Genomic DNA, 72,089 nt, shown 5'->3' on the forward strand with positions numbered 1-72,089 from the left:
AGGAGTAAGTGTCTTTAAATTTCATGGCTGCAGTCACCATCCAGTGATTTTGGAGTGCAAAAAATAAAGTCTGACACTGTTTCCACTGTTTCCCCATCTATTTCCCATGAAGTGATGGGACCGGATGCCATGATCTTCGTTTTCTGAATGTTGAGCTTTAAGCCAACTTTTTCACTCTCCTCTTTCACTTTCATCAAGAGGCTTTTTAGCTCCTCTTCACTTACTGCCATAAGGGTGGTGTCATCTGCATATCTGAGGTTATTGATATTTCTCCTGGCAATCTTGATTCCAGCTTGTGTTTCTTCCAGTCCAGTGTTTCTCGTGATGTACTCTGCATATATAAGCAGGGTGACAATATACAGCCTTGACATACTCCTTTTCCTATTTGGAACCAGTCTGTTGTTCCATGTCCAGTTCTAACTGTTGCTTCCTGACCTGCATACAGATTTCTCAAGAGGCAGGTCAGGTGGTCTGGTATTCCCATGTCTTTCAGAATTGTCCACAGTTTATTGTGATCCACACAGTCAAAGGCTTTGGCATAGTCAATAAAGCAGAAATAGATGTTTTTCTGGAACTCTCTTGCTTTTTCCATGATCCAGCGGATGTTGGCAATTTGATCTCTGGTTCCTCTGCCTTTTCTAAAACCTGCTTGAGCATCAGGGAGTTCACAGTTCACGTATTGCTAAAGCCTGATTTGGAGAATTTTGAGCATTACTTTACTAGCATGTGAGATGAGTGCAATTGTACTGTAGTCTGAGCATTCTTTGGCATTGCCTTTCTTTGGAATTGGAATGAAAACTGACCTTTTCCAGTCCTGTGGCCACTGTTGAGTTTTCCAAATTTGCTGGCATATTGAGTGCAGCACTTTCACAGCATCATCTTTCAGAATTTGAAACGGCTCAACTGGAATTCCATCACCTCCACTAGCTTTCTTTGTTCGGAGTGATGCTTTCCAGGGCCCACCTGACTTCACTTTCCAAGATATCTGGCTCTAGATTAGTGATCACATCATCATGATTATCTGGGTTGTGAAGGTCATTTTTGTACACTTAAGTGATAAACCCATGTAAAATATTTTACTTTCATAAATGTACATTGTTGTTGTTTAGTCGCTAAGTTGTGTCCAACTCTTTGTGACGCCATGAACTGCAGAATGCCAGGCTCCCCTGTCCTTCACTATCTCCCCAGAGTTTGCTCAGACTTAAGTCCATTGAGTCAGTGATGCCATCCAACCACCTTATCTTCTGTCATACCCTTCTCATCCTGCCATCAGTCTTTCCCAGCATCAAGGTCTTTTCCAATTCGTTGGCTCTTCTCATCAGGTGGCCAAAATATTGGAGCTTTAGCATCAGTTATTCCAATGAATCTTTGGCTGCATAGCATATAATCAATCTGATTTCGGTGTTGACCATCTGGTGATGTCCACGTGTAGAGTCTTCTCTTGTGTTGTTGGAAGAGGGTGTTTGCTATGACCAGTGTATTTTCTTGGCAAAACTCTATTCGTCTTTGCCCTGCTTCATTCTGCATTCCAAGGCCAAATTTGCCTGTTACTCCAGGTGTTTTTTGACTTCCTATTTTTGCATTCCAGTCCCCTATAATGAAAAGGACATTTTTGGGGGGGTGTTAGTTCTAGAAGGTCTTGTAGGTCTTCATAAAACCGTTCAACTTCAGCTTCTTCAGCATTACTGGTTAGGGCATAGACTTGGATAACTGTGATATTGAATGGTTTGCCTTGGAGACGAACAGAGATCATTCTGTCATTTTTGAGATTCCATCCAAGTACTGCATTTCTGACTCTTTTGTTGACCATGATGGCTACTCCATTTCTTCTAAGGGATTCCTGCCCCCAGTAGTAGATATAATGCTCATCTGAGTTAATTTCACCCATTCCAGTCCATTTTAGTTCACTGATTCCTAGAATGTCAATGTTCAACCTTGCCATCTCTTGTTTGACCACTTCCAATTTGCCTTGATTCATGGACCTGACATTCCAGGTTTCTATGCAATATTGCTGTTTACAGCATCAGACCTTGCTTCTTTCACCAGTCACATCCACAGCTGGGTATTGTTTTTGCTTTGGCTCCATTCCTTCATTCTTTCTGGATTTATTTCTCCACTGACCTCCAGTAGCATATTGGGCACCTACTGACCTGGGGAGTACCTCTTTTGGTATCCTATCATTTTGCCTTTTCCTACTGTTCATGGGGTTCTCAAGGCAAGAATACTGAAGTGGCTTGCCATTCCCTTCTCCAGTGGACCACGTTCTGTCAGACCTCTCCACCATGTCCCACCCATCTTGGGTTGCCCGGCAGGCATGGCTTGGTCTCATTGAGTTAGACAAGGCTGTAGTCCTAGTGTGATTAGATTGACTAGTTTTCTGTGAGTATGGTTTCAGTGTGTCTGCCCTCTGATGCCCTCTTGCAACACCTACCATCTTATTTGGGTTTCTTTTACCTTGGATGTGGGGATATCTCTTCACAGCTGCTCCAGCAAAGTACAGCCGCTGCTCCTTACCTTGGATGAGGGGTATCTCCTTACCACCACATTCCTGACCTTCAATGTGGGATAGTTTTCTAGGCCCTCCTGTGCCTGTGCAGCCACTGCTCCTCGGGTTGCTCCTCCCAGCTGCGGGCCCTGGCCTCAGGCGTGGGTGGCTCCTTTCAGCTGCCGTTCCTAGCCTCGGGCTCAGGGTGGCTCCTCAGGGTCAACAACCCTGGCCTCGGATGCAAGGTAGCTCCACCCGGACACCCCTGACCTCGGACATGGGCTGTCTCCTCCCGGCCGCCACTGGCCTCAGATGTAGGGTGTCTCCTCTTGGCTGCCCCTGACCTCGGACGTGGTGTAGCTCCTCCTGGCCACCGCCCCTGACCTCAGACGTAGGGTAGCAAATTTGGAAACTCAGCAGTGGCCACAGGACTGCAAAAAGGTCAGTTTTCATTCCAATCCCAAAGAAAGGCAATGCCAAAGAATGCTCAAACTACCACACAGTTGCACTCATCTCACACACTAGTAAAGTAATGCTCAAAATCCTCCAAGCCAGGCTTCAGCAATACGTGAACTGTGAACTCCCTGACGTTCAAGCTGGTTTTAGAAAAGGCAGAGGAACCAGAGATCAAATTGCCAACATCCGCTGGATCATGGAAAAAGGAAGAGAGTTTCAGAAAAAACATCTATTTCTGCTTTATTGACTATGCCAAAGCCTTTGACTCTGTGGATCACAATAAACTGGAAAATTCTGAAAGAGATGGGAATACCAGACCACCTGACCTGCCTCTTGAGAAATCTGTATGCAGGCCAGGAAGAAACAGTTAGAACTGGACATGGAACAACAGACTGATTCCAAATAGGAAAAGGAGTACGTCAAGGCTATATATTGTCACCCTGCTTGTTTAACTTATATGCAGAGTTCATCATGAGAAACGCTGGACTGGAAGAAACACAAGCTGGAATCAAGATTGCCGGGAGGAATATCAATCACCTCAGATATGCAGATGACACCACCCTTATGGCAGAAAGTGAAAAGGAGCTAAAAAGCCTCTTGATGAAAGTGAAAGAGGAGAGCGAAAAAGTTGGCTTAAAGCTCAACATTCAGAAAACGAAGATCATAGCATCCGGTCCCATCACTCCATGGGAAATAGATGGGGAAACAGTGGAAACAGTGTCAGACTTTATTTTGGGGGGCTCCAAAATCACTGCAGATGATGACTGCAGCCATGAAATTTAAAGAAGCTTACTCCTTGGAAGAAAAGTTATGACCAACCTAGACAGCATATTCAAAAGCAGAGACATTACTTTGCTGACTAAGGTCTGGCTAGTCAAGGCTGTGGTTTTTCCTGTGGTCATGTACGGATGTGAGAGTTGGACTGTGAAGAAGGCTGAGCACCGAAGAATTGATGCTTTTGAACTGTGGTGTTGGAGAACACTCTTGAGAGTCACATGGACTGCAAGGAGATCTAACCAGTCCATTCTGAAGGAGATCAACCCTGGGATTTCTTTGGAAGGAATGATGCTAAAGCTGAAACTCTGGTACTTTGGCCACCTCATGCGAAGAGTTGACTCATTGGAAAAGACTCTGATGCTGGATGATCACGTTCATCGAGTCCGTGATGCCATCCAGCCATCTCATCCTCCATCATCACCTTCTTCTCCTGCCCCCAACCCCTCCCAGCATCAGAGTTTTTTCCAATGAGTCAACTCTTCGCATGAGGTGGCCAAAGTACTGGAGCTTCAGCTTTAGCATCATTCCTTCCAAAGAAATCCCAGGGCTGATCTCCTTCAGAATGGACTGGTTAGATCTCCTTGCAGTCCATGGGACTCTCAAGTGTTCTCCAACACCACAGTTCAAAACCATGAATTCTTCGGTGCTCAGCCTTCTTCACAGTCCAACTCTCACATCCGTACATGACCACAGGAAAAACCACAGCCTTGACTAGCCAGACCTTAGTCAGCAAAGTAATGTCTCTGCTTTTGAATATGCTGTCTAGGTTGGTCATAACTTTTCTTCCAAGGAGTAAGCGTCTTTTAATTTCATGGCTGTAATCACCATCTGCAGTGATTTTGGAGCCCAAGAAAATAAAGTCTGACACTGTTTCCACTGTTTCTCCATCTATTTCCCATAGAGTGATGGGACCGGATGCTATGATCTCCATTTTCTGAATGTTGAGCTTTAAGCCAACATTTTCACTCTCCTCTTTTACTTTCATCAAGAGGCTTTGTAGTTCCTTTTCACTTTCTGCCATAAGGGTGGTGTCATCTGCATATCTGAGGTGATTGATATTCCTCCCGGCAATCTTGATTCCAGCTTGTGTTTCTTCCAGTCCAGTGTTTCTTATGATGTACTCTGCATATAAGTTAAATAAGCAGGGTGACAATATACAGCCTTGACATACTCCTTTTCCTATTTGGAACCAGTCTGTTGTGCCATGTCCAGTTCTAACTGTTGCTTCCTGGCCTGCATACAGATTTCTCAAGAGGCAGGTTAGGTGGTCTGGTATTCCCATCTCTTTCAGAATTTTCTGCAGTTTATTGTGATCCACACAGTCAAAGTCTTTGGCATAGTCAATAAAGCAGAAATAGGTGTTTTTCTGGAACTCTCTTGCTTTTTCCATGATCCAGCAGATGTTGGCAATTTGATCTCTGTTTCCTCTGCCTTTTCTAAAACCAGCTTGAACATCAGGAAGTTCATGGTTCACCTAATGCTGAAGCTTGGCTTGGAGAATTTTGAGCATTACTTTACTAGCATGTGAGATTAGTGCAATTGTGCGGTAGTTTGAGCATTCTTTTGCATTGCCTTTCTTTGGGATTGGAATGAAAAATGACCTTTTCCAGTCCTGTGGTCACTGCTGAGTTTTCCAAATTTGCTGGCATACTGAGTGCAGCACCTTCACAGCATCATCTTTCAGGATTTGAAACAGCTCAACTGGAATTCCATCACCTCCACTAGCTTTGTTCATAGTGATACTCCCTAAGGCCCACTTGACTTAACATTCCAAGATGTCTGGCTCTAGATGAGTGATCACACCATCGTGATTATCCGGGTTGTGAAGATCCTTTTTGTATAGTTCTTCTGTGTATTCTTGCCATCTCTTCTAAATATCTTCTGCTTCTGTTAGGTCCATACCATTTCTGTCCTTTATCGAGCCCATCTTTGCATGAAATGTTCCCTTGCTATCTCTAATTTTCTTGAAGAGATCTCTAGTCTTTCCCATTCTTTTCTTTTCCTCTATTTCTTTGCATTGATCACTGAGGAAGGCTTTCTTATCTCTTCTTGCTCTTCTTTGGAACTCTGCATTCAGATGCTTATATCTTCCCTTTTCTCCTTTGCTTTTCACTTCTCTTCTTTTCACAGCTATTTGTAAGGCTTTTCCAGAGAGCCATTTTGCTTTTTTGCATTTCTTTTCCATGGGGATGGTCTTGATCCCTGTCTCCTGTACAATGTCACAAACTTCATTCCATAGTTCATCAGCCATTCTATCTATCAGATCTAGGCCCTTAAATCTATTTCTCACTTCCACTGTATAATCACAAGGGATTTGATTTAGGTCATACCTGAATGGTCTCGCGGTTTTCCCTACTTTCTTCAATTTAAGTCTGAATTTGGTAATAAGGAGTTCATGGTCTGAGCCACAGTCAGCTCCTGGTCTTGTTTTTGTTTACTGTACAGAGCTTCTCCATCTTTTGCTGCAGAGAATATAATCAATCTGATTTCGGTGTTGACCATCAGGTGATGTCCATGTGTAGAGTCTTCTTTTGTGTTGTTGGAAGAGGGTGTTTGCTATGACCCATACATTTTCTTGGCAAAACTCTATTAGTCTTTGCCCTGTTTCATTCCGTATTCCAAGGCCAAATTTGCCTGTTACTCCAGGTGTTTCTTGACTTCCTATTTTTGCATTCCAGTCCCCTATAATGAAAAGAATATTTTTTTTTGGGTGTTAGTTCCAAAAGGTCTTGTAGGTCTTCATAGAACCGTTCAACTTCAGCTTCTTCAGCGTTACTGGTTGGGGTATAGACTTGGATTACTGTGATATTGAATGGTTTGCCTTGGAAATGAACAGAGATCATTCTGTCGTTTTGAGATTGCATCCAAGTACTGCATTTCTGACTCTTTTGTTGACCGTGATGGCTACTCCATTTCTTTTAAGGGATTCCTGCCTGCAGTAGTAGATATAATGGTCATCTGAGTTAAATTCACCCATTCCAGTCCATTTTAGTTCACTGATTCCTAGAATGTCGATGTTCACTCTTGCCATCTCCTATTTGACCACTTCCAATTTGCCTTGATTCATGGACCTGACATTCCAGGTTTCTATGCAATATTGCTGTTTACAGCATCGGACCTTGCTTCTTTCACCAGTCACATCCACAGCTGGGTATTGTTTTTGCTTTGGCTCCATTCCTTCATTCTTTCTGGATTTATTTCTCCACTGACCTCCAGTAGCATATTGGGCACCTACTGACCTGGGGAGTACCTCTTTCAGTATCCTATCATTTTGCCTTTTCCTACTGTTCATGGGGTTCTCAAGGCAAGAATACTGAAGTGGCTTGCCATTCCCTTCTCCAGTGGACCACATTCTTTCAGACCTCTCCACTATGACCTGCCCGTCTTGGGTTGCCCCATGGGCATGGCTTAGTTTCATTGAGTTAGACAAACTGTGGTTCTAGTGTGATTATAGTGACTAGATTTCTGTGAGTATGGTTTCAGTGTGTATGCCCTCTGATGCCCTCTTGCAACACCTACCATCTTACTTGGGTTTCTCTTACCTTGGGTGTTGGGTATCTCTTCACGGCTGCTCCAGCAAAGCACAGCTGCTGCTCCTTACCTTGGATGAGGGGTATCTCCTCCCACCGCCCTTCCTGACCTTCAATGTGGGATGGCTCCTCTAGGCCCTCCTGTGCCCGGGCAGCCACCACTCCTTGGGCATGGGGTTGCTCCTTCCAGCCATCGCCCCTGGCCTCAGGCGCCGCCGCTGGCCTTGGATGCAGCGTGGCTCCTCCCGGCCGTCACCCCTGACCTCTGACGCAGGGTATCCCCTCCGCACCACCGCCCCTGACCTCGGACGTGGGGTAGCTCCTCTTGGCCGTTCCTGCACTGTCGCAGCCTGGCACTCTAGACTGCTGCCCCTGACCTTCAGTGGATATATTAATTTTTCAAATTCTTCAATATATACTAGATTTTGTTTTTAAGAGTTCTCTGTTCTTTACTTTCATTTGCTTCTTTTTGGTCTGTAATTTATTTATTTGATTTTCTGTTTCCCATATATTTGGTGGCCCTTAGTACATTCATGTTAAAGAATAGAAGACTGGTGACTGTTACCATTTCCCTCTGCTCTTTTATGCCTGTTTCTCTTCTAGCTTTCTCCCAGAGATAGAACTTGGTATGAGCTCAGGTATGAAGAGTACTTGTTATCTTTAGGGTGAGTAGATAAGGAAACCACTCTTTGGATGCTAAAAAGGGGAGATCTTTACTCTGTAGCAGTGAAGGAAATTCCGGCATCATTAGAAACCTTATGCTCATATTGTTAATTAAATTCTTTAAGAGCTATTTTGGGTGCCTGGGTGTATAATGGGCTTCTGTGCTCATTGTGTGGGGAGAAAAGGAAGAGGTTAGGGTGAGTCAGTGTGGAGTCCCAGAACACCTTAGTATTTCAGTAGGTAGACTTTCAATTAACTTTTTAAAAACATTCTTCCTACTCCTGCCTTGCATGACACTGCTGTCTGTGATCCAGGTACCTCCCTTTTCTCCATTATAAACCATTCATATATACTGGGCTGCCTTTTGCTGCATCTGTTTTTTTCATTACTATCTTCACTTACTATAATTTTCTTAGAGATTTAGGAGTAAGGAGCGATAAGTTTTTACTTTTAGTTGTTTTGAACTGAAAGATACACTTTGAGACACTTGCTTTAAGAAGTCAGTCTCAGTTATATAGAGATTGATTGTAGGGAGCAGAGCTTTGTGCCAGGAATATTAGTGAGCAGGTTCAGAAATAAGATAGTGCCAGGAGAAAGGAGATGGAGAGAAGTAAGAGGTAAAAAGAAGACAGAATTCATAACATTTGATGACTAGTTCATCATTGGTAGTTGTGAATACACAGGAAGAAATAATTTCTTCCTTTTTCATGACCAATAAGCATAATTTTAATATAAAAGCAATATGTAGAACTCCAGGCCACATGTTTCTTCAGAATTGCTATCTAATTGTATAACTGAGTGAGTGAGTGAGTGAAGTCACTCAGTCGTGTCCGACTCTTTGCGACCCCATGAACTGTAGCCTCCCAGGCTCCTCCATCCATGGGATTTTCCAGGCAAGAATACTGGAGTGGGTTGCCATTATAATTAGGTACTAGTAATTAAAATTTGATCTACTGACTTTAATTGATGTGTTTTCTAAACTCTAATATGGAACCATAATGTCTGGATTTACATGTGAATGATACATGTAATTGTTCACTGAGCAATTCACTGAAAAGTTGGAAACCATAATTCTTCATTATTCCTTGTCTTTTAATGTCACTCCCTAAAATAATATTTGAAGCTTAGTCTTTTAGCTCTGATTAATCAAATGTTTATGGTCTTGATTCTGGAAGAACTAACTACCTCACTCTTATAAGAATAATAGATTTATTCACCTGTTTTTGGTGTATTATTTTTGATGTATTATTATCTGGGCCTTGCTTATATAATTTTTCATAATGCTTCTGCAGCATAATAAAATACTCCCTGGCCACTTAAGACCTGACATTGCCATCTTCTTGCAGATCCTTGTGATTGCTATTATTTGCTCTATTAATTCCAAGTCATTTTTATTATAATGAATTTTTTAAAATTTTAATTTCACTTTCTCTATCTTTTTTTCATCATGCTCAAATGCACTAAATTAGGACCCTTAATGAAATTCACATAATACTATTTCTCTAAGTCCTAAAAATATTTGAAAACCTAAATCCAAAGAAAATAACTAAATTCACTGTGGCATTTTAACTCACTGTAGCATTGAGAATGGTTAAATACTACATACCTCATAGAAATGTCTTCTCTCTTAATTTCTTTATTATTATACCCTGTTGTCTGTCCTGCTAGTGTCTAGGCAGTTCTATTCTGTCCTTTGTGGAGTATAGCATTTGAAGGCTTCCTTCCATTTTTGACACTTTTCTCTTTTCATACAGTGTATTTTTAGTGGGTTAAATAATTCAATCATGGCTTCAATTCCTAAATTAAAGCCTTTGAGCTAAAGCTCTCTCCTGATAGTACCCACCAAATGTCTTCATTTTGATGTATCACTGGACCTCAAAACCAATCCAGTAAGAGATGAACTTCCTTTCCCAGTTTATCTTCTGACTACATTTTTGTATGGGTAAAAAATAAGCTGGTTTTAAAAAGACCATAGTGTGTATTAATGATAAATTGATACCAACTGATTTCAGAGTGTAAATTTTGTCCTATTAAGTATTTTAGGACATGTTGAGTACTCATGTCCATTGATGTTATGTCAAATCTGATTGCTACTGAATTATGTAAAGGGAAATATTAACAGGGTGGAATTTTAAAATGTTAGGTAGTATCATAAAGCCCCCAAACCTGGTACATGTATATAAGCTGGACATTATGACAAACAAAACTCAATGGAAAAAATAGGAATGCATAAAAGATGGACTCCTTTGGAACACAATTGATAAGATTGGAACTATCATAAAGAAAAAAGTCATTACTTAATTTTATTTAAAAAAAAATGTCACTTATGTTCCCTTATATGTTCCCTTATCCCTGGATAATTGTTTTTCGAGCTAGTTTCATTTTAACCATTTTATATGAGGGTGCTGTGTGTGTAGATATGGAAGATGTTTATTGTCCAAGCATTTCAGAAATTTATAAAATAATAATTTATTCCATTCTTATACCTAAGCCCAACTCTAAACTAATCACTATTAAAATTTTGGAATATATTCTTCTAGATTTTAAATTTAAGAATATCCTATGTGATGTATATCCAATATTTTTTTTTACCAAAAGATGAGTCTTAGTTCTGCATACTTTTGCAAAGTAACTTTTCCTCTACTTTCTATATTAAAGATATTTTCCATCCTCCCTCCCTATCTGCTTCAGTCTCCTGTCTCCTATCTAAATGGCTAGTAATCTTTGTAATTTTGAGAAAACTTGATTTTATTTGTGAACAAATATTTATTAGCCAATATATCATTGGTGAATGGTTAGAATGTCTCCATTTATGTTATTGTGAATATTAAGACAGTTTTGCAGCTAGCATCATGGTGCATATATCTTTGAAATCTTTTGCAGTTATTTAGCATAGAAGGAAAATTATGACCAACCTAGACAGCATATTCAAAAGCAGAGACATTACTTTGCCAACAAAGGTCCGTCTAGTTAAGGCTATGGTTTTTCCAGTAGTCATGTATGGATGTGAGAGTTGGACTGTGAAGAAAGCTGAGCGCCGAAGAATGGATGCTTTTGAACTGTGGTGTTGGAGAAGACTCTTGAGAGTCCCTTGGACTGCAAGGAGATCCAACCAGTCCATTCTGAAGGAGAGCAGCCCTGGGATTTCTTTGGAAGGAATGATGCCAAAGCTGTAGCTCCAGTACTTTGGCCACCTCATGCAAAGAGTTGACTCATTGGAAAAGACTCTGATGCTGGGAGGGATTAGGGGCAGGAGGAGAAGGGGACGACAGAGGATGAGATGGCTGGATGGCATCACCGACTTGATGGATGTGAGTTTGGGTAAACTCCGGGAGTTGGTGATGGACAGGGAGGCCTGGCGTGCTGTAATTCATGGGGTTGCAAAGAGTCAGACACGACTATTCCAGGGAGCAAGTGTCTTTTAATTTTGTGGCTGCAGTTGCTGTCTGCAGTGATTTGGGAGTCCAGGAAAATAAAATCTGTCACTGTTTTCATTGTTTCCTCATCTATTTGCCATGAACTTATGGGACAAAATACCACGCTCTTAGTTTTTTTAATGTTGAGTTTTAAACCAGATTTTTCACTCTCCTCTTTCACTTTCATCAAGAGGCTCTTTAGTTCCCCTTTGCTTTCTGCCATCAGGGTGGTCTCATGTGCTTATCTGAGGTTGTTGATACTTCTCCTGGCAATCTTGATTCCAGCTGTGCTTCCTCCAGACCAGTGTTTCTCATGATGTACTCTGCATATAAGTTAAATAAGCAGGGTGACAATATACAGCCTTGACATACTCATTTACCAATTTGGAACCTGTCCATTGTTCCATGTCCGGTTCTGTTGCTCCTTGATCTGCATAAAGGTATCTCAGGAGCCAGGTCAGGTGGTCTGGTATTCTCATCTCTTTAAGAATTTTCCACAATTTGTTGTGATCCACAGTCAAAGGCTTTAGTGTAGTCAGTGAACCGGAAGTAGATATTTTTATGGAATTCTCTTGCTTTTCTATGATCCAACGGATGTGGCAATTTGATCTCTGGTTCCTTTGCCTTTTCTAAATCCAGCTTGCACATATGGACGTTCTCGGTTTACATACTATTGAAGCCTGTCTTGCAGGATTTTGAGCATTACCTTGCTAGCATGTGAAATGAGTACAATTGTTTGGTCATTTCAACATTCTTTGGCATTGCCTTTCTTTGGGACTGGAATAAAAACTGACATATTCCAGTCCTGTGTCTAACCATATATTCTCTCTATTTTTATCTAAATTACAATCTAATTTTAAGAAAAGAGAATACTATGTGATGTGTGAAACATAATTTATTAGTTTATTCATCATCATTGAGCATTTCACATATTTATTAATAGTTTTTTGTGTCAACTATGATGAAAAGACTTGTAGACATGAAGTAGAAAAAAAGTCATTTTTTTACTCACTTTCTATAACTTCAACGTATGGAGGTTGTGCCTGGTCATGTACAAATTACACAATTGAAACTCTTGGTTTTCTATTGAGGCTCTCTGTGGAAGTCCTTTAAAATGCTCTAAAGAATTCTACAACTGTATAGGTGTTATTGTTGTTTAGTCACTAATTTGTGTCTGACTCTTTGTGACTCCATGGACTGTAGCCCGCTAGGCTCCTCTGTCCATGGGATTTCCCAGGCAAGAATACTGGAGTGGGTTGCCATTTACTCCTCCAAGTTCTTCCCAACCCAGGGTTTGAACATGCATCTGCTGCATTAGTAGGGTCAGTCTTTACCACTGAGCCACCAGGGATAGATGATACCACTATTGTCATTATGATTTTGCAGTCAGTCAGTACTTTGGAAACATGAGTTAAAGATAGTAGGCTGAGGGTCTGCATAAGGGATATGAGTGGGCTTGTGATATAAAGGGCTTAGACTGCCAGGAAGTTTATAAAGGAAATCAAAGCCAAATTACTGAAATTTTGAATGCTAAATTTGGGATCTGGACTTAAAAATAAATCTTTGTCAGCACTGAATATGAAATCATTTACAGTAATAGGTGAGCATTTATATGACTGGAAATATTGGTAACAAAGAATACAGTGGCGCAGGGACATTTCTAGGAATTTTGGCTTCATAGATTATAAATGAGGCCTCTGCATTGGTACTTTAAAACATCTGTCCACACTGAACATTCAGCCTGAATTGAAAATGACCAATAGAGGATACAGTTGGTTCTCTATATTTTACATTTTATTTCCCTTACTTTTGTTCTTCTTCCTGTCACCATTCTTTATAAAATATTAATTACAGTTTTTGAATTCCTGTCATTTTATCATCTTAAACCCTATTTTAAATGGTGGGATGTTCTTCTCCATGATCAGAACTACTCACCCTTGCTTGATTGTCGGGAGCCAGCGTGAGGAATCCCAACCTTGACAAGGTCATGCAGAAGGAAGCCTGACAAAACTCAAGGACGTGTTCGGCTTCAGGGATTCCCCCTGGAAATTCCTGAGCATCCACCCTCCAAGACCAGAATCTGCCTGCTTTACTATGTTATACTTTCCACCTACTCTTCTGTCATTAACAGGGGACTATCCCCCAACCACCTTTTTCTGGAAAAAATTAGAGCTTTTAGATAATAAATCTCCTGGGCATAATATGAGTGTTTCAATCCAAAAACCCCTCTGATGGCTTTCTAGCCTGCCTGCAGGACTCGTACAGCAGTGCATGCGATTGTTTGAGGCCTCCCGACTGTGGGAGGCACAGGAAGCTTAAAACATCCTAGGAATGTCGGGGCTTCCAAGGAGTCAAAATCATTAGAATAGGACTGATTAAAGGTTTCATTTGTTGAGCCAATACTTGCTGCCAAATTTTCATATCTTTTATTTTTAGGTATAATTGGTATATAGAAAAACAGGTAGTAGACCTGGTATTAGCAACACTAGATCTTTGAGTTAAGTACTTTCTTTGTTATAACCCACTGCACCTTTGTTCTATAGGAATGTAACTTTTTTGTACTTTGAGGGTGATGCAGAGTAAAGAAAAATCACTTCTAGGGATAAGGAGTTTTCTGGACAATTATCCAGGAAGAGAGCCATAAAAATGTTAACAAGCCTCTTGGCCAGAAGATAATGTAAACCACCTGAGACCTTTTGTATACGAGAGGGTTCGCAAAAAGAAAGCCTTGTCTCAATGAGGGTCAGGACTGCTGCCCCTACATAACTCTTTTTCTTTATGTACAACTTGGGGTATATAAGCTGATTTTGAAAAATAGTTTTTGGAGTCTTGCACCGATGCTGGGCTTCCCCATGTCGTTCTTTTCTTTTTCCGGCTGAATTCCCATCTGGAGCAGGGAGGCTCATCATGTCTACTTATTTGTCCCGGCTTCTAAGATCCGTAAGCAAGAGAACCCAAGGCGGGGCATTCTGTGATATTCCAGTGGACTCTGGTGGCCTAACGTAGATGGTGCAAGTTCCTTGTCTGGAACTTTATTGGTCTTCCACATAATCCAAGTTATTCAGCCTCTTCTCTCCACCTAAATTTCCTACTATATTATTTTCTTCCTAATCTAATCTTATATTAATAAACAAATAAGTTTTTCTCACGCCAACGCCGTCCCCGCTTTGAAATCCTTGGATCCACCGAGGCTGGACCCCAGCACTTGATGACCTGGAATCAGCAATTCTGGAAGTGTTTGACTCCATGTATGTGCCGTGGCTTTGCCTATATATTATCTGTGAAGATGATCAAGGTGCAACATATGAATGACCACAGGGAAGAGATTTCTTGAATGATTCTGAATAATTTTAGTTCTCTTAAGTGAGAAATAGCAAATTAGATTTGAGGATCTATTTTTAATTATATGCTTAATCTTTAGGGATGCTTATAATTTATTATTTGATAATGCACTGTTACTCAATTTTCTTGGGAAAATAGGATTATGTACATTCACTGAATTGGTCGAAATTGTGAAATTGTATTTGGTCTGGTGATCAAAAATAGTAATTACTGAATGCTTATGTTGTGTATACTGCAATCCTAATAGTCTGTTTCTTGTTTAATTAGAAGAATAACATCAAATTTCACCCTCCTACATACAAAAGCAGCACATTTTCTTTTCCAGATTACAGGATGAAGAGAGTGAATATTCAGTAGACATTTGTGCTTCTATAAATCTGGTGTAGCTTAGCAGAGCTGATAATGTGACGTGTTGCTGCCACCTGCAGCTTGAAAGACATTAAAAGTATGTATTGCTGCTACTGCTGCTGCAAAGTCGCTTCAGTAGTGTCGGACTTTGTGCGACCCCATAGACGGCAGCCCACTAGGCTCCTCTGTCCCTGGGATTCTCCAGGAAGAATACTGGAGTGGGTTGCCATTTCCTTCTCCAATGCGTGAAAGTGAAGTCGCTCAATTGTGTCCGACTCTTACCGACCCCATGGACTGCAGCCTACCAGGCTCCTCCGTCCATGGGATTTTCCAGGCAAGAGTACTGGAGTGGGGTGCCATTGCCTTCTCCGAAAAGTGTGTATTACCTGTATGTATATAAATGGATTTTGGAGAACTTGCTTACTTAAGCAAGAATTGTTTAATTTCTCCATTAGTCTTTCTATGTATTTTCAACTGCTAGCTTTCACCATTACTTAAAAATGTAGTATATTTTACATTACAAAATACTTGTGAATACAGTATAGGTGCCAGAATGATTCCTGAGATTTATTGATTATTTGATTATGCTAAAATTAATTTTTAAAAAGCAATTAAATGGAAGACTAAAATAGTCTTTATGACGTATTGGGTCTTTATAATGCAAGAGATCTGGGTTTGATTTCTGGGTCAGGAAGACTCCCTAGAGAAGGAAATGGCAACCCATTCCAGTATTCTTGCCTGGAGAATTCCACAGAATGGGAGCCTGGCAGACTACAGTCCATGGGGTCACAAAGAATTGGACTCAAGTGAGCGACTTTCACTTCACTTAACTGTGATGTATTGATGCTAGGAAATATTTTCTGACTCTTAAGTTTGACAAAGTTTGTTTTGAAAATTCCTCCATAGAATTTAAACTTTTTTTCAAGAGATTTTTTTTTCAGGTTTACCCGTTACCCCCTTAATCTATCACTTAGAATAGTAACCAGAGGCATCCACAAAAAAAAGTCAGAGATATGTTGTCAATGGATAAAAGATTTTAAGTTGTTGTTTATATGTTGTTTTCCAAACAGAGATAGCACATGGTGTTGATGAGAATATTATTTGTTCAGGTCCTAATGGGATAATACTTCTGTCCTAGGTTTCTGAATCTTCATCCTGTGTATTTTAAAATTTCTCCTCTTGTCATTTCTTGTCCATTCATATTCTCATCATAGAAGGTAGAGAGAAGGCTAACAAATCTGTAAAATTTGGCAAGTTACTTAAATTTCCTGAGCATTGTTCTCTTCCTCTGTGCTTTTGAGTTTATAATAATCACTTTCTGCATTGCACTGAAATTAGGTGAGACTCATATGTGACAAATCTAGCACAATGTGTGAAACATGCCTATTAATATTAGCTTTTACATATTCATAAGACAAATTGTTTCATCATGTTTTGTTTTAGGCAAAATGCCATACTTTCATATTTGAAATCTTCTATTTCTATTGTAACTGAACTTTGAAACCAAATATTTATAATTAAATGGAAAATGAATTTTCAGTTATTTTGATAATAATATATATTAGCAGATGGTCATAAAATAGTGGCTCAGTCAGCAAGACATAATCTGATTTTGCTCCTTTGCTTAATGAGATTTTATTTTTTTTCTCAAAAAGAAATCATGGATTCCTTAAGCTATTTAAAGCTGTGACATCTAAATTTAACACCTGGTAGCTGGATGAACTATCATACATGTCACCATGGACAATGTTCACTTGTTTTCATGGCAAAAGTATAAGAAATAGGCAAAATCCATTTGCATTTAGAAAATTTTTATTAAAAAAAAAAAGCCTTTTTCTTTTTAAGTTAATCTGCAGATTCCAAAACAAAATCTTAGGATAAAGGACAGGATCATCACTTATATAAAGGAAAAATTGCTGAACTTGAGAACTCAAATTATTATAAATAAGAATTTCTTCCCTCTAATTTTAATAATTCAAAATCATGACAGAACTGAAGAATGTAAGAGTAAATTATGAAGTATTAAAATATTATGTTGTTTCCTAGGTTATTCTTATTCTGATTTAAAAAATACACCAAATCTAAAATAAAAATATATAAACCTATAAATAAATATATAAACGTCTCTAATTAAGGTTCCAGTGAATCGGCATTTCAGTGAACTACTGCACGCTGTCCAGGCTACACTCTCATTCTTCAGATTATCTATCAAAATCTTGTAGGGAAATAGAGATGATTTGTCTGATGAGTTTTACTTTCTTTCCTGCAGGATATTATGAATAGGGAAGAATATTCAAGGATTCTATTTGTTTTGTTTTTCCTCATATCTGTTGGTTCACTCAGACTCAGTTTCTGAGTTCAATCTAGCATCTAGATAATTCTTCACAGCCCTTAGACAATGCTTTAGTCAAGAATAGACATAGAACATATATCTAGGAGAAGCTATTCTTTAAATGATGATCTAGCGCTACAGTTTGGAGGAGAGCCGAGTGGCAAAGTATGGCCTGATCATCCAAGAAAGCTGTGAACTTACGAGGTGCATGCTGAACTGCTGGGTGCTTTTCAATTTTTACTCTCTGTGCTGAGAATGTCATTTCTCATTTCTGTGCCTGTGTGCTGTGTTCTTGGCTTGGAATGTTCTCCCAGCCAATACACTTCTTGGCTTTTACCACACCTGCCTGGAGGACACACACTCATCTCAGGTGTTGTTATGTACTCTCTAGGGGTTCTGACCTCCCACCCTAAATGTATTTAATTATTTCTATTTTTGTGTCTTCACGTATATTCTTTGAGCATAGTGCTTGTGAAACTGGAGAAGGAAATGGCTACCCACTCCTGTATTCTTGCCTGGAAAATTCCACGGACAGAGGAGCCCAGTGGGCTATAGTCCATGGGGTTGCAAGAGTCAGATGCAGCTGAGCACGTGAAACTAAATTGCACCTGTTTTGATGAGTGATATGGCCACAGTAGAAACTGGGACTTTATGCTTGAGTTCTTAGTATTCCTTACATCCCACATGCAATCAAATTCCAGGATTTATCAATTTCTCTTCCATACCTTGCTTAACAAGACTCTGTGTAATCCACCCTTGGCCACTTTTCCTACTGCAGCTCAATTCCTCCCCTGCTCCGCGCCGGCCCCCCCCCCCCCCCCCCCACCTTTACTTTACTATACTTCAGCAGTTCTGACTTTCTGTGTTTCTCAAACTTGTCCAGCAGCCTCTTGACTCAGAACTCCTGCACTTGCTTTTCCATCTACCTGGAACTCTTTCCCCAAATATTCATATGAATTTCTGCCTTATTTCCTTTCCCTGTTCAAATGTAACAGCAGTTTCATTTCTATTTTTTTTTAATCTTGAATTATTTTCATGGTTTTGGAAATATAAATTTTTCACCCTCTTATGAAATAACTGATTGTTCCTTATAGCAAAAGATGATAATCAGAACTAGGGCAGGAATACCTCAAAGATATTTTGGATTCAGTCACAACCACTGCAATAAAGTAGTAAAGTGTGTCACACAAATTTTTTGTTTTCCCAGTTCATATAAAATATATGTTTATACTGTATTGCAGTCTAATAACTAAGCAACAGCATTATGTCTAATACAACAATGTATATACCTTGATATAAAAATGCATTATTGCTTAATAAAAAAGGCTAACCATCATGTGAGCCTTCAGTGAGCAGTAATCTTTTGCTGGTGGAGGGTCTTGCCTCAATGTCAAATGTTATGGATTGATCAGGGTGGTGGTTGCTGAAGGCTGGGGTGTCTGTGGCAATTTCTTAAAATAAGGCAACAATTAAGTTTGCCACATCAATTGGCTTTTCCTATTACAAATGATTTCTCTGTAGCACACCATGCTATCTGATAACATTTTACCCAGAGTAGAACTGCTTTCAAAATTGGAGTCAGTCTTCTCAAACTCCACTGCTGCTGCTCCTTTATCGACTAAGTTGGTGTAATATTCTAAACGCCTTCTTGTCATTTCAACAGTCTTCACAGCATCTTCACCAAGAGTAGATTCCATCTCAAGAAACCATTTTCTTTGCTCATCCATGAGAAGTATCATTATGCTCCTCATCTCTTAAAGTCTGATTATGATATTGGATCAGTGCAATCACGTCTCAAGCTCTATCTACTTCTATTTCTGGTTCTCTTGCTATTTCCACTATATGTGTAGTTAATCGTTCCACCGAAATCTTGAACCTCTCCAAGTCATCCAAGAGGGTGGGAATCAACTTCATCTAAATTCCTATTAATGTTGATATTTTGACCACTTCCCAGGAATCATAAATGTTCTTAATGACTTCTAGACTGGTAAGTGCTTTGCAGAAGATTTTCAATTTACTTTGCCCAGATCCTTACACTATCTGTGGCAACTGTAGCCTTCTAAAATGTGTTTCTTAGAGAATAGAATTTGAAAACTGAAATGCCTCCTTGATCCATTGGCTGCAGAATGGATGTTGTGTGTTAGTAGGCCTGAACACATTACTTTCATCATTCATCTCCATCAGAGCTCTTGGGTGAGGTGGATTGTCAGTAAGCAATAAAATGTATTGAAAAGAACCTTTTTTTCTTTCTGAGTAGTAGGTCTCAACACTGAGCTTAAAATATTTAGTAAACCATGTTGTAAACAGATATTCTGTCATCCAGGCTTTGTTGTTCCATTCACAGAGCACAGGGTGAGTTGATTTAGCATAAGTCTTAAGAGACATAGACATTTTCAGAATGTTAACTGAGCATTGGCTTCAAATTAAAGTCACCAGTTGCTTTAGTGTCTAACAAGAGTCAGCCTGTCCCTTGAAGCTTTGGGCCAGGCATTGACTCCTCCTCTCTAATTGTGAAAGTCCTAGATGGCATCTTCTTCCAATAGAAGGCTGTTTCATCAACATTGAAAACCTATTGTTTAGTGTACCACCTTCATTAATGCTTGTAGCTAGATTTTCTGGATAATTTGTTGCACCTTCTACATCAGCACTTGCTGCTTTACCTTGTGAAGGAAGACAGTTTCTTCCTTTAAACTTCATGAACCAACTTCTGCTAGCTTCAGACTTTTCTTCCGCATCTCCTTCAAGTCTTTAAGCCTTCATAGAATTAAAAAAGAGCTAAGGCCTTTGCTTTGGCCTAAAGGAATGTTATGGGTGGTTTAATCTTTTAGCCAGAGCACTAAAACTTTCTCCATTGATATGGCTGTTTTGCTTTCTTATCATTCATGTGTTTACTGGAGCAGCACTTTTAATTCCCTTGAAGAACTTTTCCTTTGCATTCACAGCTTTACTAACTGGTGTTAGCTGCCTAGCTTTCAACCTACCTTGGCTTTCCACATGCCTTCCTCACTAAGCTTATCCACTTCTAGCTTTTGATTTAAAGTGAGAGATGTACAACTTTCCTTTCATCAAACACTTAGATACCACTGAAGGGTAATTAATTAGCATAATTTTAATATTGTTGTGTCTCATGGTAAAGGGAGACCTGAAGACAGTGAGAGAGATGGGAGAACAGTTTGTTGGCAGGTCAGTCAGAATACAACAACATTTATCAGTTAAATTTGCCATCTTGTATGGACCCTGTTTGTGGTGCCTCAAACAACTACCAGAGTAACATCAAAGATCACTAGTCACAGATCATCACAGCAAATATAATAATAATGAAAAAGTTTGTAATATTATGAGAATGAGCAAATGTTGACACAGAGACATCAACTGAGCCAATGCTATTGGAAAAATGACACTAAGAGACTTGTTCAACATGAGGTTGCCACTTCAATTTGTAAAATATGCAATAAAGTGAAGTGCAATAAAATGAGGTATGCTTGTACTAAACTTGTTTAGTCAATCAGTGATTGTGAAAGTGCCCACATTTCTGAAAAGACATCAGCAACATCCCCTGCAATCAAATGTTAAAATCAGGTTGAAAATCAGATAATCAGTGGCAGCTTCGATCCAGTGAACAGATTTCTGAGAGTCAGCCAGTCAGTAACAGTCTGACTCTGGTAAACATGTTTCCATAACTGAAGTCAACAATTCCAGCTTCTAAACACCACGCTTTCCCAAACCTATAAGCTTTCTTCTTTTAAACTATCTTATAAGCTCAGTCCTCCCTTGCCTATTGAACATGCAACACATTCAGCTGTGATTACATGATATTTTTGTTACCCATTGGTTTATTTTCTATTTGTATTGCGATATAAGCTCTAAGAGGGCACAAACTTTGTTGCTTTGTTTGCTGCTGCAACTTATTGCTGATATACGTGCCTAGCACACAGTTTGAACTTCACAAATATTTGTTGACTACATCTTTAGAGTAAAAATAATGGCCACTTAGCATAATATTCCCACTGCCTAATATAGTACCTAGTACACAGAAGTAATCCCATAAAATATTATCTAGATGATTGAATGAATGAATTCATTGTCCATGTAAGTTTTAAAATATTGTTAGGGATACCTTTGAAGTAAACTAGAGGTTACTCAGATCTCTGTGGGTCCCTTTAGTTCTCATAAATTCATCTTTCTCTTCAAACATATTCCAAATGAAAAGATGCTCACCTGCCTATTTGACATTGCCTTTTGGAAGACTTAGAGATATTAGTTTAATGTGCTTAAAACTGAACCCATGTACTTCTTCTACCACCAAACCAATTCTTCTTCTAATGTTCTCTCTATTACTATAGGTCAGAAATTCCCCTCTCTCTCTTGAACCTCTGTTTTTCAATCCAGCATCAAGTAAGGGTGATTTTACTTTCCAGATATATCCTGAATCTGCTGACTTCTCTCTCTTTACATGAATGCCACCTTAGTCCAAACTACCATTAGCTGTCATCTGAAGCTGTCATCTGAACTACTTTAGTAACATTGATTGGTCCATGAGTGTCTTCTCCAGGCCTCTCACCAATCTAATCTTTCATCACTCTACTCTCTCCTTATAAACCCTCATCAGTTGCTTTGCTAATAGGACACAGTCTAAAATTTTCAACATATCCTCTGGACCCCATTTGTTCTCTTCTTTTACCACCTTTCTCTTCACTATCTGAACTAGTCACTGGCTTTTTTCAAGTCATTTGATATTATCATGCCCTTCACCTCATCCATAAGAGAACTTTTGCAGTTTTTGCAACATTCTTCCTCTTGTTCTGACTTATCCTTCACATATTAAATCCACCATCATTCCCTGACCAAGTCACATACCTCTACCTTACTTAGAACCTTGTCTGTCTCCTATGAACTCTTCTCATGTTGGAAATCTAAGTTTTGTTTGTGTCATTATTGGATTAATAGCCATATCTTTAAACTATAATCTTCCTAAGAAGGGGATTCTATTTATGGCATATAGGGGGCAGTAAATAAGTCTTTATTAAATTAATGAAAGAACAGACAAATGAACCAGTGAATGAATGAATCAATGAATGGGGGGCCCTTGAACTTTGTCAAGACTTTCCAAGTATATTTCAGAGTAAACAGAGTTGGAACCTGCATTCTGAAGCTTAATGGGCCAATAAAAGGCAGTGGTGTACAAAGGAAAAACCTCATTTTAGAGCTTCATTCTTTTCATTTAAATTTTCACAGCAAAACAAGAGTCTCCTTGGTCTTTCATAGGCTGAAGTTTGGTGGCAAAGGGAAAGGTGGTACATAGAAGACATTTAAAGATCAATTTCATCTTTAATCTTTAATGAAGGAGAGAAAGGATGGGTCCTAATTTGTTGGAGTATGCCAAATCCAGGTAAATACTATAGCAGGTTTTTATTTAATAGGGTCAGCATTTTTATCATTGGGAAGTCTTCCTTAGATGTAAGTATTGTGTCTCTTTTCACTAGTTTTAGGGTTCATTTAAATATTTTTTGAAAAAAAAAACTAAAACAATTTGTTATATTAAAAAGCAGTATTTACAGATTGTGTTTTCTTTTTCCCATTCGTTTTTCTCTCCTGTGCAAGTCTCAGCCACTGCTGTGGTGACATCAGTTACAAATGTCTTTCACTTTGGAAATCAGAGTAAAGGACAAGAAGAAGCTATGAAAGCATCATCATCTTTCTGGAGAACTTTTGAGACATGGAGGGCAGGGTAGAGAGCAGGAAAGATAGGTTCGCAGGCAGTCTTCCACATACTGCCTGATTTCCCTTCGTTTCACTTTGTTTTGTTACCTACCCCACCAGTAATTCAGAGCAAGCATAGTGTCTGGCATGAATAAACCAACAGAAAATGGTAGCCATCTTCTCCATTTTATTGGTTACTAAGCATCAGCTTAAAGACTGCCATTTCCATAGTTGTTTAGTCACTAAGTTGTGTCCAAATCTTTTTGCAACCCCTTGGACTGTAGCCTGTCAGGCTCCTCTGTCCAATGGATTCTCCAAGCAAGAATATTGGGGTGGGTTGCCATGCCCTCCTCCAGGGGATCTTCCCAACCCAGAGATTGAACCCATGTCTCTTATGTCTCCTGCACTAGCAGATGGGTTCTTTACCATTGGTGCCACCTCAGAAAGGGAGTGGATCCCATTTCCTTCTCCACAGGATCTTCCTGACCCAAGGATCAAACCCATGTCTCCTGCTTGGCTGGCAGATTCTTTACCACTGAGACACCAGGGAAAACTATTAGTTAAAATAGATAAAGGATAATTGGAGAAAATGCCATGCTTCTCTACCATCCCCAGAGCTCTGCAAGGTAGCAGAACGGAAATCTGAGGAGGTTCAGAAAGACTGCATGCCAGGTTCACAGATGTGTGGGTAGCACACAGCAGAGCCAGACTCAGGTGACATCTATCATAGCTCACAGGACTTCTGTTCCCTCCATAACCATGACCACACTGCTCCCAACATGAAGGTGACACCAGTTCTGCTGAAGGAGTGAATGAGACGACTGGCAGAAGGCTGTGTGTGATTTGAAGCATGCTTATTCTTTGGTTCAGTTCAGTTGCTCAGTTGTGTCCGACTCTTTGTGACCCCATGAACCGCAGCACCCCAGGCCTCCCTGTCCATCACCAACTCCCAGAGTCCACACAAACCCATGTCAATCAAGTCGATGATGCCATCCAACCATCTCATCCTCTGTCGTCCCCTTCTCCTCCTTCCCTCAATATTTCCCAGCATCAGGGTCTTTTCAAATGAGTCAGCTCTTCGCATCAGGTGGCCAAAGTATTGGAGTTTCAGCTTCAGCATCAGTCCTTCCAATGAACACCCAGGACTGATCTTTAGCATGGACTGGTTGGATCTCTTTGCAGTCCAAGGGACTCTCAAGAGTCTTCTCCAACACCACCGTTCAAAAGCATCAATTCTTCTGCGATCAGCTTTCTTTATAGTCCAACTTTCACATTCATACATGACCACTGGAAAAACTATAGCCTTGACTAGACAGATCTTTGTTGGCAAAGTAATGTCTCTGCTTTTTAATATGCTGTCTAGGTTGGTCATAACTTTTATTTCCAAGGAGTAAGCATAAAAATAAAAGATTTTCATGGCTGCAGTCACCATCAACAGTGATTTTGGAGCCCCCCGAAATTAAGTCTCTCACTGTTTCCCCATCTATTTGCCATGAAGTGATAGGACCAGATGCCGTGATCCTCGTTTTCTGAATGTTGAGCTTTAAGCCTACTTTTTCACTCTCCTCTTTCACTTTCATTGAGTAGCTCTTTAATTCTTCTTCACTTTCTGCCATAAGGGTTGTGTCATCTGCATATCTGAGGTTACTGATATTTTTTCCGGCAATCCTGATTTCAGCTTGTGCTTCCTCTAGCCCAGTGTTTCTCATGATGTATTCTGCATATACGTTAAATAAGCAGGATGATCTTCCTCACAAGTTGGTCACTGGTGCTTGCTTGAGGCAAATACATAGTTCCTGTATGCCGTTTGGGTTTGGGAGGGAGACTCAGGTAAGGTGCAAAGTAGCATGGGGTCACAAAGCGTTGGACATGACTGAATGACTGAACAACAACAATAAGAATGAAGAATGCTAAAGGAAACTGAACCAGAAAATGGGAGAGACTCTTTTTCTTTCCATCTTACATAACCTAAAGCTCTTAATCCAGAACCCAGAACTAAATAGATAATGTGTGGGCTATTTAGGGAACTTAGCTACCATATACAATTTTATAGCTAGATGACAGATTCCAAACAACTAACTTAGTAACAGATGCTTGGAACACATCTCTTTACGAAGTGGGGTGTTATCTAGAGTTTCCCTAAACATCTTTATATGTAGATAGAAATATGGATCGTATTTGTGTAATTCTAAAGTAGAGTTTACATGTTTTGCTTAGAACAAAATCGTTCCTCATTTTGAGAAAGGGAGGACTGTTACATTCGTAAAAAGAAAATTTCTCTTTTTTATGGGCTTTGGAAATTTATGGACAACTAGACTAGAAGTCTGGAAGACTCTGAAAACATTAAAATGGAAGGTATTAATTGAATTGGCTGTGTTTCCTGACTTCTGTACTTGCCTCATGTAGTAAGGCTTTGTTAGTTTTTGTCTGCTTGTTCTTGAAGCCTGAGGCTGTTTATTTTTCAGAGCCTTAGATTCCTTTTTTGACTGAGTTTTAATGCACATAGATAAAGTTCCTCCTCTGTACCACTGCTTTTACTAGCTTAGAAGTTTATTAATATGCTTATTTATATCCCTAGCACGTACATGTATGTAAAGCATACTTTGATTTGTAAATATTACCTTTTTTATGGAATGTAACTGTGCCTTTTGCCACTAGAACAAATTGATTTCATCTGCTGTCTCATCTTTAAACCTATTATTTACCCAACTTTTAGCTTTTTCAGTATAATGTAAAAATGTCTCACTACTATAAGAAGATTAATAAACAAAGCAGAAAAGACTGCTTATAAAAAAATACTTTAGAAACCCTGTCCTTTTGATTAGTAACCAGTCCTTCTACCAGAAAAACTTCAAAGTGCTCTCTAAACATTGAATTTTCATCAGTGATGCTGCAAGCCTTAGCTCTCATCTTTCATGCTTACCATGCAATAACTTCAAAAGGATAAAAAGAAAGAATGATAATCTCTCAAAGCACCACTGTGCTAGGGTCAGTCATCTTGTCTTTAGTTATCATGCATTCACAAGCAGATAATTGCTTCATTACATTATGCTTTAATAAATATAGTAATTAACATTTTGTAACAAAAAAAGAAAAAAAGCCAATAGTCAAACCATTCAGAAATGAAATCCAGAGCCCAGGGGATTTCTAAAAGAAAATGAAAAAGAATTAGACAGCGTCAAATATAGACCTCTTCAAAGGGAAAGAGATCATTTAAACTTGCCTTTTACTTACTGAAATACATTCTGCATATTTTATTGTTTTTGTCATCTTGCTTGTTATAATCCAGCCAGTGAATGTTCAAAGAACATAAAATCCTACAAATAAATAAATGGAATATGAGTGAATTGACAAAAAACCAACAATTAAGATCAAGAGTCTTACATGGAAGCTTTGATTATATGAGGCAATTATGTTTCCCAGTGGTGTTCCAGGAACATGTGATTTATCAGGAGGAGAAAAATCAGAAAGTTTAAGTTTCATGACACTCACATATCTAATTAGCAGAGTTTAACCTGGAACGGAGAAGGCAATGGCAACCCACTCCAGTACTCTTGCCTGGAAAATCCCATGGATGGAGGAGCCTGGTGGGCTGCAGTCCATGGGGTCGCTAAGAGTCAGACACAACTGAGCGACTTCACTTTCACTTTTCACTTTCATGCATTGGAGAAGGAAATGGCAACCCACTCCAATGTTCTTGCCTGGAGAATCCCAGGGACAGTGGAGTCTGGTGGGCTGCCGTCTATGTGGTCGCACAGAGTCGGACACGACCAAAGTGACTTAGCAGCAGCAGCAGCAGCAGTCTCAAACAAGACCAAATTACTTGTAAATACTTGTGAATTTTGCTGTTTGGATCAGGGAATATCCTCCCACCAGCAACTTTCTAAAGATTTCTGACCACAGGGTAATAAAATGGAGACAGCATTTATAAATTAAAAACATAATTCTTGGTGACAAATTGTTTTAAAAGCTATATTGGCCAAGGGTGAGTGATAGTCACTCAGTTATGTCTGACTCTTTGTGACCCCATGGACTGTAGCCTGCCAGGCTCCTTTGTCCATGGAATTCAGGCAAGAATACTGGAGTGGATTGCCATTTTCTTCTTCAATATTGGCCGAGAGCAAAGTGCGAATATTTTATAATATTATGGTAAAAAGGAAAAGAAAAGCAATGGATGGAATGCCGTCTGATAGTCTCAGTGAGTATGATTCTCTCTCAGACCCTGGAGTGAAAAAGTTATCTTTTCAGATAATTGGGGTGTTACTTCAATCAGTGCTACAGTCATAGGGAATTGTTGACATTTTTGCCATCAGCTTGTTATTAATACATAATATATATATTATTATATTATATATATAATGTGGGGTGCCATTGGTATGTTTGGTGTCCAAATACAGAATGGTCAAAAATAGAAGGGAGTAGGAAGTGACAAATTAAAAGCCTTGCAGAAGGCAATGGCACCCCACTCCAGTACTCTTGCCTGGAAAATCCCATGGACGGAGGAGCCTGGTAGGCTGCAGTCCATTGGGTCGCTAAGAGTCAGACATGACTGAGTCACTTCACTTTCACTTTTCACTTTTCACTTTCATGCATTGGAGAAGGAAATGGCAACCCACTCCAGTGTTCTTGCCCGGAGAATCCCAGGGACGGGGGAGCCTGGTGGACTGCCGTCTATGGGGTCACACAGAGTCGGACACGACTGAAGTGACTTAGCAGCAAACAGATAAGGAGATGGAAAAATGAAAACTGTATGTGGTGACAGGAAAGATTGACTGAACTTGGTTACATTTATAGATGAAAATGGAAATTAAGAGTAAGAGACAGCTTAGTATAAGAGCCTTGCACTCTGTATATTGATATTAACTCTACCTCTACTCATGATAGGGAATCAATAAGTTAAAATAATTTCTCTAAAGCTGCTGTCAGAAAAAATGCTACTATATTTATTTTAATTAAACTCTAAGTATCTATGAGTGCCATTACCAAGGAATTATTTTTAGTTAATATAACTCTCAAGTGTCTCTAGGAGAGCCTAAGTAAATAGGACTACATTTTTTGCCCACAGTAGCACATATTAACATAACCGTAAGATTTAGGATCCTAAAGCCTTGAAGGATAACATGAGAGGAAGAATGAAGGTTTACTTTAAAATTCCATGAACTTTTTTGAGTGCAAAAGCTGAAAAAGGTAAGCAATGAGGGAAAAATTAGAAGGAATGTGGGGAACAGAGAAAATCAGGTCAGGGTTTGGCACAAGTATTACTTGACTTCTATTCTTTCATCATCAATTTAGAAAAAAATATTTTTTGATGAAATTGTTAAATTGAGAAGAAAAGACAAAGATATCATATCTTTGTAATAATAGAAACTGCTACATATTAACTCATCTCTGTTTACTCATGTACCTGTGTACTTGTTGGAAGGGCAAGAAAACTGTACTTTTCATGTTTTGAATATCAGCTGACTCCTTGGTAAGCAATTAAACAGCCTTGAACCTTACCCAGGATAAATAATGTGTTTACATATTTTTCACTGAAAGTGAAAATAAGAAAAAGTTGAAAGTCGAAAGAGAAGGCTAACTCAAATATTGAGAAATGATAAATAGGATGTAGATAGGGAATCCATCCTTGAGAAGAATGAGTTTGAGGGCCACTGGAGGAAGGCTACCCAATATGAATGCAAGCTGTTACATTCTGACTTCTAAACACTGTTGGCCACAAACTAGCCTTCCATGTGTAAAACTGACTCTGTGGGGTAAAACTATGTGAAACAGGATGGCTCTATAATAACTGACAAGTGAAAAGGAAAGAAATAAACCACCTCAATATTTAAGACCACACTTACGAAGAGAAAGCAAGCACCAATCATGGCTGCTTTGACTGTTTCATCGAGGTCCGCAGGAACGTGAATCCCAAAGTTGTCAGCATTGGTGAAAACATCGTTCACAAAGCCTGACCAGTACTTGGAAATCTTTCCAATTGTAAGTTTTTCATTAATGGTCTTCACCTTTGAAAACGGAATAAGAGGCTGTAAATTTGTAGGTGAAACCTATGATTTTACATTTCTCCATGTTTACTTCATGAGATATAAGAATAATTTTATTCATCATCTTTAACTGACAATTCAATGGCAATCATTCCTTTATATAATCTTAGGTTTGTAAATTTAACTTTCAAGTTTATTATTCAGGAATATTGCTTTTCTGACATTTTTTTAACCATCATAATCTCTTTTATTCTCCTTTCTGTATGCAGATTGAGAATTTAACTTCAATAAGTAATTAAGGCCAGACTGCCACAAGATGGCAGCAGGTACATAGTTTCAATTACATAGTCTAACCATGATGATAATCCTTCTACCTGAGGTCCACATTTTAAATCTGAATTCTTCATGCAAAAAAAGAAAGAAAATATTTTTGAGAAAGATTTTAGAGGAAATTTTTTAGATAAAATTAATTTCCAAGTATAATTTATTTTTTATTGCTAAGATTTTATAATTGCTAATTTGCTTAAATATTATCAGTTCATTTCAGTCACTCAGTTGTGTCTGACTCTTTGCAACCCCATGGACTGCAGCATGCCAGGCCTCCCTGTTCATCACCAACTCCCAGAGTTTACTCAGACTCTCGTCCATTGAGTTAGTGATGCCATCCAACCATCTCATCCTCTGTCATCCCCTTCTCCTTCCGCCTTCAATCTTTCCCAGCATCAGGATCTTTTCCAATGAATCAGTTCTTTGCATGAGGTGGCCAAAATATTGGAGTTTCAGCTTCAGCATCAATCCTTCCAGTGAATAGTTCAGGACTGATTTGACTGGTTGGATCTCCTTGCAGTCCAAGGGATTCTCAAGAGTCTTCTCCAACACCACAGTTCAAAAACATCCGTTCTTTGGTGCTCAGCTTTCTTTATAGTCCAACTCTCACATCCATACATGACTACTGGAAAAGCCATAGCCTTGACTAGACGGACCTTTGTTGGCTAAGCAATGTCTCTGCTTTTTAATATGCTGTCTAGGTTGGTCATAACTTTTATTTCCAAGGAGCAAGCATCTTTTAATTTCATGGCTGCAGTCACCATCTGCAATGAGTTTGGAGTCCCAAAAAATAAAGTCTGCCATTGTTTCCATTGTTTCCCCATCTATTTGCCAGGAAGTGATGGGACCAGATGCCATGATCTTCGTTTTCTGAATGTTGAGCTTTAAGCCAGCTTTTTCACTCCTCTTTCACTTTCATTAAGAGGCTCTTTGGTTCCTCTTCACTTTCTGCCATAAGGGTGGTGTCATGTGTGTATCTGAAGTTATTGGTATTTCTCCCGGCAATCTGGATTCCAGCTTGTGCTTCTTCCAGCCCAGCGTTTCTCATGATGTACTCTGCATAGAAGTTAAATAAGCAGGGTGACAATATACAGCCTTGAGATGCTCCTTTCCTGATTTGGAACCAGTCTGTTGTTCCATGTTCAGTTCTAACTGTTGCTTCCTGACCTGCACACAGATTTCTCAGGAGGCAGATCAGGTGGTCTGGTATTCCCATCTCTTGAAGATATTATCAGTCATTGCTTAATTTCATTTTTATGTTATACTCAGACATTTACAAGGTCATTCCTTTATAACTAACCTAAGTCCTATTTTTCATTTGAAAAACTTCTCTTGACTAATGTACCACATAAATTCAGACTAAGAATTTGACATGAAAATGTCTATAGTTCTTTTCAACTAGAAGGAATCTAGAATTAAACTATCCAGTATTCATTTGCTTGCCCTGTTTCTCATTCAAAGGTTTAAAGTGATATAAACTTTCACTTTCTGTGTGGAAGTAGAAGACAGAAAGTAAAGGAAGTTACTTAGGTCATCTCTATACCATAAATGGGATTTATGGTGGCTCAGTGGTAAAGAAGCCACCTGCCAATGCAGGAGATGTGGTTTGATCCCTGGATCGGGAAGATCCTCTGGAAAAGGAAATGGCAACCCACTCCAGTATTCTTGAGTGGAGAATCCCATGGACAAAGGAGCCTCTTTGCCAAAGAGTAGGACACGACTTAGCGACTACAAAACAATACCATAAATATTAAAACTCTTAAGTACTCCTCAATTATAGGGCTTATTTTTATTCTTTACTCTTAGGAAAGTTATGCCAAGAATTTTTGGAGTTATGACAGCCCATTTTGTAAAATGTACATTGTATTCTAGGTGAGTTGTGTTCCCTGAAATCCTGTAAACTTAATGTCCTATATGAGATATACATGAATGGAGTGAATAAACAAAAAAGAAATACATACTTTATTCCTCTAAGATTTATTTCTAGGAAAAACCGTTAAGGAAAAGGAAAAGAGGGCAGCAGAGGATGAAATGGTTAGCTAGCACCACCAACTCAATGGATGTGAATTTGAGCAAACTCTGGGAGATCGTGAAGGTGATACGGAAGCCTGGCATGCTGCAGTTCATGAGGTCGCAAAGCGTCAGACACCACCTAGTGACTGAACAAAGCTGTTAAGATATTTCATATTCTTGCACACTGAATTTGCAAGTACTTACTGTTTTCTGATTTACACACAGATGTTTATAAGAGAATAGATTGTTTTACAAAATGAAGTTAGCGAGTCTTACTTGCATAGCTTTTAAATTAATGATATTTTAGTGAATGTGCTTTTGAGATCAGAATTGGAATATGTTACCACCAGGGATATAGGAAAGAAGATGTAATTTCAGTGATTCTAACTAAATATATTTGCTTTATACCATAGGTGCTGTAATTCCACATACATCAAATTTTTGTAGTATGTTCTAAAAAAAAATTCTTGAACTTATGTCTCTGGATTTATGAGTTATTTTTGGCATGTACAATATTACTTATTCCATTATTTCACAAATATATTATTTTCTGAATTTATTTCAGAAATGTTTCATGATTTGTACATTTAAAAATTGAATTATGTTGCAGAAAATCAGGACCTAAGTGAAACAGTCCTTCATTTGTCAATCGTACCTCAAAATCCACATCGCCAAAACAGCCACATGTTGCACAAGGACCAACAATTTTCAAAATATCTTCTTTGTTTGCATTTTGGATTGTGAATTTAGGCAGAAAGGGGTCCCACTTCTGTGCAACATAACCAGCTATGGAACCAGGAGGGGCTTGGATTTCTAACTGTAGGAACAGATAATAATAAAATAAAATTTCCTAAGGTTATTGCATTTTAATTTTATCATAATGTCTGCCTACTTCTAAACAGCATATAAAAGATTCTAAATATCTGCTTCTATACTATACTGGATTTTTAAAATAATTTTTAGAAACAACGGGATTCACTGTATAGATATGTGTTCCTCATGATCCACTAAAAGTCCATATCTTTGATCTTCATTCACTAAGGAAAACCTACCCCAGGCCTCTCTTCTGACCCTGGGATACTGGCTTCTTTGCCATGTTTGTTCCAAGTACAATAGTTGGCCAAGCATTGAAGTTGTTTCCTATAATATACTTTATATTTATCCCCTCTTGGTTGTTGTCACAGCACACATCTATTTTTAAGCCTCACTTCTTGATTCTTATAATTTTTTTTCCTCTTCGATTTGTCAACTTCAGCTTCTCTGTGCTAACAAATGCTTCTTGCAGAGTTACAGTTGTTACACACAAATGTGATTACTGTTTCATTTTGTCCAAAGCATTAAAAGAATATCATTTGCATTTTCAGAGCTGACTAGTATTTTGCCCCATTATCATTCATCCCCCTAATTTCTTAATTATCCATAATACTGTATTTCAACATATTTATTTAGCCAATTCAAGTACTTTGTATTAATAAAATAAGCTGGAAGTGGGTGAAAATGATGAATATTGTTTGCTTTTAAATCAAGCCAACTCTCCATCATCTGATTTCCTTTTATCTTTTCTTATTTGTTAAGTTCATAGTTTTATGTGCATGTTTGTAGTGTTTTTGGATAGACAAAGGTATTTTCAACAAGACTTCTTAGAATTACATAGATTTGTTCTAGGATCACTTCTAAAGTAATTGATTTGATTTCAACCAAATTAAAAATATACTAATCAGTATTAGGATGCATCTTATGTTTAATTTATGTGATGGGATTAACTGTCAGAAATATTATAATGGGTGTATATTCTAGGTTATACTGACTTTAGCATCTTGGGGCATATTAGATATTGAATATCCCCAGTAGAAGAATAAAAATTCTTGGGCTGCAAGAATTTGAGTACCTTAGCAATCCTATCACTTGACCAGATAATTGCCTATAAAGAGTTGCAGAATTAGCTTCAACATATATTGTTAGAAACTTCTGTACTTAAGGAGAGTTCCATATTAATATTTACATTCCATTGTGCTAAGTAGAGTATTTATACATAGGTCCTCAATAAAGAAATGGGTTTGAAAACAGATACCTGGATCAAATCCCTCTTATGATATATTCCAGATGTGAGATCATAGGTGAGGCACCTCTAAGCCTCAGTTTCCTCCACTGCAAAATGTAAAAAGTAAAATCTATTTCTTCTCACTTAGAGGTTCCTGGTATCAAAGAGATCAAAGTATATATTCCACATAAACTTAACTGCATCATGTCCATGAAAGTTATTACTATAGATTTATTAAAAGGTATGAAAATCTATTATATATTAAAATATAATAATCAAATGATTCCCTCTAGAAGATAACATAGTCTTTGCTGAACCTTGAAGTTTGTCATAAATGGGTAAATGGAACATGAGATTCTGTTCTAAAAATATTACTGACCCAAGAGATTCCTTTAGGAGTGTTTAGTATCACTCAGCACTCCCTGAACTTTGTACCAATGAGAAGATGAAGAGTAGATCTGCTTAATGGTGGAACTTACAGATTTTACCTAGCCAATACAGAGATTCAGGAGGATGTGTCTCATTTACGTGATGCATGAGCTGTCTTTCCAAATTAACACCACAGAAGCCACTATAGTTTTCCATTGGAAATGGAAAAAAAAAAAAATTAGTGAATCACCAAATCCTTAAACTGTTCTGATCTTAAAGGAGCAACATTCTAATCCAACCAATTGAAAGGTTAATGGCCTTTTATTACCAGCTGAATGTCATTTATTAAAGAAATAATTGCTAACCTTTCCAACTGTGGAAAATAAAAGCACACCCAGGTCAGTGACTAACCTCTTGTAGATAGCAAGGGCACCAGCAGCTGTTACACCTCAAGGGCCTGTTGACTGTAATCACCTCTTGACCTGAGTTATCGGTGATCTTCAGAATGCATGATCGCAGAGTGGAACAGAAAGTACGGTTGAAGCAGATGCTTTCCTCCACTGCAAAGTATATTCTTTGTCCCAAGCTGTTTTTAATCTCATATTTGTTGGCGGTCTCAGTGCCTAGTATCACTGATGGAGCAAAAAAAAATTTATCAAAATCATGTTACTGCTTACTATCAAACCTTTATATGAGTAAAAATGATAGTGTTATTAGAAGAAAGCAGCATGACTGATTAGTTATTAACTACATGGTATCTTCTTCAGACAAATCTATTTCTGTACTCTAAATTTTGAGAATTTAGCCATAGAAATCAAAGTAGACTCTGTGAACAGAGCTGTGCAATTGATAAATTTTGATTCCAGTTATATGACCTACTTGGACACTTGCAGTACTTTTCAACTAGGGAAGCAATGCTCTAAAGAAGGATCGTACTCAAATTATTCTGTCATTGTTATAGAATTTACTGGGACAACTCACAGTGATACTGATTCTGTCTAAAAATCTATCTGGTACTATATCTACAGCTTCATGCTATCTATTTACTTCAATTTTGACATACTTTAGGCGTTATCTAGAATATTAAAGACAAACATACTCAAGTAATTTGAGTATTCATCATTATAAATTTGTGCCCTGTTAAATGATTTGGTTTTTGATGAATCACTGACAGTATGATAAAACAACAGAACTTTATTTTGATGGTTTTTTGTTGGTCTCAGCCTCAATTTCCATGTCTGAAATTGTTAAGAAAATTTAAATTATTAGCAGCCATGGAAATGATCAAATAGTGTTTATTACTTCAAGATTTAAAATAATGTTACATTCCTAATGACAATATCATCAAAGATTTGGGGAGTTTTATGCTTTTAGGCTTATCTATATCAGACTAAAAATTTTACTTTCAGTGGGAGAGACATCCAAGAGGGAGGGGACATATCATGTTGGTGTTTGATAAAAAAACAACACAGTTCTCTAAAGCAATTATCCTTCAATTAAAAAATAAATTAAAAAGAGAAACCTTTCCCAGAAAAAAAAATAGACCTAGTGCTGATTTAATTCTATCCTAAACATTTAACTTTATAAAATACTTAGCTTAACAATTTTAATAATTACAGAATGTACTTACTTCCAAGAAGCTCCACCTGCTGGTGTATAATTATCAGGTCTAACTGTTAAAAGATGACATGAAGGAAATAAAAAGTATTACATCACAGGTCTTTGAAAACCTTTGCAGCTATTACTATTTACCTGTTTACTGGACTACATGAAATTAGGTGTTTTTCATGTTCTCTGTGCGGAAAATGGTGGAAAACAATTCACATTTTATAATGAAGGGGAAAAAAAAAGCTAACTTGGTTTTTAGTCAAGTAAAAATTACAAGAACCTTGAAAATTTCAAAGCAAAATTGCTCTGAATAAGAATAGGAACTGTGGTTAGCTCTGTGTTTTTCCTGTGGTAATAAGATAGCTCTTGGAAATTACACCAATACCCTTGAGAATATTTTTAAACAGTTGCTGAATAAGAATGCCAATAAGGTTTTAAACGTCTTACTCTCTCTTTCTTTAAAAGAAATGAACCCAGAGGATACAAACAGTAATGGTCTGCACGCTTGGCCTCTCCTCTCAGCCCTAGCTCTACTTTCACTCTGTCGTGTAGTAACTCATTCCTGATTGGGATGAAAAGTCTGTTAAAACTGAGAAAGGCTATTCTTTAATTTCTTTTTTCAGTCACACTTTTATTTGAACTAAGGGAAAAAAATCCATAAATCCTGTCAACAAAACACCAGTTTAAGCAGAAAAGAGTTAGCTTCTAAATGCATGACACATTAAAACTTGCCTATGCAATTAGAAATGAAGTTCATTTACAGAGATAAATTAGTCGCAGGTAGCTGAGACATGACTGTGTTAAATAGAATATAATACAAATGGTTTTTTAAAGGAAATATTTAAAATAAGTTCTTAGAATAAATTTTATCTGTGTATATTTTAAGTTTTATATTCAACACTTAAAGATGCACTAAGGTAAAATCATGAACACTGACTACAGTGCTGATTATTGCCTTTTTGAATGCTTCATTTTCTATTTTGCCTTAAAATTTTAACTTTATTCTCCTTTCACATTAACAAACTCACTGATAACTTTCAAATAAATGTAGTAATTGTTAACATGTGGAATTGATTGGGCAATCACAAACCCTGAAAATATGAAATGATCTTATTTCCTTCTTTCTTCTTGCATATCCTGAGGTAAAGGTAAAAACTAGTATCATTTCTTCTTATTACTGGTAAGAGTGTACATATGCCCTCCTTTCCAAGATTCACAGACATATTTTTTACAAAAATAATTTATAATATAAGAAGATATTCTAGAACATATTTAAACAACTACGACTAAAGCTTTAAGAAATAGGAATTTGTCTTTGTTATGTAGGGTTGTTAGTTCTGTTTTCCTCTTTTGAGGAAAAAGGAGGGTTGACAGAAGAGAAGGGACATGCATGATCATTTAGCAGTGGATTTATGTGGGCTCAAATGGGCAAGTATCTGCCTGTAATGAGGGACACCCAGGTTTGATCCCTGGGTGGGGATGATCCCCTGGAGAAGGGAATGGCTACCCATTTCAGTATTCTTACCTGGAGAATTCCATGGACTGTAGCCTGGTGGGCTGTTCATGGGGTATTGAAGAGCTGGACACGACTGAGTGATTAACACTTTCTTTTCCCCGACTATGTAGGCATAACTTAGAGATGGAGAAGAAGTTTTGGGGTGCGAAAGTAAGGTTTGAGTTTAGGAACTTTGACTATTTATGTCATGCATCAAGTTTCAGCCCTGAACTTTAGAGACTATTGGTTGAAAAGGATCAATGTACATCTCTAACATCTAATAATAGTGGTTGTTTATTTAATGACTACCTTGAGGTAGTCACTGTGCTAGATATTTGACATAGTGTCTGACTTAGTCCTCACACACATCAGAGAACAGGTTATCATTACACGTAACATGTGAGGAAACAATCCCAGAGAAAGAAAGCGGTTTTGCTCAAGATCATAGAGCTTGTAAGTGGTTAGACTGGGATATGAACCCAGGCAGTGATACCATGGATTTCAGCTTGCTCTCTACTCTGCTGTACCAGCATAACTTAACTAATCTTAGGGACTGGGAGAAACAATTCTTAAGTGACACTGTGGAATTTCTGAGTACCTTTCCTCCCTATTTACTCTTATACTCACCCATTCTCTCTAATAACCTCAAATGTGATCTCTCTCTGTGGACAAACCTCCTAGATATGAGGGTCCTGGATTTGGTTGTTCTTCTAGTTTCCTTTAAGTAGCCCTGGGCCACTTATAAACTGTGATCCAAAAGAGCCGTTTTCATCTTTTGCTATTAATTGATGGACCAGGAATTGGTGGAGACTTTAAACAGATTACATCCTGTATTCAGGTGTTAGGACAAGCAGAGCACTCCTACAGTAAGAAAGCTTCAGAATGGATACGAATGACAGCCTTGGGAATGTATGTACAATCTGTATGTATAATTTATCAGGTTTACAGGTATCAGTGATTCCATTTAATATATGTATTGGGTTGGCCGGAAAGTTCCTTTGGATTTTTCCATAAGATGTTACAGAAAAACCCATAAGAAACTTTTGGTCAACCCAGTACTTCAAAATAAATGGAATCTTACATGTGCCTTTATAAATTTTAACTGAGTATTCTGATCTGTAGGTGACTAAATAAAAGTCATCCTTTGATGCTTATAGGATAAAATATTATTGACTATTAATGAATATGTTAATTTAACTTGGAATGAATATAGTTTGATCCCTGGATTGGGAAGATTCCCTGGAGAAGGAAATGGCAACCCACTCCAGTATACTTGCCTGGAGAATTCTATGGACAGAGGAACTTGGCAGGCTGCTTTTCATGCGGTCACAAAGAGACATGACTGATGTGACTTAGGACAATCTATAATACATGAACAACATATATGTATACACATACATATGTAAACATATACATTATACAAATATTTTTATATGTATGTGTATATAAACATATACACAGACACACATATCCCCTTCCACCTGGGAGTTTATTTTCAATTTGTTAGTGAAAACATGTTTATCAATAGTTACTGGATAATCATGATTAAAAGAGTACGTGATTTTTTTAAATATTTACATTGAGATTTTAATTTGGAAGCATTTTTATTGAATATTTTCCTGTTTGTTTACTGAAGCATGCACTATTTTCAAATATTCATAATTTTATTGTGGTTTTAGATAAAAGCTCACAAAATTCTTCATATATATGTTTCTCACAAACTGGAAGTATTAAACTTTTTAAATGCTTATTCATCCTTTTCTGTATGCACTGCTTTAAAGCAAATGTGTTCTTTTAGTATAAAGACTATAAAATCCATTCCCTTTGAAGGAAAATACCCACCAATTTGTGAAATATTTTTGTTTTCTGAAAAAGAGTACCAAAGGTATACATTTGGAAAATTGACTTTGTTTTAGAACTGAAGCCAGTGGGCTCATATCTCTATCAAATATGAAAAAAAAGTATGTTCATGTCAAGCATCTGGCTCTGGGTATGTCATCGTTCATGGATGGAAGAAGAATATGTGATGGCCATATGTGATCATCAAACCCCAGCCCTCTGGCACTGGTATATCACTTTTATACTTGGCAAAACCTTGTCTGACAACATTCCCAAACAGCTTGCAGCAGTTAATCAACTCTAGTCAGCTATTACAGCTGATCCTTTCTGCAGATGGAAGATGGTAGGTTAGCTTTTCCAGCTCTTTTACATATCTCCCTGAGCTCTCCAGTCTCTAAAGTACATTTGTCTGCCAGTGGGTTTCTGGAGAAGGCATCTGCAATTATAAACATTTTCCCAGGAACATATGCTGTGTGCAGCTTAAACCCTATCAGGCATAACAGAAATCTCTTGCACCTTAAGGGAATTAACACAGAGATTTGATTTTGATAAAGGAGATAGACTTTATAGTTAGAAAGAGTGCCAAACAAGCTGAAAATTGCAGCACATATGCTGACATCTCAATATTAGTGTATTTCTAATCGTGTGTAGGATGAATATAAAAGCATCAGTAATATATACAAATATTAATCGCAACTTATATGCCATAAAATTCAGATGATATTTCTTGACTGAGTTATTATAAGGCTTGAATCACTGCTTACCCTCCAAGGACTAGAACAGCGACTATCCTTACTATGATCTTTCAAGCAAATTGACTCAGAAATGGCAACAGTATCAGAAGACAGTAATGCTAACTTGATAGCTTGATTTCTCTTGGATTTCCATCCACCTTTTGAGATTCAGTTGACAATGTTAAGCTCTCAACTCACTGAGAAAGTATCTCCTGAGTACTTTGATCTTTAGCAACCTTTTTCTTCTCTTTTATTGTTTAGTCACTAAGTCTTGTCCAACTGTTTGCGACCCCATGGACTGTAGCACAGGCAGCTCTTCTGTCCATGGGATTTCCCAGGCAAGAATACTGGAGTGGGTTGCCATTTCCTTCCACAGGGGATCTTCGTGATCCAGGGATTGAACCTATGTCCCCTGCATTGCAGGTGGATTCTTTACCCCTGAGCCACCAAGGAAACCCTCTCTTCTCTGTACACCTGTCCAAATTAAAAGTGTGTGTTTCTCTGGCTCTATTACCTAGCCTTGCATTTTTTGTCAACATTTTTTGTCTTTGCCAAAGAGGTTGCAGAATGTTTGGGTGAGAGGGACTAGGTTTTATACCATTAAGTCCCTTGATTATAAGGCACTTAATTAATTATAAGGTACTCAATTAATGTCCTTTAATTAAATAACTGTAGGTGACTAGACATATTAGACAATTCCTCTAGGATTTAAATTTGCTGACACCTTGAGCAATGAGGAGAAGAAAGATAAGATGCTAAACAGCTCAATCGAAAATGTTTAGTCTTCTCTCAGTGTCAGGTAAATAAGGAAAATAGAAGTGGTTATAAAAGAAGGCAAAAGTTTCTTGCCAAGTAATAGAAATAAGTAAAAGACAGATTGTATAATGCTTTTCTCACTTCAGTAAGTTATTTGCTGAAGTTTTTAGTCTTGATTGGAGGGGAAGAAACCAAGTTTGTATTTGTCTTAAAGGGAAAAAACTTTGTAGAAATATAGAGATAAAAGCACCTGGCTTAAATATTCTAGACCAGGAGGGAGATTCCCTGGTGGAGGGGGACCCTGCTGCCATACTTGGTCCCCTGGATTAGAAGGTAAGATGTGAAGACCATGGTCTGGGTCTGAAGCTCCAGGAAGAAAGCCAGGCGGACCTCTGCTTCTTTGGTTCTGTGCATCTGCAAGAGAATGACAGTTCCAGCCGATATGTAAATGTAGGCCATTTTATTTAGTCTGTCTTATAATATTTCCTCCTGACTAATTCACAAGGTAGAGTATCTCCCACCTAGCCTCTCACCTCAGTATCTCCTAGCCTCTACCTTCAGCGCCCCTTCCTTCATTTTCTATATTCACTGTCAGCACCACTTCATCTTGAAGCCAGAGAAAAAGGAATGTAGTTGTGAGAAAAAGTTGGATAATTTGGGCAAAATAAGTCATTTTAGAAAACATGTATTTTGAAAGCAAGTGAAACTTCTATTCAAAGAACTGAAAGATTATAAACTACAAATGGAAAATCAACGACCAAAGAAACTAGGCATTCTCTGCTCATAAAAAGATGACCTTAGACATAGGTTTTGAATCATACTTAATGATTTTTGAGTATATTCTCCCTTCCTCAAATATTATGAAGTTGCCTCATAATATCCAAGATTATTTTGTCTCTTTTCATCAGTCATTCCACTATGCATAGATTTAATTCAGTGGTTCTTGTACTTCAGCCTGCAGCAGAACAACCTGGCCTGCCTCTAAGTTGTTTTAGTCATGTCTAGCTATTTGTGACCCCATGACTATAGACCACCAGTCTCCTCTGTCCATGGGTTTTGCCAGTTAATGGAGTGGGTTGCCATTTCCTTATCCAGGGGACCTTCCCAACCCAGGGATTGAACCTACGTCTTTTATGTCTTCTGCATTGTTCTTTACCTCTAGTGCAACCTGGGAAGACCAATAAACCATGTTGGAGAGCTTAGTAAAACACACATTGCTGGGCTCACTCCAGACTTTCTGATTCAGTGGATGGAGTGGGGATGGAGCTTGAGAATTTGCAGTTCTAGTAAGTTCCCAGGTAAACTAATGCTGCGGGACTGAAAATATATACATTGAGAACTAATGAGAATATTTGAAACTAATTTATGAGATTCTTAAGGGCAGTGTAATATCTAAATTTAGCTGTGATTTCTCAATACACATCCAAAATCTTTGTTGACAGCGTTAATCCCTTTGTAGCTCATCCAACATTATAAAAGATAAAATAATTAGAAAATTCTAAAATGTTTGGCTTTGATTTTTCAAATAATCACCTGTTTTCTATATTATTGCCAGGTAAAATTGTTACTATTTTGATTATCTCTTAGGTAGATATCTATTAGATTGAAATTTGGAAATTTACTATTTATCCTGCATTAGTCTGGAGCCCATGTGATATTATGCATATGACCTATAAATGGTACATGAAAAATTCTTGTTTTTCATTAAAAGTATACTTTATTACCTTTCTACTGTTATTTTTCCCTTTTCTCCTCACATGACCACCTTTGATTATCTTCCTCATTAAATACAATTAATTTTTTCAAGACTATCTGTGTTCTCATTTCTCATCTTTATCAAGTCAGACATCTCACATGTGCATTCATTTCATTTATATGTTGCTATTTTAGATTGAGTGTATATGTAGAGCAAGGTTCATGATAGGTGTTTTCAAATATTAGAGGAGCCATTATGAAGAAAAGTAACTTAGTGGATGAGACGGTTGGATGCATCATCAACACAATGAACATGAGTTTGAGCAAATTCTCGGAGATAGTGAAGGACAGGGAAGCCTGGCGTGCTGCAGTCCATGGGGTCACAAAGACCCAGATAAGACTCAGCAACTGAACAACAAACTTAGGCTGTTTTGAAGACCTATGAATGGGAAGGACAAGGAAAACTGGTTCTGGATTAATAGGAGGAAGATATTTATGACAGATCCACAAGGATTTGGATGAGCATTCATTGTACTTATACTAAAATCGGAGTAACAGCTTTATAATTCACAGTAGATTTAAACGGTCTCTCTTAAGCACTGACACCCAAGTCCATGTAATTTGTGTGCGTTTCTATTGAAGGGCAGTATTATTCTGAATCTTTTAAACCTCTAAAGAGTAAATTTGAAGAAAGGACTGATTTTCTTTTGAATAGTATTCATTCCTCTTCATTCATTGCTTGCCAAACATATCCTGTATGAGCACTTGAGAGAGATTTAAAAAAAAAAATGGTGAACGAATATAGGCTCCAAAGTGTGGTCCTTTGGACACTAACATAAACTGTTACTAGGAATAATTGGCTCATTAAGGTCATGTGTACATTTGATGTTAATGAGGGACATTAATTGCCAGATGGTCCAATTATTTATTTAACCATAAGGTTGTGAGAGTAGACAAATTGGATCTCTAAGATTATGCTAGTCTGTGACATTTAGAATTTGGACATGCTTTAAGGGTGTGACTGAATGGAAACAAACTTGTCATTTGGCCTCATGAAAATAGAACCCCATACTGACAGTATTATAGCAATTTGCTTCCCTAAAGTCCTCCATCCTGAACTTCTCTCGGATTTGGGACAGACACCAAGGATATAGGCTTCAGAATTCCCCTTGCTCTAGGGAAAGGGGCCTGAATGAGAACCTCTCCTCAAGATTGAGTAGCTGAAAAAACTGAGAGGAAGACTATGTAACACTGTGTCAGCTGGGAGAGGAGCGAATGCCACTCTAGCAATAGCACCTGGAAAACAATAAAAGGTACAAACATCCTTTCATTGGCAGTAGTGCCAAAAGCACTGTAGTTATTGACTTTCAAAGGAACAGAGACAAAATTGTGATCTGGGGAACACTAGTTTAAAATAATAAAATTCAGAACAGTGTTTCATCTCAGAAATGGAAGTATATGGCTATACTTGAGCTGCCAGAAATATTTTATATTTTGATCTTGAGTAGTGGCTACACAAGTGCATCCTGATTTTAAAAATCACAGAGCTTAAGTATGGTGCCTTTTATGCCCTTAACTGTACACACATTATCCTTCAATTGGTAATATATATATATATATATATATGCACGTAGGGATTAATTTCTAATAACAACTGATAAAAGTTTATTAGATTGTCTTTTGTCAATTTTGCTGTTAAAAAGATTAGCAAATTATTCCAATTTTATCTTGCAAATTATTTTGCTGTGACAGAATGTGGTGGGTTACTGAATGTTTGGCAACTGTTTCTACATTCCTCACATAGGTCTTTAGATTTCAAGGCGTTAATGCACTGTGGCCCAGATCACGTCCAAAGTCTTTACTAGCAAGTAAAGGCTCAGTCAGACACTGCTGAGAACACCATTCTGACATCACTTGCTTGCTCTCCTGGGATTTCGGCTTACGTTGGATCAGCAGAGCCTTTGAAGATCTAAACTGAAGCTTCTGTTCAGTTTAGATCATCCTGGGAATGCCTATTTTTCTCAAACTTTAAGTCTGAGACCAATGTGTTCATAAATTGTGTTTGTTTGTACTAGACTAGGGGACTTCAGACCACAGAAATATTTCTTCAGTTCTAATGGCATCCAATGCCCAGACTACCCTTTGATTTAGTGGTGCTGATGGAACTGCCTGCGAATGCCTGTATTCCCTGGGAAAATGCTAACTGCCAGTACAGATTAATATGCCAGAGGACATCATGACAGTATAAATAATGTCTTTAAATCTATTTGAATAAAACTCCACAAAAATATGATAAAGTGACTTGCCCCCTGAAACAAGATTCCTAATTCCAAAGGAAATTTCATTTTTCACTTCTTTTAAGTTCTATAGGGTCTTCTCATAAATATTTTACCCACTTTATCTGTTAAATATTTTGACTGGGTTGCAGAAACAGTGTTAGTTTTCTACTTAAAGTTTTACCTCTTAAGTTTAGTCTTGAGCCCTTATCATTACTGAACATCACTGCTTTTTTTGGTAGATTAATCATATTTTGATCATAATATTGCTTTCTAGTCACAAGTTTCTTCAAAGACTACGACCACCAGTTGAAGAAGAAACTCCTTTGAATTTCTATCTGGCTTTGAATTTCTATCTACTCTTTTAAAAATGTATAACTAGCTTATAAATATTTCACATCCTCTGCAACTCTTTACCTTACTGGCTACAATTGTTGCTATAACTCTTACTTTATAAAGTGATGAAATGTTTCAGACTGAGTCTTAGTGTCTTAAATGAAGAAAAGAATGTGCCAAGATTTTGTCTTCAAATATAAAAATGAGACACATATATTAAAATCCATGATTTTGAAGTTTCATGTCTATATTTTACAATTTGCTTGAACTTTCCCAGTGATACTCAGAGACTAGTGTACAGTGACAAAAAGTGAAAAAAAAAAACTTCCTTTGTTTCAAGTTAAAAAGCATCCTAAGTGTGTTTTGACAAAGGAAGCAAATAAGTGTACACATTTCTCTGATGTGGATCATTAATTTAATTTAGGATATTTTAAATTGGTAGACTCTGTTAATCCTATTTGTAGCTAGGTTAAAAGGTTTCCACCAATTATACTGATCACAATTCTTCATGATAAAACTGTTCATTAAAGCCTAGAGTTTATAATGGCTTCTTTTGATAATGGAATGAAAACACATTATAATTTCATTTTTATATCATTTCACAAGTGTTTTTAGTGAGATTGCAACTCATTACCCAAAAGCAGCATATCCCTTTTCTTCTGAGAAGTTCTTTAAGGGAGACAGCACTAATGAGATTTACATTTTCAGGGATGTAAGGAGAATTTACCAGTCCCCTCTCCCAAAGTCTTTAATCTGTCTGCTTAAATTAGTTTCTGTTTAGTTTTTATATATAATTTACCATCAAATAAATTTTCAAAGATTTTTGCCTCATTGTTCAGAAATATTTGCTTCTAGTCCATTAAATTTACTAGGATCTCCTGAGAACACATGTTTAATTCTCTATAATGAATAGAGAAATAAATATGTGGCTGTATCACATATTTTAAATAGGAGATAGGAAATTTAAAAATATTGAACTATCACACTTTTAACTTATATGTGAAAAGTTTTCTACCAATCTCTTTAAACTGGAAATATCAACTTGTGTTCGGCATTAAATATTCCCATTCTAAATTTTGCTCTGCAACTTTTCTCATTAAGTCACTAGGTTTATATTTATGATAACAAAAATGTTGTTTACATCTTAACTTTTGGATTCTTTTAGGTAGAGTGGGTTTTTTTTTTTAAATTTATTTAATGCAGCATGCTCTTTGGCATTGAAAGTTAAAAACTCCAAAGTTCCAAAGAACTAAATGACAGGTTTTAAAGTATCAATCTCACTGATTGTAAAACTTTACAACCTATATTTTCAGTCATAAGGGAAATATTATTAGCTGCCTATATTTACTCTTACCTTTAGAGGCCATGAATGTGTCTGAGTCACTTATCCAAAGGCAGCCAGGTTAAAAGAAAGGCTCTTCTTGTTGCAGCAAAGAGAAACACAGCAGGCATAGAACTTCAGAGGGTGTCTGCTTCTTGTCAGCTTACAAACACCAGAGGAAGGGAGAGCCTCGCAGCTTCCGGAGTGCTGTGTTTTATCATTTTGAACAACAGAGGGAGACAAAGCTATCATCAAAAATAAACACTACTCACAAACCATCATCCCACTTGGTGGCTGAAGGACTAATGGGAAAAGAATAAAAACCCAGGAAGGAAAATATGCAATACTTATTTTTATGGGCCTTATTTCCACTTAATGTTTAAAAATTATTTCTTGAAATATGTATTTTTTCCCTCACTGCTATAGCAGAAATATTTCATTTTTCTAATTTCTAGCAATCTCCTGTAACAGAATCTGTGATAAAACATTCTATCACATGTAGGTTTCTGACAGTTCTAAAGATATTTTTTAAATTTTGTAAATGTTTGGACAGTCATATTCTTATGTTTTCTCAGGATTTCTTCCCACTCTGTCTCCCTGTAACAAACAAGAAAAGAATTATTTTATGCTATTTATATACATTAATATATATTTAGTTTATTTTTATTTGAATTTTATTAATCAGAGGAATTTGAAAATGCAAACCTTTAATAATCTAAAGTTAAATGAAACATAGAGGTAGTATTTAACTGCATTGCATTTAAATTTTTTTTCCCTTGGGAAAAAAAATAACTGTAACCTTGGCTAACCAGCTCATATTTCTCAATGCCCATGGAGATTTTGCTCACCAAGTCAGTGCCCTAGTTAATATAATTTGGAGAGGTTGAATTAGTTGGATTTACTACTTTATCAGCCACATGTCTACTTCTAAAAATAGTTAAGTTGCCTGAGAAGGCATGGATAGTTATGAAAAATCATAAAGTCAGCTCACAGGTTGTAGAGCAACAAAAGTGTAGGATCTTCCTATTTGGCAAAGAGGTGGTTCTTTTTGTTGTTTTGAAGTGTTCGAGGTTGAAATGAGCTACTTGAGTTATTTGAGTTATCATTTTGAATAAAAGGTATATAAATATGACTATTAATTTTAAATTACATTTTATGTTTACTAAATTTCTTAATGTTTTCCATGGGCATCTGAAAAAACTGATCAAAAGCAAGTAAGTTGTTATTAGAACTATCAAACATGATATTTTAAATTATAGTCATAAGGGACCAGCTAATTTTGACTTTGAACAGACCACCAATTTTAAAACAATGTATAAAAATCTAGTGGAAATCTATTTTTTGAGAAATAGATTCAAAGGATTAGATCCGATATGATCTAATCCATAGCCTGACCAACTGTGGACGGAGGTTCGTGACATTGTACAGGAGACAGGGATCAAGACCATCCCCAAGAAAAAGAAATGCAAAAAGGCAAAATGGTTGTCAGAGCAGGCCTTACAAATAGCTGTGAAAAAAGAGAAGTGAAAGGCAAAGGAAAAAAGGAAAGATATACCCATTTGAATGCAGAGTTCCAAAGAATAACAAGGAGAGATAAGAAAGCCTTTGTCAGTGATCAATGCAAAGAAATAGAGGAAAACAATAGAATGGGAAAGAGTGGAGATCTCTCCAAAAAAATTAGAGATACCAAGGAGACATTTCATGCAAAGATGGAGACAATAAAGGACAGAAATGGTATGGGCCTAACAGAAGCAGAGGATATTAAGAAGAGGTGGTAAGAATACATAGAAGAACTACACAGATGAGATCTTCATGACCAAGATAATCACAATGGTATGATCCCTCACCTAGAGTCAGACATCCTGGGATGCAAAGTCAAGTGGGCCTTAGCAAGCACACTATAAACAAAGCTAGTGGAGGTGATGGAATTCCAGTTGAGCTGTTTCAAATCCGAAGAGATGATGCTCTGAAAGTGCTGCACTCAATATGCCAGCAAATTTGGAAAACTCAGCAGTGGCCATGGGACTGGAAAAGGTCAGTTTTCATTCCAATTCCAAAGAAAAGCAATGCCAAAGAATGCTCAAACTACTGCACAATTGCACTCATCTCACATGCTAGTAAAGTAATGCTCAAAATTCTCCAAGCCAGGCTTTAGCAATACGTGAACCATGAACTCCCTGATGTTCAAGCTGGTTTTAGAAAAGGCAGAGGAACCAAAGATCAAATTGGCAACATCTGCTGGATCATGGAAAAAGCAAGAGAGTTCTAGAAAAACATCTATTACTGTGTTATTGACTATGCCAAAGCCTTTGACTGTGTGGATCACAATAACCTGTGGAAAATTCTTCAAGAGGTAGGAATACCAAACCACCTGACCTGCCTCTTGAGAAATCTGTATGCAAGTCAGGAAGTAACAGTTAGAACTGGACATGGAACAACAGACTGGTTCTAAATAAGGAAAAGAGTACGTCAAGGCTGTATATTGTCACCCTGCTTATTTAACTTCTATGCAGAGTACATCATGAGAAACGCTGGGCTGGAAGAAGCACAAGCTGGAATCAAGATTGCTGGGAGAAATATCAATAACCTCAGATATGCAGATGACACCACTCTTATGGCAGAAAGTGAAGAAGAACTCAAAAGCCTCTTGATGAAAGTGAAAGAGGAGAGTGAAAAAGTTGGCTTAAAGCTCAACATTCAGAAAACAAAGATCATGGCATCTGGTCCCATCACTTCATGGGAAATAGATAGGGAAACAGTGGAAACAGTGTCAGACTTTATTTTTTGGGGCTCCAAAATCACTGCAGATGGTGATTGCAGCCATGAGATTAAAAGACGCTTACTCCTTGGAAGAAAAGTTATGACCAACCTAGACAGCATATTCAAAAGCAGAGACATTACTTTGCCAACAAAGGTCCATCTAGTCAAGGCTATGGTTTTCCCAGTGGTCATGTATGGATGTGAGAGTTGGACTGTGAAAAAGCTGAGTGCTGAAGAATTGATGCTTTTGAACTGTGGTGTTGGAGAAGACTCTTGAGAGTCCCTTGGACTGCAAGGAGATCCAACCAGTCCATTCTGAAGGATTTCTTTGCCTGGGATTTCTTTGGAGGGAATGATGCTGAAGCTGAAACTCCGGTACTTTGGCCACCTCATGCAAAGAGTTGACTCATTTGAAAAGACTCTGATGCTGGGAGGGATTGGGGGCAGGAGGAGAAGGGGACGACAGAGGATGAGATGGCTGGATGGCATCACTGACTCGATGGACGTGAATCTAAGTGAAATCCGGGAGTTGATGATGGACAGGGAGGCCTGGCGTGCTGTGATTCATGGGGTCACAAAGAGTCGGACACGACTGAGAGACTGAACTGAACTGAACTGACTGATAAGTAAATATACATATATTTGAAATGAAAGAGAATTACTTTATTTATATGAATGTTATTTTAGGTATAATTCTAAAACACATTTTAGTCACCTAAAATTATGTTTTTAAAACATAGTGATAATGCATAGCTTCACATTGTTTCAGCCTCTGCATATCATTACATTTTATGAGCATAATTAATATAATTTGTGCTCATTGCCATTTTAACAGACATTTAGTTGTTTCCATTATATAAGAGAGTGGTTCCTAGATACACATACAGCAGTTCTTTTGAAGACACATGTATCCAGAAGTGAAAATGCTGACTAATGGGATATGCAGGTCTTCATCTTTACGAAGTATCACTGACTTGATCTCCAATAGTCTTTTACAACTTTACATTCCCAACAGTGAGGGATAAGAGTTCCCATAGCCACATGTCCCTGTCAACACAATTTGGTCATCATAGCAGGCAATATCTAGGGGACTCCTAAGTATTAATGATTCCTGAAAAGGAATCATCTATACATGTTAATTACTTTATACTGTAAGAAATATAAACATGATTGTGTATATTTGTTTCCAGCTATTCTTATCATCCTATATCATACAAGAATAAGAGCAAATTTTATGAAGAGCTGGTCATAAAAGTAACGGCTGCAGGTGGGGAATGGTGTGTATATGGACTGTAATTTAGTGTGATGCAATATTCCTTTTACTTTTCAAAAGAATCAGTTACTACCTCTTGAGAATAAAATGATGCAACTCATCTGCTCTCTGAAAAGCAAAGCTCTTCAGAATCGGTAATGTGTCATTCAAATGAGCAATTCTTTGTTTCACAGGTACATGTCTAATTTCACTTTCCTCTGATGCTTAAAACAGGAAAATAATAACTATTCTTTCTTAAATAATGAAAGAATAGTATCCTGGATCATGCTTCTTGGTTGCCAATAAGAGGTTTCTTACTCTTTTTTTTGCCTACTTAAAAAGATACTGATTTAAAGGACTAGAGAAAAATGGAAAAGAATCCTAGATACAGGGAAGAATCTATGTGAAACTAAGATAAGCTGGTTCTGACACAAATATATCTAGAGAGGACCCGGTGCACCAAGATGACATAACAAAGACTCCTAATTTAGAGTCCTGTACACAGATTCCCTGGAACAAAGCATATCCCATAATCAGTAGATTGTAAAGTCCAAGGCAGAAACAAAAGTTTAGTTTGTGTATAGAAGTTCTTTTTTAATTTTTAGCCTTATACATTTTCTTCAGGTTAGATGAAGTTAGGTCAAATGGAGTTCCCTAGTAACCCATCTTTGTTGTGCTTTGTCATCTGGCATTTGACTGATTTGTTGTGTACAATGCAAACTTTTAACAGTTAATAATAGAGCCTTTAAAGAGTCTAAAAGTAATGGGAATATTCTTAACGGTTCTGGCTCATTCCAGGCTATCTTAGTAGAAAAAAGAGCATTATAAGCAGAAAACTATACTCTGCAGACATATGACAAATCAGTAATTATTTATTGAGATGTCTTTCAGGATGTATGTCTATGTGCGTCTCTTAGAGAGGAGAGAGAGAGAGAGAAGAAATTGGAGCTACCAAGTAGATTGACAGGGAGAGTTAAGAAGACATTAAAAATCTTCACAAACCCCAGTGCTTCCCACCAAAAACTGCTTTACCATTTTGAAAATCTCTTTATTTCTCCCATTATTTTAAATATACTTACTGAGTGCCTGGGTCCTTGTGCCTTGCTCAGTGTGGTTGTTCTGCCCTCCCAGTATCTGCCTTCGTCTTCAGACATCACCCAAATACTGCAACAAGCCCTTCGGTAGCTGCAGCCGACAGCCCAGCAGTGCTCTGCATACAACTGCCTTCATTGACAGCAGCCATATCACGCACAGCCGTGCAGCTGCGACTCAGTGCCAGCCAGAGGAGACAATTGTTTTCTGCAGCACCTTGCCTTCAGATCTCCAGCCTGGAAAATCACCTTCCCCCAGCTTGGACCATCCCCTCCCCCAAGAACTACGTTCCCAAGAAATTGAGATAATTGTTACAACAAATATACATTAAACATATAAACAACACATGTTAGAGTTAATTTATGTCAAACAGTGCATGTTTAGTATTTTTGCCTGGTGCTATTTATAGGCTAGATCACCCTGAAAATGTTACTGCATTTAAATGCATGCTTTGCAAAGTGGTAATGTAAAGAGTGGCACGTATCCTATAAGCCAGGGAGAATGTTGCTTCGCTGAATGGGGGTGGAAAAGGAAGGCCTGTGTTTGTTATTGCTGCATATCCTTTATCTTGTTGTTGTTGTCTCATGCAGGGCCTGACGCATTGTAGGCATTTGTGAAATATTAACTCCAAGAATGACTGAATAGATGTTACCAAAAGCATTGTTTCTGCTTTGGGACTTCTCTCTTTCTTTATTTTGTCTACAAGAAAATGTATGAACTGTGAAAATTGATGAGAATTATCATCTGGCTCCTGACTTCAAATTATAGTCAGTCGTGATTTGAGTAAGATGTATACAAGTATGCTTTGTGTTTCTGGCATAACAAGAAATAACTGTGTTGGCTTAAAGTGAAGTGTATTTATGCTTTGTATAACTGATTATTTTTCTTTGGAAATCTCCTTAGTCATGTTTTTCTCTAGCAATAGACTCTAGTACAATATTGTCAATAGGAATATATTTTAAGACGCATACTTAATTTAAAATTTTCTAGGGGTGTGTGTGTACTCAGGCATGTTTGACTCTTTGTGACCCATGGACTCTAGCCCACCAGGCTTCTCTCCATGGGATTCTCCAGGCTAGAATACTGAGTGGGTTGCCATTTCCTCCTCCAGAGGATCTTCTCAATCTAGAGATCAAACTTATATCTCTTGCATCTCCTGCATTGGCAGGTGGACTCTTTACCACTGAGTCACCTGGGAAGCCACTTAAAAAATTTAAAAGAAACAGGTAAAATTAATTTAGATAATATATTTTACTTAACTATTTCAAACATATTATACTTCCAACATGTGGCATTAGTCAACTTTCAAGTGCTCCATAACCACATGTAGCTAGTAGCTTCTATGTTGGACATAGAAATTCTAGAATATTTATCCAGAAAAAGGGTTAACTGGTGACATATTAAAAGTTGTATGTTAATCTTATATGTTTAAGAATATATGCTTTAAAATAATTTTGAACTTCAATTTTTAATTTATATTTTTAAAATAGAAGTGTGGAAGGCAAAAGGATAAGGGGGCAACAGAGGGTGAGATGGTTGGATGGCATCATCAACTCAATGGACATGACTCTGAGCAAATTCCAGGCATGCTGCAGTCCATGGGGTCACAAAGAGTCGGACATGACTTAGTGACTGAACAATAACGACACATTGATAGGGCAAACAGATCGAAATTATACTGAAAATCATAAATGAAAAGATTATCTTTTCCTCTCGGCACCAGTTCCTCACCCCCTACCACCAAGTCATTACTGTTAACTCTTATACGTTGTTTTTAGGTTAAAAAAAAAATGCTTGTATGTATAACATGGGAATATATTAATATATTAAAAACTTCTACACGTACAAATCTTATACAAACAGACCTGTACTGTGCTCAACTTCAGTGAGAAAAAGAGAAAAATTAAATGAGATACTGTGATATACTTACTAACATGGCAGAAATTAAAAGGACTGACCGTACTAAGTGTTGAAAGGACATGGAGCAGTGGTAGCTCTTATGCACTGCTGGTGATCCTTTTTTAAATTTATTGAAGATTTATTGTTGATTTACAATGTTAATTTCTGTTGTACAGCAAAATGATTCTGCTATACATATATATATATATATACATTCTTTTTCATATTTTTTCCATTATGGTTTATTTTAGCATATTATATATAGTTCTCAGTGCTATGCAGTAGGACCTTATTGTTTTTCCATCGTATATTTAATAGTTTGCATCTGCTAACCCCAAACTCCCAATCCCTCACTGCCCCTCCTCCTTGGAAACCACAAGTCTTTTCTCTATGTCTGTGAGTCAGTTTTGTAGATAAGTTCATTTGCTCATATGCTTTTCTTAATAAGTTTTAGCATATCCCCCTCCTCTTTTTTTTTTTTTTTTTGGTTTTTACTCATCAGTCTTTCTCTGGCTGTTTTGCTGGTGACATTTCTTTCAAAGATTTATTTTTGTAGTACTCCATTGCTCACTCTAGTCATTTTTTTCCCTACACATGCACTTCTTTGGTGATCATCTGTAGTCTTACAGCTTTAAATACAATAAAAATTTTGATTACTCCAAAATATACAGTATGTCTAACTATTTACGTAATAACATCTCAAACTAAACATGTACAAACTGAACTCCTAATGTGCTTTACCTGTCTATTCTTTGGCAACCCTATCTTTCCAGTTAGGTCAAATCTTGTGGGTCATTCTTGACTCCTCTCTTTATCTCACACAGGAAGTTTGTTGGTTCTTTCTACAAAATACACCTAGAATCACACCAGTTATTTTCACTTTCACTGCTTCCATCATAGTCTAGCCATGATAATCTCATGCCTGGATTGTTGCAATCATCTCATAAATAGACACCTTGTTTCTACCTTTACCCCATAGAGTTAGTTCTTGATTCAACAGCAAGAATGACACTTTGAAATTAAAAGTTAGATCATATTATCCTGCTCCTCAATCTTTAGAATGAGCTCCATAGAAGCTGTAATATCTTATCACATCTTCCGATACTCTTCCCCATGATCTATTTTACTCACGCTGGTCTCCTTGCTGTACCTAGAATGTGCCCAGGATCCTTACACCTAGGGCTTTCTCTAACTATTCCCTCTATGAAATAGCATCAGGCTAAACTGTTTTTGCTTGCGTAAATAAGTTGTTGATTAACCAAATTGAAACAGTTCCATCTTAAACTGGTTTTGCTTCCTTAAATAGGTTGTTGATTAAACAAACCTTGAGTTATTTTACATAGGCAGCACTGCATAGGGACAGGATGGGAACCCCTGTCTCCAGGGTGACCCCAAAGGCAAGAATCTTCAGTCTGTGAAACTCAAAGGATATGAATGTTGCCACCAGAGCCCTTTTACAAAGTAAGAAGTCTTCATTAAGGAAAATCTAGCTTTCATTAGCACAATTAGCTTATATGAACTAATTCAATATTAGCCAATCAGCCTCCAAGTTTAAAATTCCCCCTAAGCTCTTAAATTTCATCCCTAACCTTGGATCACCAGACCGATTTTAGAACCTTGCCTTCTGAGTCTTTGCTGGTCAAAGTTGAAATAAAGTTCTTTCTTTTCTCAGAAGCTGGCACCATATTACTGGCTTCTATGGAAATCAGGCAGTAAGTCCTTGCTCAGTAACATCTCTCTGAAATTATCTTCTGCAAGATATTTGCAGGTAAACCCCCTCATCTCACTTAACGTGTTTGCTTATACATTCCTATACAAGCCCCCTTTCTTTTCCTCTCTTGACTTGGGATTTATAGATTATTTTTCCAGTCTATAAAGCCTAAACTTATATACTGATCATGTGTATGTAAGAAATTCTTAAGTTATATTCTATACTACACCTTAACATTTAGCCTCAGTTCTCTATATAAAGTTTTCAGTAATTACCTTAAGTTCTTTGCCACAACTTTACTATATTTGGGGGGCTCCATATGTTGTAAGGCCTCATGGATTCATTTTTCTTGCATTCGTGTGTATCTGAAAAAAAATCTTTTTTGTTGTTGTCTTTACACATGGTTGACAGATTGCAGATTGGCTGCATATAACTTTCCTGGATATTTCTTGATTCCCTCTTAAATCTTTGTAGACTGTGCTCCATTTTTTTTTAACATTTTGTTTTTTATTGGCGTATAGCTGATAACTATAACAATGTTGTAATAGTTTCAGGTGCACAGTGGAGCTACTTTGTCATACATATGTATGTATCCATTCTCCCCCAAACTCCACTCCCATCCAGATTCCCACATAACATTGTCTGCTGCTAAGGTTTTTTTTTTTTTTTTAATATTTGTGTGGTTGTCCTAAGACAGTAGGCATTTCCCACCGTGTAAGTGACTTGGCTTTCCTTGCCTAGATGACTGAAGAATACTTTCTTTAGCCTTGAATTTCAAGAAGTTGGCTATCATGTTAGAAGCTAATTGTTTTGTAACACTTCTTTTAGAAGCACATAATCTTTTGATCCACGCATTCATTTAGTCTTTTATATAAGGAAAATGTTCTTTTAGAGGTATTTTTCTCTGTTCCATTAGTTGTGCTCTCTACTTTAGATTAAGGATTATCCTAGGTGTGATTGTTATTACCTGCTCTCTACTATCTTCTTTCTAATTGTTTTTAATAATTTTATTCTATTCCTTTGCATTCACATTATTATCTCAAGACTTTCTATATTATCTTTCATGTTATCCATTTTACTATATTACCTGGTGTAATCTAGTTATTGGAATTACCTATTACTTTCAAATTATTTCTTAGTTCTCTAATGCTGTTTTTGCTCCTCCAATCTGGTCCTTGGCTTGGCATTTGCATTTTACTCAGCTATTTTATCATTATAAGCTTAGTATTTTGATACTTTGGGCTTGTGTTTTCTCTCTTTAATTTCTTTTTTGGTAAGGGACAGTAGAGTTTTTTATTTATTTTCTTAGATAATTTTTCCTTCAAGAGTTAATTTTTTATTTCCCTTTTATATACCATCATTTATTTGAATATCCCTTTCAGCCAACTTCTTTTTTGCCTTATTCTCTTTTTTTCATGTCTCATTTCTCTCATTTCTTCCTTCCTTTTTCTTTTCAATAGCATCTTTGCTGTGTTAAAATGCTTTTTTCTTTTATCCATCTATAATAAGATCTCCTAATCTATTTGATGTAGTATGGATGATTCCTACATGATTTTCTTTTCTGACTTGATATAAAATTCACAGAGCTCTAGTTTAATATCTTATTTTTCCACAATCTATTATTATGTAGCCCAGGACCGTGAAGATCAAGAGTAGAATTCAGCATGGACTCTGTAATATCTTACTTAAAGGATTTGATTTCTGTACCCCCACCATTTTTTTGTGAAATACTTTGTATCCATTTCAATGTCCTAAGTTGGTTATATATCCTGTTCCTGTCTTGTGATGGTTACCCTTGTATCCGAGGTCAAGTGGGATCATAGAGCCTTTCTCTGCTGCTGTGAAGGTTTGGCTGGGTAATTCTCTTGTCACTTCTTTCAGCTGCCATTTCCATATTCTCACCAAGCACAGGAACAGAAACACATTTGGACACTGTTGCTTGGGCCCACAGAATTTCTAGAATGATTAGTCTATGCACTGGAGGGTTAGAATTTGAGGGGCTGGAGAATTGCCTGGTTAAGGGGACTAGGAGACCATCGTCAAGGTGTCTAGACCCTTGGCCTGTAGTGCGTCCATTTTGCTGGGCCTCACTCCTCTTGCTCAGAGAATCTGCCTTGCTTTTAAGTTCTTTGTCTTTGACTGCTTTGCCTTCTAGCTGGATAGAGTTAACTCTGGGAAAGACTGTTCATTTGGTCTTTCCTTTAAACATCCTTCCTGCTGGGAAAATCTAAATGAAGTCTTAGACATTTTTCCTGCTTCTTATGAGGCTCTGACACAGTAGGGAGGGGCTAAGTGTCTAGAGCTTTTGTCCATGTTTTTCCTGGCCTGCCCACAGATCTCTTCAGTGTGCTTTTCAAATTGGGAGGAAATATGTTAAAATCAAAGGATTTAAGACACAGAAAGAGATCTTAAAATCATGTATTATAGTATTTTCCAATAAGTAGCATAAGCAATTATTCAATTTCTGTGTCAGTTTTGATAGTGAGTGCTGATAATTGCAAAAAAATGATATGCCTAAGTACATGCAACTAGCTACCAAGATATCCCTGACTCTGATTTCTTAATGCCCTTATCACTATACTTCCATTACACCATGTTATTTTTTCCTACTCAAACCCAGAAGACAATAAAGAGAAATTTACAATATTTGTTTTAGTCTGCTGAATCATTTTTAACTCACTTAGTAAATTTTTAAACTAATTTTTCAAAAATGCTTCATAAACAATCTGACATATTTTGGTCAGTTAATCAGGAGCAGGAATTTTAGTTTGCAGATTCATGCTGCTATAAATTGAGATAGTCTGTCCAATTTTTTTTTTTTTTTTGCCTTTTTATGAAGAGGCAGAGGGAGGTTTCATTACATTTCAAAGGCCTGTCTTGTGTCTGACCATCAGTGTGCTATTATTACACTTAATGTCTCTTTCCTCAAGAAGGAAATCTTTTTCTTTTTTTTTAATCCCCTGTCACTTTCCAAATCATCATTTTTGAGAATCTACCAATCAAAGGAAATTGTGATTCTTTGAGCCTCTCAGCTGTACTCTTTGTAACCATGGAAACCAAGCCAAACTGTTACCAAGGTAACCTTCCTAAAGCTATGATTTCAATCTCATTAACAAATTTTCTTAGGCTTATAAATCCATTGAATGTTGAGCATAAATAATACTGAGTATGATTATTTTTAAATTCTTATTTAAAATTTCATATTACTGAATTTATGGTTCAAGATGGAGGAACAAGCATAATCATGTGGCAACGTTTGAGCAATTTATTGAGTTTCTGAAAAGAAAATTAATTTGACCTTGATGCTGAGAACATTTTCCCTTTGGCACATGTTTAACAGTTTAAGGCCACTTGTCTCCTTTTTCCCCTGTACAACTTGATTCTTTAGTATGGTATGCCCTATGCTAAATGTTAATAGTGGTCAATTTGTATAATCAGCATTTGGATAAAACACAGAGGACATGGATATAGATAAATGACAGAAGATAAATTTTAGAAACCTTGAAAACACAAAAGAAATTGTATGTATTTATCATATAATGTTTGGTGAAAGCAAGCGGGATTTTATAGATGTGTGCATACATGCTCAGTTGCCAAGCTGTGTCCAATCCCATGGACTGTAGCCCACCAGGCTCCTCTCTCCATAGGATTTCTGAGGCAAGAATATTGGAGTGGACTGCCATTTCCTTCTCCAGGGAATCTTCCTGACCCAGAGATCGAACCCACATCTCCTGCTTGGCAGGTGAATTCTTTACCATTGAGCTACCAAGGAAGCCCTTTATTAAATAGCTAATCCAATATTGTTGATTCAAGAGGTACTATTTAAGTTGACAAATCAGGAGTCTAAAGCATAAGCATGTTTTAAAATAATCTTATAAATATTTTCATATATGTATGTTTAGATATTTGAATGTTTTTAGAATATTGTAAGCATATCTTCTGATATCCATCTTGAAAGAAAATGTAAATTATTACAAAGAAAATGGAACCAGTGGTACTAAGTTAGGATATAAGATTCATATTTCAAAATGTTTGTATGCTTTGGCATTTATCACTAAACATTTTAAATAAATAGCAAATTGAGATTTTTTTTGTTGTTCTGAATTTTGCAATGGTGTTTTTCACAGTAGAGAGAAATGTCTAAGAATTATTTCTCTCCAAATTGAATATGAACATAAACACTTGTACTTTAGGAGGGTCATATACCCCATGAATGTTTCTCTTCTTTTCAGATTGTCTCTTTATTTCAAGAAAGAGAAAGTACACAGGCACATATCAGTGGACCCGAGGCCATCAATGTGGATCATGAGCACGAAGAAGGGCCAGCACATGTGCTGCTTGTGTATGAATTAGGAACTGACCCCCAGTGTCAGAGTACCAAGAGGAAACAGAAGCATCTTCAAAACAGAACAAGGTCAGAAACCTTTATTTCTAATTTTTTTCTAAATAAGCCATTATTTCTAAATTTGTTGGAGTGGGTACCTAGGACAAATACCCTTCAGTCTCCTAGTCAGCCCCAAAGGGACAAGTGTGTGACTTACAACAGGAACCCAGAAAGAGTGAGGCAGATGGGGTTAGCTGACACAAGGGGATGTCAAACAGAAATATCTACTCTGACTCCTCTCTCCCCTGACCTTCCCATCTCCATGCTACTCTCTGGGTTAAACTCCAACAGGAAGATAGGGGGTTCTATTTTGTAGAACAGAGGAATCAGCTTTTCTGAGTAGAGAGCAAGGTAGGGAAAGGAGGGGATGGACAGAGAATGGATTTTTAGGTAGAAAAGGAAAATATCTGTCATGAAACCCCTACCTTGAGACCCTCTTGTGATTTTGTTAGAAATGGGATTTTACTCTCATCTGTCAGGAAAATTGTAATCAATATATGACTCAGCCTTGTCCATAGTATGTATGGCCTTTGTTAGAGTTGGCAGCATTGTACACTGTACCACTTGCAAAACCACGGGTTGCTGCCTTATACTTGACTAAAGAGACTCCATTACTGCTATCTATTATTATTAATGCAATGCTGACCAGCAAAAAAGAGGCTACTATGAATTTAAATTTCATTGCATCACCAAGGTCACACTGACGGAATTCAGAAGGTGGGAACTGTCCCTATCAAGATGCTTCAGGTCCCAAAACTCCGCATTGGAGAACTCCTTTGTATTCCATTTTCTAGGACCCTTATTTATAATATTTATTTAACTGGTTGGAGAAACACACACACAAAATGATTCCTACCCTAGAAATCATGTCTTTAAATAAAGATTTCTGCTTTTAAAAAATCTGGGGCACTGCTGGAGTCCTTGGTTCACTTGAGAAAAAAAAAAAGAATACTTGAAGGAGGAAAAGGGGAAGGAAGAAAATTTGTATGTCTTGTTAACCTAAAGCAAACAGACCACCAGTTATTTTTCCAGCAAAAAATTTATTCAGGGTCAGCAGAGAACTGCAACTTGGGGTCTAAAACCATGGTGAGACACGTGGAAATCCCCAAAGAATGGAAAGGACCACTCTTTCATAGAAGGAAAAGGAAGTTGGGAGGCTGTAGAACCCATGGCTTTCCATCCGCTGAGTTGCGACTTTCTCTCATCGGCTGAATTTCTTGTCAGGCAAGAAGAGGGAGTCTATCTTCTTTCTGTTGGGCTCTGCTGTTGTGGCAGGGCAGGAAAACTCTGCCTGTATTTAAGTGATGTTTTGTTTATTAATTTTTATACCCTTATCATCTTTTGTGTTAGATGTTATGAGAGAAATTGAATGAATCTAATTTAATTAATCACCTTAAATTGACAAGTCATGTAATTTCCTATTTTACAAGTGCAGTGTATATTTTCTACAAAATTTGGTTCTATTCATGTTCTTTGATTGTTACACAGTTAAAGGTGATTATGAGTCAAAAAATAACCAATATTAAGAGAGGAAAACGATGTGAGAAAGTGATAGACTAGATCAATGAATTTCTAAATGTGTCTTGAGAAATTGTCATGTTCCAAAAGCAGGCCTCAGGGGCTTCTGAGTGTGAAGGACAGGATGAAAGGTGCAGAGTGTGGCTAGGTAGGGGGATTCAGAATGGGTCAGGGTAGGGTGTACAGAGTGGGGCTGGGAGGAGGTGCATAATGGGGCAGGGGGCAGGGTGCAGTGTGGGCTCCAGGGGTGTACGTGAGGCTGAGCAGAGAAACTTTGGATTCCTTCTCTCCTTTCAAATGGAGCAGCTTTGATTGGATCTGCTTTCAAAATTTTCTTAAGAATAAGCGGTATTGAGATTCTAAAAATTGTATCAGCAGTTTCTTAATATTCTCTCAAAATCACCTCTAATTTATTAGTGGCATAAAGCTTTCAAACAATATTACAATTAAGGAGAAATGAAGCAATGGTCAGCTTGCCATTCACAGAAAAACCAGCATTGCCTATTTTGTTCCACAAACAAAGGTTCATTAACTCATTTAAAGCCAGACACTTCATTAAACAAACATGTGATCAGATACAAGCAGTTCTTTCCAAAGGTGAAAGTGAGAAATGGTAGACCATGACCTCCCAGGCTAAAGATTCTTTTCATGTTCCTTCTTAAGATCTGGCATTCATGGATTCTTTTGGGTCTCTCTTTTTGATCATCCTCTTACATTTACCAAGAGATTGGTTTTGAAGAATTTACCGAATTAATAAGCAATCATAACCCATCCAGTTATTGTATGAATATTGCCTTTCAGTGCCTCTGCTGAGTCCAGAAAGGATGTGTAATATTGCCCAGGCAGGTGGTGTGAACCCTGCCTATCCAGTTACACAGAAGGCCTTAAGTCACCCTATCACCAAGATAGCTTGAAGGAAGAGTGAAGGAAAAAAGAATTCAGTTTTACTTCCGCATTTAGCTACCTTTATTAAATGTCTTTTAATTGAAATATAATTGGCATAAAACATGTTGGTTTAAGGTATAGAAAAGATAATGCAATCTGATTACCACCATAGCCTTAGCTAACATCTCTTTCATGTCACATAATTATTTCTTTTTAGTGGTGGGGACAATTAAGATCTAGTCTCTAAGCACCTATGGAGATTGTAATACGGTACTGTTAACTATAATCACCATACGGTATATTAGCTCTCTAGGACTTATTTTTCTGCTATTTCCAAGTCTGTGCCCTTACATAGCATCTCCCAGATCCCCGCTCACCCCATCCCTATCCCTTGGTACCCACTGTGATACTTTCTGTTTCTATGTATTCAGAGTCCACATCTAAGTGGTACCATACAGCATTTCTCTGTCTGACCTATTCCATTTAGCCAAATGCCCCCCAGCTCCATTCATGTTATCCCAAATGAGAGGATTTCCAAAACAGTGTTTTTTTGTGTTTGTAACTAAAATGAGATTACAGAGTAGGAACTCATAGGGGATCTCACAGAAACCTGTCTTGTCCCTTTCCTTAGCATGTCAGAGGAAAGGAGAAGATTAGACACTCTGCAAGTTTACTGTAAACAAAGGGGGGAAAGCTAAATTTGAGAGTTTTCAGTTTTAAAAATTGTTCTATTTAACCAAAAAAAGAAGGAGGAAGGAGTCACATGTTTTCATCTAATTTTATTCCTTGGCTGACTTCATTCATTGATATTTGCTTGCATTCGTGTACAAGAGAAGTCACTGAATAAAAGTAGAAATAAAACAGTAGTAAGGAAGGAATATGAATATTGTATAGAATTTGATTACCAATATTTGTAGACGAGGAAACAGAGGCAAAGGCATCTATGTCATCTGTGTTTAATTTTCTCCCTCATGTTTTATATTTTTCATAACCAGGAAGAATCTGAGAAATGTTACACTGGCCTTTAAGTTGCTTCTCAGAAAGCTAAGTAAAGTAAAAAACAAAAAATCAGCAACAGCAGCCACAAAAAAGTAAATGATGGTGCTGAATGCAGAGTTGTCAAAGGTCTCCAGGGTTTAGGGGCTTCATCTCCTTACTCTCAGGCACATTTTACATGTAATTTAGACAGATAAACCTGGAGGAAAGGTGATCTCAGAAACCATGTCTAGTAATTCACTGTAATGTTTATTTGAACTCCCCTTCTTCTCAGAGAGATCTTAAGTCTTTGTGAAATCCTTTGTGCTGGCATTTACACGTCACATGAAGGAAAATCTTGAGCAATAGTTCTCTTATTGGTATCTGTGTCGGTTGCAGCACCAGAGGCTTTGTCTCCTTTGTTTGAACAGGAGCTTCCTAAAATATAAGTCACTATTGCCTTCTCTGGATTTAGAAAAGGCAGAGGAACCAGAGATCAAATTGCCAACATCCGTTGGATCATCAAAAAAAAAGCAAAAGAGTTCCAGAAAAAATAATCTACTTCTGCTTTACTGACTATGCCAAAACCTTTGACTGTGTAGATCACAACAAACAGTGGAAAATTCTCAAAGAGATGGGAATACCAGACCACCTGACCTGCCTCCTGAAAAATCTATATGCAGGTCAAGAGGCAACATTTAGAACTGGACATGGAACAACAGACTGGTTCCAAATAGGGAAAGGAGTATGTCAAGGCTGTATATTGTCACCCTGCTTATTTAACTTGTAAGCAGAGTACATCATGAGAAATGCTGTACTGGATGAAGCACAAGCTGGAATCAAGATAGCCAGGAGAAATACCAATAACCTCAGATATGCAGATGACACCACACTTATGGCAGAAATTAAAGAAGAACTAAAGAGCCTGTTAATGAAAGTGAAAGAGGAGAGTGAAAAAGTAGGCTTAAAGCTCAACATTCAGAAAACGAAGATCATGGCATCTAGTCCCACTACTTCATGGGAAATAGATGGGGCAGACTTTATTTTTTGGGCTCCAAAATCACTGCAGATGGTGACTATAGCCATGAAATTAAAAGATTCTTGCTCCTTGGAAGAAAAGTTATGACCAACCTAGACAGCATATTAAAAAGCAGAGACATTACTTTGCCAACAAAGGTCTGTCTAGACAAGGCTATGGTTTTTCCAGTGGTCATGTATGGATGTAAGAGTTGGACTATAAAGAAAGCTGAGTGCCGAAGAATTGTTGGTTTTGAACTATGGTGTTGGAGAAGACTCTTGCGAGTCCCTTGGACAGGAAGGAGATCCAACCAGTCCATCCTAAAGGAAATTGGTCCGGAATATTCATTGAAAGAACTGATGCTGAAGCTGAAACTCCAATACTTGGCCACCTGATGCAAAGAACTGACTTATTGGAAAAGACCCTGAATCTGGGAAAGATTGAATGTGGGAGGAGAAGGGGATGACAGAGGATGAGATGTTTGGATGGCATCACTGACTTAATGAATATGACCTTCCCTGGTGGCTCAGAGGTTAAAGCGTCTGCCTGTAATGCAGGAGACCTGAGTTTGATCCCTGGTCGGGAAGATCCCCTGGAGAAGGAGATGGCAACCCACTCCAGTATTCTTGCCTGGAGAATCCCATGAGGATTCTCCTCCCCTGGAGGACCTTGGTGGGCTACAGTCCATGGGGTCGCAAAGAGTCTGACACGACTGAGTGACTTCACTTTCACTTTCAAGCTCTGGGATTTGGTGATGGACAGGGAGGCCTGGTGTGCTGCAGTCCATGGGGTGGCAAGAGTTGGACATGACTGAGTGACTGAACTGAACTTAACAGATCTGCCTTCTCAACTTCCTCTCTCCACATACTACTCGCCATTCTCTACTGAGACAAGCACATTCTGGTTTCTACTTCATAAGACAAAGGCCCATTACTTCTCTGAAATAGCTGTGTCCAAGTAATATATGGCCCTCTGGTTTCCAAACCTAAATATTCTTTGAAATTCTTATCCATTTGACCTGTCTTGGCACTTGACTGGATTCACAACTCCCTCATTTCAAAACACTCCTTCTCTGTTGACTTATTGATGTTATTTCCTCCTGTGTTTGCTTTTATGACTCTGAGGGCATTCTTGAAATTACGTGACTTTTATCTTTGGTGTCATGCCTACAATGCGGGAGACCCAAGTTCAACCCCAGGGTCGGAAAGATCCTCTGGAGAAGGAAATGGCAACCCACTCCAGTACTCTTGCCTGGAAAATCCCATGCACAGAGGAGCGTGGTAGGCTACAGTCCACGGGGTTGCAGAGAGTCAGACACGACTGAGCGACTTCACTTTCACTTTTTCTTTCAATTTCATGCTACATCCTTGATCCTCTGTGTTATTTTTTGTTCTGTTAGTACACTCCCTGAACAGGCTGATCCACATCTTGACTCAAATGTCTATCAGCTCCCAGCTCATAATATTAGTCCACAACACTCTTCTGATCTTTTGGTTTGTATAACACATTTTATATAAATGGATAAATAATTACATTGGATTGGCCAAAAAGTTCATTTGGGTTTTTCTGCAATCTTACTCAAACAAACTTTTTGGTCAACCCAATATATATTTTATTCAAAAAGCTTTGATATTTTATAAATTGTATGTACATACCACCACTGCCATCATCAACTCCAGGACAAACTGAATTTTCAAAACAAAAATCTCTATTATGTGCCTTTCTATTGGCCAGTCATTATGCTGGACATAAGCTTTAGAATCAAATAACACAGAAACATGGCCTTCCAGGAGCTCTAGGTCCAGGGACCCTGAGTGCTCTCTCAGGTTTACTGCTTAAGGGCCCCTGCACCATCTTGTTCCTCCCCCTCATGGCGTATCTCACACTGTGCTGTGACTGCTCACTTCCTCAAGTCTGTCTCTCACTCATTGTATCAAAAGGACAGAAACCCTTCCATTCTGTTTATGTCTCTTTCTAACTTAATACAGATTTGTTGACTTCAATGAGTAGAGTTTTTAAAGTTCAATGTACTCATTTAAATACTATATAATTTTGATATACAAAGAAAACTCTCATTTTCTCCCCCTGTCTTTTCATGCTTGTGTAATTGTTCTTCTCACAGGTCTAGGACTTTCCATTTAGTCTTTCATGCAGGTATTTTATGTTTATAAACCAACTGGAAAGGCTAGTGTAAAAGTGGGTGACTTTTGTTGAATGTATAGCCCATAGGACCAAAATAAATATATTTATAGAAAGATAGCTTCAGATGTTGGAGGTCTACCAACTTAAAGCATCTGAAATTTTGGGGTACCATTCCAACTAGCATATAAAAGAAGTGACAGTTTTATTGAATCTTTGTATTTAAACAGTCTTACCAATTCTTATTGGGCCTATAATAATAATAATAATAAACTTCTTTGTTAATATTAGTCTGTACATCACAGTGAAAATCTTGATTACAGTTTCTAAGGTGATTATTTATCTTAGGGTATCAGTATTCTGTAAAATCCTTGACATTGTATATAAATGTTGGTATATATACATGGTTAATTTTATGGGGTAAGCTCTTGTAGCTTTTATCAGTCTCAGTGGGATACGTTTTCCCCAAAATGTTAACAACCAAATGACATATGCTTTACTCTGTATTTTATCAAAAATTACTAGTGAGAAAGAAGAATTTTTTCAAGAAAATGTCAAATGAATGCCTAAAGCCAAAAAAAAAAAAAAAAGCCCACTCTTTTGTTTTTGAAATTTACACTACACAGAAATGCAAGCTCTCTTGATGCTGACCCTACAAGGGCATTTCTATTTGTATCTGAATAGATTCATTTCCAAATTTGGAGAGTAGCCCATGTTCCATTACCATGCAGCCCACAACATGCTTGAGATTGCTAATTAGGGTGCAAATTGTGGTCGTATTTCTGGTGACCTGGACATGTGTTCAGTGGAAACAGAAATGAGCTCCTCAACTCATTCCAAATAGGCCAGAAAACATCTGCCAGATGGTTATAGCTTTCAATAACTATTAAACTGGATCACATTTGAACAAACGACTTAGATATATAGTGTTTGAAAGCTTATTCTGAAATTTCTAACATATCCATGGAGATTAGTCTTAATGAAAAACTACATTAATCTATCTCAAGCATTGTGATTAGCCTAAAATGGATAATTCCCCCTCACTTTTGCCAAAGTCGAGCTAAGAATGCCTTTATCCACTTGTCTATAGTGCTAACAAAACATCTGAGAGATTTATTGATATCAGGGTACCTACTAAGATTTTAAAATTAATTTCAGTTCTCCAAGGTATCTTATTTTAATTAACAAAACCATGGTCCTTTTCTATTAATTAGCATGCTGAAAGAATAAGTTTGAGATGAATGAATTCTAACAAAGCATTTATCTTCTAAATTTTTTTTTAAAGAATAAACAAACTGGATCAAATTTGTTTTATAACGTTCATAACTCTCTTAAAACTCCATCCCAAAACTAATATAACTAATATTCATTATTTTACATTTAAAGCTTTATCTTGAATATATGTATCTTTAAAAAACTTCATTATTAGTGGTACCATAGTTTTAATATTTTATCTGTTCAAAATTATTAGAGTGAGCACAAGTTTATTTAATATTTTATATTAAATCTTCTGTTGAGTGCAAATTGAACATTTATCTCATTCCCAGTGTTTTTCTTGCCAGTGTATGAAAGTATCTGGGTATGCTACACGGGGTGACCAGGAACAAAAGCAGAAAGAACCTGTGAATAACTTCCTCCTCTGCCCAAATATATAATTTCTGCATCGTCATATATTTTACCCTAGATCACTATTATTGGCATATTCTTGCAATTTAAATCTTATCTTAAATACAGTCAAAAGATTTTAGGCACCAGTATAATTTGCAGATAAGATTAGTAGTACATCTGATGTCACTTAGAGTACTACTATCATGGAGCATGTTGAACAATTTTAAATAATTTTGTCTTATGTCAAGCCACAAATGATAGCTCCAGGCAATATAAGATTAAGGGAACTGGGTTGTGAAAATCTCAATGGCATCATTTGAAACTCTTCTTACAACTTTCTCCCTCATGTATCTGTTTTGCTGCAAACATGTTGGTATTTGAAGGGATCATAGAATAGTTCTCAACTAGTACAAGAGGAGCTAGTCCACATTCAAGGTCAGGAGGGGCGTTGGTGAGGAGATACCCTTCGTCCAAGGTAAGGAGCAGCAGCTGCACTTTGCTGGAGCAGCCGTGAAGAGATACCTCACGTCCAAGGTAAGAGAAACCCAAGTAAGATGGTAGATGTTGCAAGAGGGAATCAGAGGGCAGACACACTGAAACAATAATCACAGAAAACTAGTCAATCTAATCACACTAGGACCACAGCCTTGTCTAACTCAATGAAACTAAGCCATGCCCTATGGGGCCACCCAAGACGGGCGGGCATGCTAGAGAGGTCTGACAGAATGTGGTCCACTGGGGAAGAGAATGGCAAACCACTTCAGTATTCTAGCCTTGAGAACCCCATGAACAGTATGAAAAGGCAAAATGATAGGATACTGAAAGAGGAACTCTCCAGGTCAGGAGGTGCCCAATATGCTACTGGAGATCAGTGGAGAAATAACTCCAAAGAACAAAGGGATGGAGCCAAAGCAAAAGCAATACCCAGTTGCAGATGTGACTGGTGATAGAAGCAAGGTCCGATGCTGTAAAGAGCAATATTGCATAGGAACCTGAAATGTCAGGTCCATGAATCAAGGCAAATTGGAAGTGGTCAAACAGGAGATGGCAAGAGTGAACACCGATATTCTAGTAATCAGCGAACTAAAATGGACTGGAATGGGTGAATTTACCTCAGATGACCATTATATCTACTACTGTGTGAGGAATCCCTTAGAAGAAATAGAGTAGCCATCATGGTCAACAAAAGAGTCAGAAATGCAGTACTTGGATACAATCTTAAAAACAACAGAATGCTCTCTGTTCATTTCCAAGGCAAACAATTCAATATCACAGTAATCCAAGTCTATGCCCCAAGCAGTAATGCTGAAGAAACTGAAGTTGAACAGTTCTATGGAGACCTACAAGACCTTTTGGAACTAACACCCAAAAAAGATGTCTGTTACATTATAGGGGACTGAAATGCAAAAGTAGGAAGTCAAGAAACACCTGGAGTAACAGGCAAATTTGGCCTTGGAATACGGAATGAAGCAGGGCAAAGGCTAATAGAGTTTTGCCAAGAGAACACACTGGTCATAATAAACATCCTCTTCCAACAACACAAGAGAAGACTCTACACATGGACATCACCAGATGGTCAACACCGAAATCAGATTGATTATACTGTTTGCAGCCAAAGATGGAGAAGCTCTATAAAGTTACCAAAAACAAGACTGGGAGCTGACTGTGGCTCAGATCATGAACTCCTTATTGCCAAATTCAGACTTAAAGAAAGTAGGGAAAACCACTAGACCATTCAGGTATGACCTAAATAAATTCCCTTATGATTATACAGTGGAAGTGAGAAATAGATTTAAGGGACTAGATCTGATAGAGTGCCTGATGAACTATGGATTGAGGTTTGTGACATTGTACAGGAGACAGGGATCAAGACCATCCCCATGGAAAGGAAATGCAAAAAGGCAAAATGGCTGTCTGGGGAGGCCTTACAAACAGCTGTGAAAAGAAGAGAAATGAAAAGCAAAGGAGAAAAGGAAACATAAGAGCATTTGAACGCAAAGTTCCAAAGAATAGCAAGAAGAGATAAGAATGTCTTCCTCAGTGATCAATGCAAAGAAATAGAGGAAAAGAACAGAATGGGAAAGACTAGAGATCTCTTCAAGAAAATTAGAGATACCAAGGGAATATTTCACGCAAAGATGGGCTCGATAAAGGACAGAAATGGTATGGACCTATCTGAAGCAGAAGATATTAAGAAGAGGTGGCAAGAATACTCAGACGAACTGTACAAAAAAGATCTTCACGACCAAGATAATCACGATGGTGTGATCACTCACCTAGAGCCAAATATCCTGGAATGTGAAGTCAAGTGGGCCTTAGAAAGCATCACTATGAACAAAGCTAGTGGAGGTGATGGAATTCCAGTTGAGCTATTTCAAATCCTGAAAGATGATGATAAAGTGCTGCACAGAATATGCCAGCAAACTTGGAAAACTCAGCAGTGGCCACAGGACTGGAAAAGGTCACTTTTCATTCCAATCCCAAAGAAAAGCAATGCCAAAGAATGCTCAAACTACCACACAATTGCTCTCATCTCACACACTAGTAAAGTAATGCTCAAAATTCTCCAAGCCAGGCTTCAGCAATACGTGAACGGTGAACTTCCTGATGTTCAAGCTGATTTTAGAAAAGGCAGAGGAACCAGAGATGAAATTGCCAACATCTGCTGGATCATGGAAAAAGCAAGAGAGTTCCAGAAAAACATCTACTGCTGCTTTATTGACTATGCCAAAGCCTTTGACTGTGTGGATCACAATAAACTGTGGAAAATTCTGACAGAAATGGGAATCCCAGACCACCTGATCTGCCTCTTGAGAAATTTATATGCAGGTCAGGAAGCAACAGTTAGAACTGGACATGGAACAACCGACTGCCGGGGTCCAGCCCCAGTGGATCCAAGGTAATTTGAAGGGGAGACGGAGTTGGAGTCCTAGGAAAAAGCTATTTAATTAGAAATATAAAGAGAGATTAGAAAAGGATAATGTAGTAGGAAAATTAGTGGAGAAAAAGATGCTGAATAACTTGGTTTACATGGAAAACCATTAAACCTCCAAGACAAGGAGTTTGCACCATCTTAGTAGGCCACCGGCGTCCACTTGAATAGCAGAGGGTGCCCTGCCTTGGGCTCCCTCTCACGTGGGTCTTAGAAGCCAGGGCAAGTAAGTAGACATGGTGAGCCTCCATGCTCCAGATGGGAATTCAGACAGAAAAGAAGAGAACAAGAAAAGACCACATGAGGGAAACCAGTCTTTCCAGGAACTGGTCCGATTTCTTTATTTTCCAGGTTTGCTTATATACTTTTTGTTATACATAGAGATAGAATACAAAGTCACACGGGGTCAGCAGACCTGACCTTTGTCAAAATCAGGTGCTTCATATAAATGTATACAAAAGGTCTTAGGTGGCTTTACATCATCTTCTGGCCAGGGGCCCTGCTAAAATTTTATGGCCCTTTCTTTCTGATAATAGTCAGTCAACCAGAAAACTTATTTTCTCCAGAGGTGAATTTTCTTAAACCAGGCACCACCCTCCAAAGGCACCAGATAAAGTTGCATTCCTACAGGGTGAAGGTGCAGTGGGTTACAATCGAGAAAGGAATTTACTTAGCCTAAGGTTTAACATGATTAATCTTAAAGGTTAATACTTATTTCTCCTATATGCTAGTTGTATTCATTAATGTGTATAAGGGCAGGGGATATGGAGACTTAGCACCAAACACTGGCCCAATAAATGAAAATCCTTCACCAATATAATTTCTAATCAACCCACTAATCTATACTAATAATTTTCTAACTTCTCAAAAGAATCTGTATTTAGAAAGTTTAAAGCATCTCATGCCTCTCACGGTTGGGAGGCTGTGAACAATCACATGTGGCTGGATGAACCTGTGCAGGCAGGCTAGAGAACCTTCAGAGGAGTTTGTAAGTTGAAACACTCTTGTCACGCCCAGGAATTTTTATTAACTGGAGCTGTAAGTTAACTCCTTCTCCAAGAGAGCTGATGGGGGACAGCCCCCTGTAAAGTCAGAGGTGTAGGTGAGAGCATAAAGCAGTAAAGTAGGCAGACTCTGGTTTGGGGGGTAGATGCTCGAGAACAGAGGGTCTCCTGAGGCTCGATCCTGCCTTTGCGTATGCCGAGCCTCCTTCCTCATGACCTTTGCCACGGGCGGAGTTCCTCACGCTGGCTCCCGGCAACAGACTGGTTCCAAATAGGAAAAGGAGTACATCAAGGCTGTATTTTGTCACCCTGCTTGTTTAACTTATAAGCAGAATACATCATGAGAAACTCTGGGCTGGAAGAAGCACAAGCTGGAATCAAGATTGCCAGGAGAAATATCAATAACCTCAGATATGCTGATGACACCACCCTTATGGCAGAAAGTGAAGGGGAACTAAAAAGCCTCTTGATGAAAGTGAAAGAGGAGAATGAAAAAGTTGGCTTAAAGCTCAACATTCAGAAAACGAAGATCACGGCATCTTGTCCCATCACTTCATGGGAAATAGATGGGGAAACAGTGGAAACAACGTCAGACTTTATTTTGGGGGGCTCCAAAATCACTGCAGATGGTGATTGCAGCCATGAAATTAAAAGACACTTAGTCCTTGGAAGGAAAGTTATGACCAACCTAGATAGCATATTCAAAAGCAGGGACATTACTTTGTCAACAAATGTCCATCTAGTCAAGGCTATGGTTTTTCCAGTAGTCATGTATGGATGTGAGAGTTGGACTGTGAAGAAAGCCGAGCACCGAAGAATTGATGCTTTTGAACTGTGGTGTTGGAGAAGACTCTTGAGAGTCCCTTGGACTGCAAGGAGATCCAACCAGTCCATTCTAAAGGAGATCATCCCTGGGTGTTCTTTGTAGGGAATTATGCTAAAGGTGAAACTCCAGTACTTTGGCCACCTCTTGCGAAGAGTTGACTCATTGGAAAAGACTCTGATGCTGGGAGGGATTGAGGGCAGGAGGAAAAGGGGATTACAGAGGATGAGATGGCTGGATTGCATC

At 37.8% G+C, this 72,089-nt stretch overlaps 1 protein-coding gene across 1 annotated transcript; it reads right to left on the bottom strand.

Annotated features, from left to right (window-relative positions):
- Positions 1–25,983: 25,983 nt before the first annotated feature.
- Positions 25,984–45,889, bottom strand: PLSCR5 (phospholipid scramblase family member 5). The gene is made up of 7 exons (XM_040234372.1): positions 45,877–45,889; positions 40,466–40,629; positions 35,414–35,456; positions 34,195–34,415; positions 32,029–32,190; positions 28,893–29,054; positions 25,984–26,366 (listed from the first exon to the last, which is right to left on the bottom strand). Exons 1-7 carry the CDS (start codon positions 45,887–45,889, stop codon positions 26,328–26,330), a joined length of 804 nt encoding a protein of 267 aa, XP_040090306.1. The 3' UTR covers positions 25,984–26,327.
- Positions 45,890–72,089: the final 26,200 nt, after the last annotated feature.

Source organism: Oryx dammah, unplaced genomic scaffold, assembly GCF_014754425.2.
Source record: "Oryx dammah isolate SB20612 unplaced genomic scaffold, SCBI_Odam_1.1 HiC_scaffold_2, whole genome shotgun sequence".
In the NCBI taxonomy this organism is placed as follows: domain Eukaryota; kingdom Metazoa; phylum Chordata; class Mammalia; order Artiodactyla; family Bovidae; genus Oryx; species Oryx dammah.

Coding starts and splice junctions, on each gene's coding strand:
- PLSCR5 (XM_040234372.1), bottom strand. Junction 34,416..35,413: donor GCAGGTGGAGCTTCTTGGAA/GTAAGTACATTC, acceptor TTGCTCCATCAG/TGATACTAGGCACTGAGACC. Junction 29,055..32,028: donor TTGGCGATGTGGATTTTGAG/GTACGATTGACA, acceptor CCGTTTTCAAAG/GTGAAGACCATTAATGAAAA.